Source organism: Mustela lutreola, chromosome 2 (assembly GCF_030435805.1).
Source record: "Mustela lutreola isolate mMusLut2 chromosome 2, mMusLut2.pri, whole genome shotgun sequence".
NCBI lineage: Eukaryota > Metazoa > Chordata > Mammalia > Carnivora > Mustelidae > Mustela > Mustela lutreola.
The window spans coordinates 141,515,707-141,585,420 of record NC_081291.1 but is presented as its reverse complement, the minus strand read 5'-3'; the positions used below and the strand labels follow the sequence as shown (position 1 = coordinate 141,585,420).

At 39.1% G+C, this 69,714-nt stretch overlaps 2 protein-coding genes and 1 pseudogene across 2 annotated transcripts in view; 2 read left to right on the top strand and 1 right to left on the bottom strand.

Annotated features, from left to right (window-relative positions):
• The first annotated feature begins 10,547 nt into the window (after nucleotides 1-10,547).
• LOC131826082 (U4 spliceosomal RNA) lies at nucleotides 10,548-10,674 on the top strand (annotated as a pseudogene).
• Nucleotides 10,675-42,643: 31,969 nt separating this feature from the next.
• Nucleotides 42,644-51,429, bottom strand: SHOX2 (SHOX homeobox 2). Its single transcript, XM_059163671.1, has 5 exons — nucleotides 50,443-51,429; nucleotides 47,364-47,572; nucleotides 44,892-44,949; nucleotides 44,498-44,586; nucleotides 42,644-42,934 (listed from the first exon to the last, which is right to left on the bottom strand). The coding sequence occupies exons 1-5, from the start codon at nucleotides 50,789-50,791 to the stop codon at nucleotides 42,677-42,679; spliced, it is 963 nt and encodes a 320-aa protein (XP_059019654.1). The 5' UTR covers nucleotides 50,792-51,429; the 3' UTR covers nucleotides 42,644-42,676.
• A 2,805-nt stretch (nucleotides 51,430-54,234) lies between these two features.
• Nucleotides 54,235-69,714, top strand: part of RSRC1 (arginine and serine rich coiled-coil 1) — a 419,337-nt gene continuing 403,857 nt past the window's right edge. The window contains exons 1-4 of the mRNA XM_059165055.1: nucleotides 54,235-54,247; nucleotides 54,797-54,976; nucleotides 63,421-63,616; nucleotides 64,577-64,702. Coding sequence (XP_059021038.1) covers nucleotides 54,235-54,247; nucleotides 54,797-54,976; nucleotides 63,421-63,616; nucleotides 64,577-64,702 — 515 coding nt within the window. The remainder of the gene's footprint in view (nucleotides 54,248-54,796; nucleotides 54,977-63,420; nucleotides 63,617-64,576; nucleotides 64,703-69,714) is intronic.

Genomic DNA, 69,714 nt, shown 5'->3' with positions numbered 1-69,714 from the left:
TCTATTGAAATGATCTATTGTAATTGGTTCTTACTTCCATTAAAAAAAAAAAATTCTGCTCGGTGATTTTTCCTTTTAAGCATAGTGAAAAGCAATTATAATTTAGCCAGAAATATTTAAGACAAGAGGTCTTAAAATATATCTCTAAAAAAGTCAATAAAAACTTTTCCTAAGATTCTAAATCCACTGAGAAATTAATTAGTGACATTGAACTCCATTTTATAATATCATACCTACATCCTTCCTAAAGAAATGGTACCCTTGGACCTAGGCACGTTGTTTCTATAGAACCACGTATACGTGTATGAAAATAAAGTTAATCATAGGATCCATAATTTAGCATTTGGTCCACACATGCCCAAAGATATAGAGACATGATTCAGCTGGGCATGTAAGTATCACACAGTCTCAGAATTACAGTTTATTTAATACTAAGGTTCTCAAAACTCAGAAGGAGAGTACGTCCATCTTAACCTGGACCTCATTGGGAGGTGGGGAGATATTTCCCTAATCCTTTTTGTTAGTTCTCAGTTTTAGGGGAAACCTAGATTCACAACACATGTCCCTGAGTTCATCACACTACTGGATGTGTAAAGTAAGATGGGTAAGATTCATTCATCAATGTCCATCTCAAATCATTGTTCAACCAATCACAAGTTCAGATCAATGAGCAGTAATTAGAGAGGAGTGGAAGATGATGTTATAGTGACTACGGAAAGGAAAAGAAATCAGAAACCAGTATGTGATGACAGACCACATGTTTTTCATCATCGTTAGAATTACTGTATAATTCACTAACTCCATTGAGTGACACACAGTATCAATGACCTTTTCTTCATCTATGTTTTGTTTATTTCTTTGGTTGTAAGGCAAATTTTATATTTAAACACTATATTTAGAAAAAATACACACCATATTTAGGAGAAAACCAATTGAGTTTTGTATATACCACTAAATTAATTGTGCATCTTTAATTCAATCTATTTCTAGAGAGAAGGGAGGGATGAATCTTTGTGTATATTTCCAAGGAAACATTTGTTTAAACTTATCGAAGCTAAACTCAGATATTCACTCTGATAGCCAACTCACAGATCTCATTAATGGGATTTAAATAGGTACGAAACCCCCAAATAACTCCACTGATTATTTTAACACCTAGTTAGTGGCTTCAAATAACTGATGTGTAGCTGAAGTTTATGTAATTTATAATTAAAACAAAACTCCACTTCAAAATGTCCTAGAGTTGTTCAATTATATGTTAGAACTGAGACAAACATAAAAACTTCAATAAATACATTTTCTTCCAAGAAATGACACACTGTGACTTTTTTGTTATTGTTGGGTTTGATGTTTTTGCCTCTAAGGAGGTCAGCAATATGGAAACATAAAGGCCAATTTAATTTGTGCATCTGCGGCTGCCAAGTATTTTAATTCAGACAGCTGTGACTGAAGAGTTAATATTTTACTTGTCAAAATCCAAAAGAAGGCCAGTGAATCACTCTAATTCTCATTAAGAGGCTTTCCCCCAGTAGCACCCTAATTCAAAATAATGAAAGTAGAGACTGAGTGCGATTCTAATACCAGTTGAGACCTATCTTTTAATATTTCTCCAGTGATGGATTAGGGATCGGGGAAATTCATCTCAGATCATAGAGCCTAATTTAATAAGGGATCATTCCAAGAGTATTGCATTTTATAATAATGTCATTTAATGTGTCGTCTTCCATTTTTACTGTCCCATATGTATGCTTACATGATGGTGCCATAGGGATAAACTTTTAAAGAACCAGAATCATTTTTAGTTTTCATTTTCCTTAAGTAGGGGGCCCATCAATGAAAGCATCCATTAGTACCTTTATTATCACAATATTAGAGAGGGAGGGAAATGCCTGATTTAGAGAAAAACTTAATGGAACTGTAAGTAAATATTTAACTTTGTTCTGAGTCTTGGTCACTGAAGAAGATGAAAATGTTTAAAAGGGTGTTTTAAATAAATCAAATTTCATCATCTAATATGTTACAACAATACAAAAGCCTGGAGAACTAGCAGTTTAAAAATGCATGAAAACAGCATTCTAAAAATTGAATCTTACTTTCTCCTCTTGCTCCTCATTTTCAACTGATTTACAAGGCGAGTGAAGCTTTAATAACTGCTTCGTAAAGGCTAATTATTCATGCTGCCTAACTTTAGGGAAATAATATGAAGGGCTATTTTTTCATAAATTGCATTCGCTTACTCAGTGAGGAAAACAAATGGGCAGGAACAACAGTATATGAAGTACTTAACTTTATTATTTTATATTAACATTTAACTTTATTTAATCAACTTTGCTCTTTTTATCTCAGCATTACAGTAAATGTGAAACATTTGGCATTCACTAGGGCACAAATTAAGCAAGTTCAGGTCAGAGCATCGTAACCATATAAATGTCAATACACTGTTATTGGCTATAACTCCCACAGCAGGCTCAGGAGTGGTGCTGAACCACTAGTACATTCTCAAAAACCTTTAGAACAGCTGGTGTTATAAGAAACTTACCTTTCAAATAGATTCTGGTGATTGGTTCTTTACCTTTAGAGCATGTCTTTAAAAGTTCCCCTTTCCATTCTTATGGCCTTCGTTGAAGTATATAAACTCTGTGAAGCTAAATTATGTCCTAGAAACCTTACTTTGCTGTAAATGTTAATCTGATTATTGCCATTTTTCAAAAATAGAAATCATGGTGACAAAATATAATAAAATCTAAAATGTTCTTTAATGTTTTTGCTTCTGTATATATTTTCCTGTAGAGTTTTGCAATTCAGTTATCCTTAAGGTATTGCAAATGTTTTAACAGTTTTCTTGATTTTTAAAATAAATCTTGTTTTCTATAACCTCTGGGTTTTTTATTCTTGCCTTGCCTAAAATACACCTTGTTATTTTTTTTCCCCATTTTTCTTCAGGACTTTAATCCCTATGCTTTCTTTTTTATTGTATTATATTGCCTATTGTATCCTAAAGTGATTTCCTGGGACCAGATTTTTTTTTTTACTTTTACTTTTTTCCTTTGCCATATTTCTTCAACTGTATTTCTACTTATTCTTTACATTTTATATAAAGTTTATATTTTGTTATCCATTTCATGTTATCTTTTCATTTTTTAAGAAAAAAAATCATGAGTTCCCCCACTGATAAGCATAATGTAACATAATTGGCACCTGGAGTCTCTTTAAGGAAGCAGTCAATATACCAAGGAGGAAAAAAAAAGATGATATTCAAAAACAATGTCAGTAAATCAGAAAAAGACTACTCCATTAAGTGTCATCATCTAGAATAATTACAAGTGATTATTTCAATCATACAAGAGATGGTGAAGAATGAGGTAAAAACAAAGAAAAAAAATAAATATTTAAGACTAAGTGTATGTTTGGGACGCCTGGGTGGCTCAGTTGGTTAAGCAGCTGCCTTCGGCTCAGGTCATGATCCCAGCGTCCTGGGATCGAGTCCCACATCGGGCTCCTTGCTCGGCAGGGAGCCTGCTTCTCCCTCTGCCTCTGCCTGCCTCTCTGTCTGCCTGTGCTTGCTCTCTCCCCTTCTCTCTCTGATAAATAAATAAAAATCTTTAAAAAAAAAAAAAAAAAAGACTAAGTGTATGTTATTTTTAATGATTTGGGGTAAACAATCACATCCAAACCAGCATACTTTCTCTAGTTCCACTTGTTTTTCTAAAACTGGGTTCATCTCATCTTATTTTAAAAGCCAAATGTGACATAAAAATTAATTTCAACTGTTTCTGTTTTATACATTTTAATGTGTAATTATGGTCACCTAGTATTTCACACAACCTCCCTGGTTATTATGTGAAAAGATTAATATTATAACATTCTCAACCTTTACTATAAACAGATTAACAGACTATATTCACCTGGAAAATAGAAAACCTTTCTAGGTGACCACAAAACATCTCTCCACAGATTATGAATAGGACATTGGAAAATTAATGTTTTTTTCTTTACATGCAAAAATATATTTGTTAAGTAATAAAGAAGGGTCTAATAATTAAAGAGACAGTTTGAATCCAAACCTACCTCTGTGGTGGGGAAAGAGACTGTGATTTTCAGATGAAATTGAACAGATTGATGTTTACATATCAAATTTCATGACAAAATTCACATAAGATGAATCAAGGTGATGTGAGAATTCAGAAACTTGTCCTAATAAGAAAGTGTAAAAGACAGATATATAAAGTAAAAATATTCAACACCAAATCAGAATTAATTCCAGGGATTATGCCCTGCATGCCCACCAAAAGAATCATTTATTATCTATTCTAGACTTTTTATTTTTTATTTTTTTTATTTATTTTTTTTTTTAAAGATTTTATTTATTTATTTGACAGAGAGAAATTACAAGTACACTGAGAGGCAGGCAGAGAGAGAGAGAAGGAAGCAGGCTCCCTGCCGAGCAGAGAGCCCGATGTGGGACTCGATCCCAGGACCCTGAGATCATGACCTGAGCCGAAGGCAGCGGCTTAACCCACTGAGCCACCCAGGCGCCCTATTCTAGACTTTTTAAAAATCCACAACACATAATATAACCATTTTTAACAGTTGTCTTATTAACCCAATTAAAATAAAGAAATGTTAGTTTCCTTTTTTCACCTAATTTTCCTATTTTTCTGTTTGAACTCAATAAATCATAATGTAAATACCAGTTTTTCTTTTTCAGCACTTTTGAGACCAAAATCTAAAAAGTTTTCCTTATGAAAAGAAAAGATTAAGGAATGACCATGATACTGAAACCTACAAGAGAAAGATCTAGAGATCAGCATAATTAAGAGTTACCAATCAAAAAATATTCTTAGAGGGAGCCTGGGTGGCTTAGTGGGTTAAAGCCTCTGCCTTCAGCTCAGGTCATGATCCCAGCGTCCTGGGATTGAGTCCCACATCGTGCTCCTTGCTCAGCAGGGAGCCTGCTTCTGCCTCTGCCTGCCATTCTGTCTGCCTGCGCTCGCTCTCCCTCTCTCTCTCTCTGGTAAATAAAATATATATATATATATATATATATATATATTCTTAGAGAAGTTAACTGGATACCTTTAGCACAAATTTATCTCCAGAAATTAATGGTTTTTTTTTAATGCAACAGTGCATTACAAGGAGCATGTCCATTAAACCAGACCACTGATAAGCACATAATCCTCATTACCGTGCAATCTTAAACTTTCCCACATCGTCTGTTCCTTGATCAAAGAAACCTCAAATGTGAAACCTACTTGGAAATTGTTAAATTTCAAAGAATATGATATAAGCTGCGGATTTATGGTAAATTAGTGTGGCTCTGCTAAAGAAAAGGATTAAACTACTTCACCATTACAAGCTTTTACTTAGTATTTGTATAGCACTTTCACAGCCACAATAGCCCCAGTGAGGTAGGTGCTGTTATCCCCATTTGCAAATGTAGCCATATGAATTTACCATAGATCCCACATTTTTAAGTAGCAGACTCGAAACTTCAACTCATGTTTCTTTTTTTTTTAAGATTTTATCTATTTATTTGTCAGAGAGAGAGCACAAGTATGCAGAGTGGCAGGGAGAGGGAGAGAGAGAAGCAGGCTGCCTGCTGAGCAGGGAGCCCAATGTGGAACTCCATCCCAGGACCCTGGGACCATGGACTGAGTGGATAGCAGATGCCCAACCAACTGAGCCACCAAGACACCCTTCAACTCGTGTTTCTGATACGAATTTAAGTGGACTATTCTACTTAACATGATACAAAACTAAAGTAAAAACTGGAGGTAAGTGGTTTGTTCCTGAAAATAAGTTTTGTTTATTCTAGTGCTACTTTTAAAAATGAACTCCCATTGGGCCCATAGGAGGATATTACAGAGGGTATTAAATTTCTTAGATTTCTTAGTCAGTATTTCATATTCAACCTAAATCATTCTGTCGTATTTCCTTGCTATAAGAATACCCTTTGCCTGGGTGGCTCAGTGGGTTGAAGCCTCTGCCTTCGGCTCAGGTCATGATCCCAGGGTCCTGGGATAGAGCCCTGCATTGGGCTCTCTGCTCAGCAGGGAGCCTGCTTCCTTCTCTCTCTCTCTGCCTGCGTCTCTGCCTCCTTGTCATCTCTGTCAAATAAATAAATAAAATCTTTAAAATGATTACAAATTACTTCATTGTAATTCATTTCAAATGTCCTTTTTGCATTTCCCTAGTATTTTAAAGAATTTCTAAGTGGTATTGACAAATTTTCCCATTGATAAATGTTCAGGGCTATTTAAGCTTGGATGACCTTGGAAGGAAAATATTTTATAAACCATCTCTGGACCTTTCTTTATTCTCTGCTTTAACTCACTGGGCAAGAATCTTCTTATTTCTTCCATAACATTTTTCATTTTAGATCCAGAATTCACTTTGCCAGAAGGCAAAGTAGACAACTGTCTATTTTTAGAGACACTAGGATAGTATCCCTGACTTTAAGGATAATAAAAACCATTGATGTTCAGAATTAAACAGGGAAAAAAAACCCTCTAATTTTTCAATTAGAGATAAAGTAAATAATAAATGTAACTATAAATGTAAATATCCCAAGGAGAAGTAATACATGGAATTTTATTCCCACCAGAATGTTCCATGGGAGAGTAGAGAAGAAAAGATAAAAAGTGTCAGGAACCTAAAGTGGACAGGAAACACAAAAACAAGAAGGCAAATAGAGGAGACCTGAAGATGCAGAACTAAAATAGGACTGGCTGTCTCTAGTTAAAGTGACCACTATTTATTACTGCCCTCTCTGGAAACTTCCTCAGCTATTCCCAGATGGGAGCAAACTCTAATCCACATGTTGCAACAACCTGGCTTTGTATGTCTACAGTGACATTTTTTAGTCAAGTTGTTACTAGTAATTTGTAAGAACCAAATCATAATGATATCAAAATGTGCTCCATTCTGATTCCTTTTGTTTTCTAATGAAATGTTTTTGTCTCCATCCTGGGTTTTTGTTGTTGTTGCTGTTGTTGTTGTTGTTGTTTTCTTGATTGCCTAATGCCAGGCAGGCTAACCAGTGATTTCCTTAGTAATTATGATTAGCATGTTATGAAGAATAAATATCATGCTCTTGCAATAAATAAGCTATCAAGAAGATAAAAATGGGAGCAGAGAGGTTGTTGTCAGTCTGTCAAACCCCCAACTGATTATAAATTCTGCTGAAACTGGCATTGCAGATTAAAGAGCAAGTATGGTCATAAGCTTCTTTCCTGGTGGATTGTGCCTGAGTGTCATAGGAATCCTGGAGCGAAATTAGCCCTCTCTACCAGGTTCCTAAGTATAATAGAAAAGTTGGCAGTGCTATTTATTTCCGATTACTTTCCTCTTGAGAATGTCATCATTGTTTGTGGATTCTTGCAGTTATATAAAACCCTCAAATTTGAAATATGAAGGTTAAATCCTTATAGTCTCAACAATGCTATAATTATAGCTGAGATCATATTCTATCTCTTAGCACTCAAAACCGTCATAAGGGTTTGTATCGCTTTAGCTTCAATTGTATCTGATCTAGAAAGCTGATTAGATGATTTGATTATAGGAAACATCCATGGGGTTGAAATTACTCAAGGTGAAGGAGGAAAGGGGATGGGGAGTTAGGTGAGCCAAGGAGGGCACGTATTTCATGGAGCACTGGGTGTGGGGCATAAACAATGAATCTTGGAACACTGAAAAAAAATAAATAAAATTACTCAAGGTGAGGCCACTAATTAAAAAAAAAAAATCAGTTGAGAGTAAGTCAAGTATTTGTCCTTAAGAATAACTCACAGCATTTTAAAATTATTATTATTATTATTACTATTTTCAATTAGCCAGCATATAGTACATCGTTAGTTTTACACGGCATTATTTTTAACCTGATTTTTATAAGGACAGCAAAGAAATGGCCTGAAAAGTAAACTCATTCTACAAGATGAATCACATTCAACTTTCTTAACATTCCATTTCTTAACAGTCAATTTATAAACAATTAATGATATGATTGCATATAATTAAGTTCTATCTATGCAATAAGTGTGAAATTACTTAACCACAGTGTGGTTCTCGTATTAACCCCACTCTACTAGTGGAGTGGCCCACTAGTATGGATCTGTGAGCATCCATTAGTGGAGGAACCTGATCCAGGAGGGGCTATAGAAATGGCTCTGCCCTGGGCACCTGGGTGGCTCAGTGGGTTAAGCCGCTGCCTTCAGCTCAGGTCATGATCTCAGGGTCCTGGGATCGAGTCCCACATCGGGCTCTCTGCTCAGCAGGGAGCCTGCTTCCTCCTCTCTCTCTCTGCCTACTTGTGATCTCTCTCTCTGTCGAATAAATAAATAAAATCTTTAAAAAAAAAAAAAAGAAAGAAATGGTTCTGCCCTACCACATTTTCTTCTTGTATTATCTCATCTGAACAACTTTACACTGGGTTTTCACTTCTTGAAGCAAGGCCAAGGCAGCAATTTTAGAGAATTTTTACTCTTCCAAAGTTTAGACTGTATTCATCCATTCAGCAAACATTTGCTGAGAAGCCACTGTGTGCCTGGCAGTGATAAAGACTGGCATGGGTCCCTGCTCTCAAAGACCATGCTGCCTACCTAGGAGAACAGATATTAACTAAGTACATACAAGCATCATGACTGTTACACAGAAGTCCAGAGTATGGTCTATGCAGTCATAGAAAGAATTTCTAAGAAAAATATATGAAAGATAGGACCTGAATGATGTAAGATTAAGGCTGAAGAAAAAGAGCCTCCCTGTCAGAGAAATTGCTTTTGCAAAGATCCTGAGACAGGGATTGAAAGAAAATCAGCATGGCTGACATATAGAAAGATGGGAGCAAATGGTACATAATGAGGCTATAAAAATAGGCAGAGATCTGAATGCAATGTGAGGAATCATGAGTTTGACTCGTAGGCATGGGTAAGGGGAAGCCAGTTAGGGTTTCAAGATGTCATTGTGAAAACAGAAAGTCTGAGTGCAGAGTGAAAATTATGGTGAAGAGAGAGCAGAGGCAGGGGCACAATAGATGGAGACGGCAGTTATGAGGCTCTAGCAACAGTGTTGGACAATGCTGATAATATTTTAGAATAGAGTGGTTCTTAGGTTTTGAAAAGAATGGATGTCTGTGCAAGATATATTTAGGCAAATTGATAGGATTTTAGTGTCTGAATGGATGTAAGAGGTAAAAAAAGAACAGACAAGCCAACAAATTCCAGAACAGGCACTTGTGGAGGGATGGGGAAACCAGGCAATTAGGGGTAAAGAAACTTCTGTCAGAATTACAGAAGGGAGAGAGAGAGAGAAGAGGGCATAGGAGTAGCAGGCTGGAACTACATCATGTCCCAGGAGCTCAGCTAGAGAGTTATCAAACCATTCCAAACACCCACACTCAACAAGAGATAGAAGCGAAGAGCAGCAATTCTAGGAAGAGAAAATTGACCACTTTCCGAAAGGTTGGACAAGAGGAGAAGTGAATCTGAAGCAACAGAAAGATAGGTGGGGGAGTGGGGGTGGTGGGGGTGGAGGCAGCTCCCAGCAAGTGGCAGAGCAGCAGAGCACAAAATCAGAACATTGGGAAGTCTGCTCCATGAGGGACATCGCTCCAGAGGCTAAGCAGGGGTGGAGCCCTCATGGGGACAGTGTGGTCCCAGGTTTCATGGGGTCAAAGAAAGATCAGGGGTGTCTGAGTGTTGCAGAGCTGCCAGTTATCAGAACAGGGAAGTCAACTACAGAGACAGAGCCTAAGAGTGAGCTTATAGATCGAGGTTACCTTAAACCATGATCCAAAGCACAGTCGGACCACCGCTCTTTGAGCAGGGACCCCACAAGTAGCAGATCCAGGGAGACTCACCTTCCTGCTTCAGGAGGAGCAGCACAGCAGGAATCTGCTGGGTTTGGAGACTCCAAATGGGGCTGTGTGCCAGAGATAGAAATGCTCAGTCACAGGCCAGGTGAGCTCGGAGTACAGCTGGAAACCAAGGAGACAGGAGTGATTGACTGCTTTTCTCTGAGGGTGCACTAAGAACAGGGAGCCCCGAGCTCTTAGCTCCTCCTGGCCAGATATCAGGAGGCCACTTTTTCATTCCCATCCTCCAAAGCTGTACGGAAGGCATTCAGGGAACAAAGCTCTGAGACCAAACCCCAGAAGATTACTTAGCCCAGTCCCTGGCAAGAGTGATGCAATTCCGCCTCGGGCAAATACATCTGAGAATCACTGCAACAGGCCCCTCCCCCAGAAGATTAGCAGCAACCTGCAGCCAAGGCAAAGCTCACTGATAAAGGAGAACAGTGGAACTCCAGAGCTAAGGGAAAGCGATGCATAGAATTTGTGACTTTTTCCCCATGATCCTTTAGCCTTGCAAAGTTAATTTTTTTAATTTTTTTTAATTCTATATTTTAACTTTACCACTTTCCTCTTTTAGCATTTTTAACTAGTTTATTTAACAATACCTTTCTCAAAAAAAAAAACTTTTAAAACTTCATTGTTATAGTAATATTTTATCCCTTCATTGAATTTAAACTTACTTTTTGTAATCATATACAGCTTTGCGCAGTGGCAGTATCGTAGCCAATGAGGTTTATCCGAGGCGCGATTACTGCTAATTGAAAACTTTTTGTAATCATATAGGTTTTTTTTTCCTAAAGGATTTTGGGATGCAATTTCTTTTAATAGATCAAAATATACCCTAATCTGGCACATAGCCTTGTTCTAGTCTCCAGTCTGAGCACATTCCCTCCTCATTTTTTTTTTTTTTCCTTTTTCCAACCAACTTATCTTATCAATTCATTTTTAGGAATTTTTTTTTAATTTCCATCTTTACACTCTTATTCCATCCCTTTATTGTGTTTACCCTTATTTTTGATATATATGTTTTTCTTATATATATTATATTTATAATTTTTTATTTTTTTATTTTTATTTATTTTTCCCCCCATCTTCTCCCACCGGCTTTGTATCTCTTCTGATTTGGTTAGCATACAATTTTCTGGTATCCTTGCCACCCTTTAGTATTTTGTTCCCTCTTTCATATATTCTTATCTGGATAAAATGACAAGGCAGAAAAACTCACCAAAAAAGAAGAAGAAGAAGAAGAAGAAGCGGTGGCGGCAACACTGATGGCTAGGGACCTAATCAATATGGACATTGGTAATATGTTACAACTGCAGTTCAGAATGATGATTCTCAAGGTGCTACCTTGAAAAAGGCATGGAAGGGGTGCCTGGGTGGCTCAGTGGGTTAGGCCGCTGCCTTCGGCTCGGGTCATGATTCCAGGGTCCTGGGATCGAGTCCCACGTTGGGTTCTTTGCTCAGCGGGGATCCTGCTTCCCTCTCTCTCTCTCTGCCTGCCTCTCTGCTTGTGATCTCTGTCTGTCAAATAAAAAAATAAAATCTTTAAAACAAAAAAAAGAAAAAGAAAAAGGCATGGAAGATATTACAGAAACTCTATCTGGAGAAATAAAAGTCCTTTCTGGAGAAATAAAAGACCTAAAATCTAAGCAAGCTGAAATTTTAAAAAAGCAATTAATGAGGTGAAATCAAAAATGGAGGCTCTTACTGCTAAGGGCAAATGAGGTAGAAGAGAGTATTGGTGATATAGAAGACCAAATGACAGAGAATAATGAAGCTGAGCAAAAGAGAGACAAACGACTACTGGACCATGATGTGGAGAATTTGAGAGATAAGTGATACCGTAAGATGAAACAATATTAGAATAATTGAGATTCCAGAAGAAGAAAGAGAGAGAGGGGTAGAAGGTATATTGGAGTGAATTATAGTAGAGAATTTCCCTAATATGGCAAAAGGAACAAGCTATCAGATCCAGGAGGTACAGAGATGCCCCCTCAAAATCAACAAACATAGGTCCACACCCCATCATCTAATAGTAAAACTTACAAGTCTTAGTGACACAGAAAATCCTGAAAGCAGCCCAGGACAAGAAGTCAGTAACATACAATGGTAAAAATATTACATTGGCAGCAGACTTATCCACAGAGACCTGGAAGGCCAGAAAGAACTGGCATGATATATCAGAGCACTAAATGAGAAAAACATGCAGCCAAGAATACTATATCCACTAGGCTATCATTGAAAATAGAAAGAGATAAAAAGCTTCCAGGACAAACAAAAATTTTAAAAATTTGCAAACACCAAGCCAGCCCTGCAGGAAATATTGAAAGGGGTCCTCTAGGCAAAGTGCCTAAAAATGTAGACCAGAAAGGAACAGAGACAATATACAGTAATAGTCACCTTACAGGTGATACAATGTCACTAAATTCACGTCTTTTAAGAGTTACTCTGAATGTAAATAGGGTAAATGGCCCAATCAAAAGACACAGGGTATCAGAATGAATAAAAAACAAAACCCATCAATATGCTATCTGCAAGAAACTCATTTTAGACCCAAAGACACCTCCAGATTTAAAGTGAAGGGGTGAAAAACAATTTACCATGCTAATGGACATCAAAAGAAAGCTGGGGTGGTAATCCTTATATTAGATCAATTAGATTTTAAGCCAAAGACTATAATAAGAGATGAGGAAGGACACTATATCATACTCAAAGGTTCTGTCCAACAAGAAGATCTAACAATTTTAAATATCTATGCCCCTAACATGGGAGCAGCCAACTCTATAAACCAATTAATAACAAAACAAAGAAACATATTGACAATAATACAATAATAATAGGGAACATTAACACCTTCCTCACTGAAATGGACAGAAATAAATCCATTAAATGACATAATGGACCAGATGGACATCACAGATATATTCAGAACATTCCATCCTAAAGCAACAGAATACACATTCTTCTCTAGTGCACATGGAACATTCTCAGAATAGATCACAGTCTGGGTCACAAATCAGGTCACAAATCAGGTCAATATGCAATATTCCTTGCATATTTTCAGATCACAATGTTCTGAAACTAGAACTCATTCACAAGCAGAAAGTTGAAAAGACTGAAATACATGGAGGCTAAAGAACATCCTACTAAATAATGAAATGGTAACCAGAAAATTAAAGAAGAATTTTAAAAATTCATTGAAACAAATGAAAATGAAAACACAGCTTTTCAAAATCTGTGGGACACAGCAATGGCAGTCCTGAGAGGAAAATATATAGCAATACAATCCTTTCTCAAGAAACAAGAAAAGTCTCAAATATACAACCTAACCCTATACCTAAAGAAGCTGAGAAAAAACAGCAAATAAAGACTAAACCCAGCACAAGAAGAGAAATAATAAAGATCACAGCCGAAATCATTGAAATAGAAACCCCCCACAAAAAAAAAAAAAAAAAAAAACAATAGAACAAATCAACAAAGATAGGAGCTGTTTCTTTGAACGAATTAATAAGATTGATAAGCCCTTGGCCAAACTTACCAAAAAGAAAAGAGAAAGGACCCTAATAAATAAAATCATGAATGAAAGAGGAGAGATCACAACCAACACCAAAGAAATACAAGCAATTATAAGAACATAATATGAGCAACTACACGCCAGCAAATTTGACAATCTGGAAGAAATGGATGCACTCCTAAAAAGTATAAACTACCAAAACTGAACCAGGAAGAAATAGAAAACCTGAACAGTAAACTGTTCCAAAAAATAAGAAATGGAAGGAAAACTTCAAAACTCTCTTTTTGAGGCCAGCATTACCTTGATCCCAAAACCAGACAAAGGCTCCATCAAAAAAAGAGAATTAGAGACAAATATTCTTGATGAATACAGATGCAAAAATTCTCACCAAAATACTGCCAATAGGATCTAACAGTACATTAAAAGGATTATTCACCAGGACCAAGTGGGATTTATTCCAGGGATACAAGGTTGGTTCAACATCCACAGATCAATCAATGTGATATAACACATTAATAAAAGAAAGAACAAGAACCATATGATACTCCCAATAGCTGCTGAAAAAGCATTTGACAAAGTACAGCATCCCTTCTTTATCAAAACTCTTCAAAGTGTAGGGATAGAGGGCACATACCTCAATATCATCAAAGCCATCTATGAAAAACCCACAGTGAATATCATTCTCAATGAAGAAAAACTGACAGCTTTTCCGCTAAGGCCAGGAACATGGCAGGGATGTCCATCATCACCATTGCTATTCAACATAGTACTAGAAGTCCTAGCCTTAGCAATCAGACAACAAAAAGAAGTTAAAGGCATCTGAATTGGCAAAGAAGAAGTCAAACTCTTACTCTTTGCAGATGATATGATACTTTATGTGGTAAAGCCAAAAGACTCCACTCCAAAACTGTTACAACTCATACAGGAATTCAGTAAAGTGTCAGGATATAAAATCAATGCACAGAAATCAGTTGCATTTCTATACACCAACAGCAAGACAGAAGAAAAAGAAATTAAGGACTCAATCCCATTTACAATTGGACCCAAAACCATAAGATACCTAGGAATAAACCTATCCAAAGAGGCAAAGAATCTGTACTCAGAAAACTATAAAGTACTCATGAAAGAAACTGAGGAAGACACAAAGAAATGGAAAAACATTCCAGGCTCATGGATTGGAAGAACAAATATTGTGAAAATGTCTATGCTACCTAAAGCAATCTGCACGTTTAATGCAATCCCTATCAAACAACCATCCTTTTTTTTTTTTTTTTTCAAAGAAATGGAACTAGAAAAGACCTCAGATAGTGAGAGGAATGTTGAAAAAGAAAACCCAAAAAGTTTGTGGCATCACAATTCCAGACTTCAAGATCTATTACAGAGCTATAATCATCAAGACGGTATGGTACTGGCACAAAAACAGACAAATAGATCCAGAGAACAGAATAGAGAGCCCAGAAATTGACCCTCAACTCTATGGTCAACTAATCTTCGACAAAGCAGGAAAGAATGTCCAGTGGAAAAAAGACAATTTCTTCAACAAACTGTGTTGGGAAAACTGGACAACCACACACAGAAGAATGAAACTGGACCATTTCCTTACACCACACACAAAAATAGACTCCAAATGGATGAAAGACCTCAGTGTGAGACAGGAATCCATCAAAATCCTTGAGGAGTACACAGGCAGCAACCTCTTTAACCTCGGCCACAACAACTTCTTTCTAGAAACATCACCAAAGACAAGGGAAGCAAGGGCAAAAATGAACTATTGGGATGTCATCAAGATCAAAAGCTTTTGCACAGCAATGGAAACAGTCAACAAAACCAAAAGACAACTGACAGAATGGGAGAAGATATTCACAAATGACATATCAGATAAAGGTCTAGTATCCAAAATCTATAAAGAGCTTATCAAACTCAACACCCAAAGAACAAATAACCCAATTAAGAAATACACAGAGGACATGAACAGACATTTCTGCAAAGAAGACATCCAGATGGCCAACAGACACATGAAAATGTGCTCCACACTCGGCCTCAGGGAAATACAAATCAAAACCACAGAGAGATACCACCTCACACCAGTCAAAATGGCTAAAATTAACAAGTCAGGAAATGACAGATGCTGGGGAGGATGCAGAGAAAGGGGAACCCTCCTATACTGTTGGTGGGAATTTACGCTGCTGCAGCAACTCTGGAAAACAGCAAGGAGATTCCTCAAAAAGTTGAAAATAGAGCTACCCTACAACCCAGCAATTGCATTATGGGTATTTAACCTAAAGATACAAATGTGATCCAAAAGGGTACGTGCACCTGAATGTTTATAGCAGCAATGCACAATAGCCAAAGTATGGAAAGAACCTAGATGTCCATCAACAGATGAATGGATAAAGAAGAGGTGGTATATATACACAATGGAATACTATGCAGCCATCAAAGGAAACGAAACTTGCCATTAGCAACAACATGGATGGAACTAGAGGGTATTATGCTGAGTGAAATAAGTCAATCAGGGAAAGATAATTATCATATGATCTCCCTGGTATGAGGAATTTGAGAGGCACAGTGGGGGGCTTGGGGAGTGGGGAAGGAGAAAATGATACAAGATGGGATCGGAAGGGAGACAAAACATAAGAGACTCTTAATCTTACAAAACAGACTGAGGGTTGCTGGAGGAAGGGGGATGAAAAGGATGGTTGGGTTGTGGACATTGTGGAGGGTATGTGATATGATAAGTGCTGGGAAGTGTGTAAGCCTAACAATTCACAGACACGTACCCCTGGGGTAAATAATACATTATACGTTAATAAAAATAATTAATTTAAAAAAATATTACAGAAGGGAGATAATCCAGAGTTGGTGCCAAGGTAAACACACGCATGCACACATACAGGCATACACACACACTTTACTTTGAACAGGTTTACCTTTGCCCTTCCCACTGCTGCCATCTCTTGTTCCTCACCTGTTGATATCACATTCCAGTGAGGAGATATTTGACATAGTCCAAAGAGGTATATGTCAAATGATAAGTGTTAAAAAGAAAAAGAAAAGGCAGAGGGTGGGATATGACTGGAGAATACTGGCTTGAGCCACTGGAGGAGTTGCAGGTAAATGAAATGGAAAAGATTATGGGAGGACCAAGTTTGGGGGAAAACTCAGGAGTTTGCCTTCGGCTATCAAGAAGAGATTGACTATATAAATTACGTTTCATCTGTAATATAGGATTCTATGCAGTTATTAACAAGAATGAGATAGGGGCACCTGGGTGGTACTGTCAGTGAGGCATTCAACTCTTGGTTTGGGCTTAGGTCCTGGGCTCAAGGTCGTGAGATTGAGCCCCACATTGGGCTCCACGCTCAGCGCAGAGTCTGCTTCAGATTCTCTCTGCTTCTTCCCATTGCACGCACAATCTCTCTTTCTCTCCTAAATAAATAAATAAATCTTTAAAAGCAAAAAAAAAAAAAAAAAGATTGGGGTGTCTGGGTGGCTCAGTCCTTAAGCATCTGCCTTCGGCTCACATCATGATCCCATGATCCCAGGGTCTTGGGATCGAGTCCCACATAGGGCTCCCTGCTTGGCAGGAAGCCTGCTTCTCCCTCTCCCTCTCCCTCTGCTTCTCCTCTGCTGTGTTCTCTCTTTCACTGTGTCTCTCTCTGTCAAATAAATAAATAAAATCTTTAAAAAAAAATAAAGTCAATGAAAACTTAAACAAAAAACAAAACAAAACCAAAAGATTGAGATAGATCTAAATGTACAGTGTCAAATGTCTCCAACATTTATTGAGAAAAGATAGCTTGGGAATAATTTGTGTGCTATAATCTTGGTTTTATTTAAAATGTATATTTTAAAAATGTATGTGAATATACATATTTCCTTCAAAAATGAGTATGTATGGAAATCCATAGAATAATATCCAGAAAATTATTTCCCAAATTGTTAACAGTGTTACTTTGAAGAATGGAAGGGATGAGAAAAAAAATAAGGTATTTCACATCTTATGCTCTGAACTTGCATGTCTTACTATTTTACGAAAATGCATTCATATAATTCTCTTTTTTTTTTAAAGATTTTATTTATTTATTTGACAGACAGAGATCACAAGTAGGCAGAGAGGCAGGCAGAGAGAGACGGAGGAAGCAGGCTCCCCGCTGAGCAGAGAGCCCAATGCGGGGCTCAAACTCAGGACCCTGGGATCATGACCTGAGCCAAAGGCAGAGGCTTTAAACCACTGAGCCACCCAGGCGCCCCCATATAATTCTTTTTAATTTCATAAAACAAAAAAATTTAATTCACTGGAAGATGGAATAAGAAAGAACCTGCTATCATAAGGCAGTGACCTGCTACAGACTCTGGAGAGCACAGTGTCCCTTATTGAGCCAGAAGAAAGACTGGCCATCAAATTGTGAATTTTAGTAAGAAAAGAAACTGTTCCAAGGAACTTCAAGAAACCTAAAACAGATATGAGTGTCAGACACTCAGCTTTCAGAAATGGAAAGGATATCCCTGAGGCAAAACCACAGGAAACACAGGCAGGGTCAGAAAAGATGCAAAATTTTTCAGATCACATCAGGGATGCTATTTAGGGCAAAACAGGCAACCAACCCTGGACGTCTGGGCCCAGAGGTCAGCTTTCCTAAGAAGCTCATACCTTTCGATGGTTTCTTTCCACACCTATTATAAGTTATTTGTAATTCTGAATCAGATTTCTGTATAACAACTGGTCACAAAGCTTGCATTGCCTGTATCTTATCTCGGGAGAAGAGGAGAGGAAAAATAAGATCTATTAAGTGACGGATATACTAGCCACTGGGCTAAAATTGTGCATTCAGTTAAGCAACTAACAGACTCTAGAAGTGCATGTTTACAAAACTGTTGCATGAAAACATTTTTTAAGTGCAGCATGAGGAGCTCTAGGGCGACAACTACGGTTCAACCTTCTTTGTTTCCATTGTCGCTAACAAAGGACCAGGCACATGATATCTAGCAGGTGTTCCATAAATGTTAATAGGTTGACTGAACAGGCAACGAGAGATTGTTCATAGTAACCCTGCAAGTTATTCTTATAAATCCTATAAACCAAGAATAAATAAAAAGACTCCTCTCTGAGCACGTTGTGCCATGCATTGTCCTGGATATTTTCCATATATCACTTCGCTCAATCCTCCAACAACCCAATTCAGGTAGATCTTACTATTTAAAAGATGAGAAAACTGAGCCCAGGGGTAGTGACTCACCTGTGGTCATTTTAGTACTTAACAAAACTTAGATTTAAAACAAATCTGGGGCGTGGGTGGCTCAGTCGGTTAGGTATCTGGCTTTGGCTCAGTTCATGATCCCAGGGATCAAGCCCTGCGTTAAGCTCCCTGCTCAGCGGGAGCCTGCTTCTCCCTCACTCTCTGCCTGCCACTCCCCCTGCTTATGTTCTCTCTCTCACTATCTCTCTCTTTGTGTCAAATAAATAAATAAAATCTTTAAGAAAAAATAAACCAAATCTATCTGGCTCCAAACTCCATATTCTTTTCCCTTTGCAAAACAGAGTCCTTGGTAATGCTCTAAGGTTGGGGGAAAAACTCTCATATATTCCGTTTGCATAACTGAATTTTGTATATGTCATTTAGTTAAGGAGTATATGGATAGACCTATATTTTCCAGATTCTTAGGGGACATAACATTGAATTTACATCAAGGAAGAGTAGAATGAGTTTACTCTTCACAGTTTTGTTTTGTTTTTTATGTGACAGTCTGTAAACCAAGTGTTTATAAATATCCCCCAGCTGGATTTTACCTAAAGTAAGTCAAATTACAGGAAGACCCAACGCTCAGGAGTTTGCCTGATAACATGAAGAAGTGTGAGTCTGTCTCGGCGCTGTTGCTGGTCGGCTAGTTTGTCTGTGCTTCAGAGCTATGCAAGCCTTCTGCTTTTCAAGTTGCTTACCCAGGGCCCATCACGTCTTCTCTCACAGCAGCTCCTTAACTATCACTCCTCTCAGGTAAAAGTTACCTGAACAGCCTGCCATCCCATCTACAACCCTACTTATTTGTGCACTCATACTTCTCCTCCTTCTGACCTCTTAATGTTGAGCACGCATCACACTCCCTATTCTCTAGGACTCACCCTTGCCCTCCCCAGCCACCCCAGGAGTCTTAATAAAAATGGCAAACAGTGAATCCCCTCTCCTGTATCTCTAACCTCTCTTTTCTGGCGCCTTCCTATCAGTATTTTTTTAAGTTGAAATTTAAAACCTTCTAAAATTAAACTTAAAAGCCCATTTACTGTCAAGTTTTTGCTCTCTTTCCTTCACAGCCAAACTCCTTAAATGAATTAAACTCGACTTTATATCCTCACCTCTCATGGCCCTTCACACCACTCCTAGCTGGAGTTTTGTCCCCACATCTCCCCAGGGTGGCCCTTCCACATTTTATACAAGGCCTTCTTGTAACCAAATCCAACAGACATGTGTCTGAACTTGGCCTTTTAGCATCATGACGCAGGTCACTACTGTCTCCTTAAGACAAACTCTTCCTTACCTCCCAAGAAACCACTGAGTTTCCTTCCACAATTTTGGCCTCCCCTTTCAGTTTTACTTTCAGGGATCCTCCTGCCCTACTCCACTATGAAATGTGAGTGTTCCTCAGCCCTGCCCCAGACTCCCTTCTCTCGGCACCATGTATCCTTTTTTTATTAAAGTACAGTTGACACAAAACGTTATGTTAGTTTAAGGGGTACAGCACAGTAATTCTATAAGTCTGTACGTTATGTTGTGTTCACCATAAGGGTAACTTCCATCTGCCACCACACAACACAATTACGATACCACTAACTGTATTCCCTCTGCTGTACCTTTCATCCCCATGATTTATTCATTCCGTAACTGCAAGCCTGTACTCCCAATCCCCCTTTACCCACTTTGCCCTTTCCCCATGCCCTATCTCTATCAACCTACCCTATGCTCTAGCAACCATCAGTTTGTTCTCTGTATTTATGGGTCTGTTTCTGCTTTGTTTGTTTGTTGTGTTTTTTAGATTAAGATTTAGAGGCAATTTCAAGCACTCCATGACCTTCAGCTACATCTGTACTTCACCAACCCTCAAACTCTATCTCAAGCCCAGACTTCTCTTCTGAGCTCCACACAGACCCTTAAACTTATGTGCTTACTGTCATATCTGCCACCTACTATTTTGATCTCGACAGGTCCAAAACTGCATGAACATCTCCCTGCTTATCTTCTCATGATGTATTCCTTATCTTAGCAAGCAGCAGCACTATCCAAACAGCTTTTCAAGTTCCCTATCAGGAGTCTTCCTTGACTTTTCCATCTTCCTCATGCCTACACTCAATCTATTAGTAAATCTTATCTATACTGATGCCTAAACATCTCTAGAATCCATTCATCCTCTCCCTCTCCACTGTCAACACTTCCTCTCTCACCTGGACCGCTGCAGTAGCTGTTCATCTGTTCGTGTTCTGCTCCTGTCTATTCAACACACAGTAGTTGGAGTGATTTTTCAAAACATATCTAAGTATGTTTCCCCACACTTCCCTACCCCAACAGAGTATCTTCAGAGACTTTCCACTGTCCTCTGGATAATGACCCAACTCTTGATCATGGCCTCATGATCTGACTGATCCTGCCTTCTGTTCTGCCTCATCTGTGCTCTTGATCACACCCTGCCTCGCCTCAGCTCTCAAGGCTCCAGACGTTCTGCCCCTCTTTCTGGAATTTGCAATGCCTTTCCCACCTCTTCACTCCCACAGGGGCCATCATATTTATAATTTGTCTACCTAGAATTTTCTCCCCACCCACTATCTCAATCCCATCCTCACTCCTGAATATCTTTTATGTTTCAATTACAATGTCACTTTCTCCAAAAACCCTTTTCTAGCTTCCTAAACCTGGTTAAATCTACCTTTTATATAATTACTGTATTCCCACAGAAACTACAATTCTGTACACTGATTGAACTTATAATTACTTGTTCCATGTATATGGTTGAGTAGAATTGCTGAGTCAGTTATGGTTATACTTATTGTCAGATCACCAAACAGCCATCAACTGATTTTATTTTTGTTCCTTTTACATCGTCGATATTAATCACATTTATATACACATTGTTTTGCAACATATTTTTCACAGTTGTGTAATCGTAGTTTTTTATGCTAATGAACTAAATCTTCCCCATGAACTCTTTTACAACCTGACTTCCCATTTGCTAATTTATTTCTTTATTCATCTCATTGTTGCCTGAATTTTATTCTTAAATTTTTTTCCAAGAATTCAAAGGTACTGTATTTACTGATATGCTTGCATATGTGGGAATACCATTCACTAGTATAACCAATCAAATAATATTTGTCTAAATATTGTATTTATGTATGTATATTATACTGTATGCAGTATATTTGTCCAAATATGTATTGTATATGCTGGTAGCATAGTATTATTGACATACGGTATACAATACGGACAGAATAGAGACTCCAGAATTTAATTTCAGTATATGTAAAATTTTAAGTATAATAAAAGTGATATTTCTATTCATGATTATAGTGTTGGCATATGGGCCAACCATCTGAAGAAATAAAATTGGGCTTTTATTTTATACCAATACAAAAATTAATTCAGATGAGTTAAAGTCTTAAGCTTAAAATTTTAAATAATACATACCATGTGAGAACATGTAGGAGACTGTAGGTATAGCCAGTACTAGGAAACCTTTCTAACTAAGACAGGAAACTTAGAAGCTATAAAATAAAACATAGACTTATAAGTATATTTTTAAAAATTGCAGACATACATAGTAAAAGATACTATAAACAATAGATAGTAGAGTTACAAAGCTATTTACAATACAGACAAGAGAGAAATGGTTAATATTTATAGATTATGGAAGAAGACACAACTGAAGAGAAAAATGGATTTAAAAAGAAAAACGTAAAAAATTCATATTGAACAAATCCAAATGGTCAGCAAGCATGAAAAAAGGCTCCAGGGGCACCTGGGTGGCTCCATCAGTTAAGTGTTCAACTCTTTTTTTTTTTTTTAAGTGTCCAAATCTTGATCTCAGCTCAGGTCTTGAGCCCAGGGTTATGAGTTCAAGCCCTGCATTGGGCTACATACTGGGCATGGAGCCTACTTTTAAAAAATGCTCTGAATCACTACTAGAATCACTAGAAATGTGAATTAAAGGACATACTATACAAAAACACTAATTTAAACTGATACATGCACCCCAATGTTTTTAGCAGCATTATCCATAATAGCTAAACTATGGAAATAGCCCAACTAAAATTGATGAAGATACAGAAGATATGGTATATAGATGCAGTGGAATATTACCCCAGCCATAAAAAAGAATGAAATCTTGCCTTTTGTAAAGACTTGTATAGAGCTAGAGAGTATTATACTAAGAGAAGTGTATCAGTTAGAGATAGACAAATATCATTATTTCACTCATGTATGGAATTAAAGAAACAAAACAAAAGATGGAACCCCTGGGTAGCACAGTCAGTTAGGTGTCGGACTCTTGATTTCCGGTCAGGTCATGATCTCAGGGTCATGAGATTGAGCCCAGCATGGGGCCCTGAACTCAGTATGGAGTCTGATTGAGACTCTTTCTCCCTGTCCTTCTGCCCCTCCCCTCTCTGAATAAATAAATCAGAAAGGAAGAAGGAAGGAAGGAAGGAAGGAAGGAAGGAAGGAAAGAGAGCGGGAGGAAGGGAGGGAGCAAGAAAATAAATGAGTATGTGGGAGGAAAAGAGAGAAAGGCAAACCAGAAAATGGATTCTTAACTATAGAGAACAAACTGATAGGTGGGTTGGGGATGGGTGAAATAGGTGTTGGGATTAAAGAGAGCATTTGTGATGAGTACTGGGTGTTGTACGGACCTACTGAATCACTAAATAATACACCTGAAATTAATATTACACTCTACGTTAACAGCAACTTAAATAAAAACTTTTTTTAAAAAAGGCAATGCAATACTAATCTATATCCTAAACTGAAAAAACAATTAATATTTTATTTATTTCTTCATCAGAGAAAGAGAGAGTACAAGCAGGGGCAGCAACAGAGGCAGAGGGAGAAGCAGGATCCCCACTGAACAGGTAGCCTGATGTGGGACTCAATCCCAGGATCCTGGAATCATGACCTGAGCTGAAGGCAGATGCTTAACCAACTGAGCCAACCAGGTATCCCCCAAAAAACCTGTTTTAAAGATTTTATGTATTTATTGAGAGAGAGAGCAAGAGTGAGGGGCTGGGGGCAGAGGCAGAGGGAGAAAGAAAGTCTCAAGCAGACTCCAAGCTCAGCACAGAGCCTGATGCAGGGCTCCGTCTCACAACCCTGAGATCATAACCTGAGCTCATATCAGAAACTTAACCAACTGAACCATGTAGGCTCCCCCCAAAACTGAAAATTTTAAGGAAAGTTATAAGATTTTTTTAAGTTTTTGTTAAAGATATAAGCTTTTTAAGCATATTATAAAGCTGTTATAATTTTTAAAGCATAGAGCTAGTATAAGAATAAACAAAGATAAATGGAATAGAATAGAAAAATCCAGAAATATGCCCAAATAGTTGTAAGAATGTGTTATGTGACAAAGACAAGATTTAAAATCAATGGCAATATATGAGTTCTCTGGTAATTATATTTATTTAACTGACCAACCACTGTGTGAGTTAACTATTTCACACAGTACATCAAAATAAATTTCAGATAAACTAATGACTTCAATGTTAGAAATGGAACCATAAATGAATTAGAAAGCTAGACATATACCTATATGTGCATACACACATACATATACTCTTGAGGTAGGAAGCTTTTATTAATTATTGCACTAACAATGAAAGTCATAAAGAAAAAGAATGCTAAATTTAACTATACAAAAGCAAAAATAAAATAAATTAGCGTATAACAAAATCAATACAATAAGTGAAGTCAGAAAAAAATTAAGTTGGATTTATCTCACATTTTGCATGAAAATGAGCTCCAAATATATTAATCATGTCACGTATTAAATAAATGAAAAAATATTAAAATAAAATATTAACACATAGTTGCATAATCTTTGGGTAGGAAAAGATTCTCTAAGCATGATTTTAAGAACATCAAAAGTCATAAAGTAAAATATTCATATAAATAACCATCTAAAGTTTTATCACTTTTATATACACAGAAAAAGAATGTGCACAAAATTGAAAGGTATAATGAAAATTACTAAAGAAAAATGTCAAATATATGACAAAAAAGAGTAACATATTTAATATATAATGATGAATATCTGAATTTAAAGACTAGCAAATGATACAAATACGCAGTTCACAACAGAAGAATAATAAATAGCCAATAAAAGCCCTGGAAATGTTTTTCTCATTAGAAGACAAAGATATATAAAATAAAACAGAAATAAGATGTCTTTTCAAGTAAATACATTTACTGAATTATAATATTCAATGTTGGTAAGATTTATGGGGAATACGTTCCCTTTTACATAGCTGGTAGGAGTATAACCAAGTACAACCTTTGATCCAACAGCGCTAGTTCTAGGATATGGCATTAGAAATTAATCAAAGATGTACACAAATATTTAGTAATAAGAAAATTTATTACAGTACTTATGATAATAGAAAAATGGTAATAAATAACAATAAAATTTTTAAATAATATGTAATAGAATATGATGAGTTAGCAAAACTTTATGGTGTAGACCCATGTTTGACATAGAATCATGTCCACATGATATAAAAAATATCAAAAAAAGTAAAAAAGTATACTTTCAAACATCAATACATACATACTATCTTATGAATATCTATACATTGATAAGTATCTGGAAAAATGTTATTAATATTAATAACTACTCATCTTTTGGCATATCTCATAAATGCCTTACATTTAAACCAGTGATTATCTCTAGAAGGAGAGGTTTCAAGTGATTTTTTTTTTTACTTTCTTCTTTTTACTCTTCTGTACTTGAGAATTTTTTATAATGCTCTTGTTTCATTTTTAGAAAACTATTAAAGCTATCTTTATTGTACACACTACCTGATGAACTACATGGTCTCAATACGATAAAAATGTATGGATACAGATACAGAAAAAAGAGACAAGAAGTATATCTATTTAAACGTTAACTGTGGTTTCTCTAGTTAATAGGTTGTGAGGATTTCTACTGTGAACATGCACTGTGTTATATTAAAAAAGTTTCTTACTATTATTATAAGAAAGAAATCAGTTCTTGTACCCACTCTGTTGTTAAATTTTCTTTACAATTTAAGCCTATGAGAACGGCATTCAATTCTTTCAGAGATTTAAAACAAACTAATCAATATTCTGATTCATTACCATATTAGTAGAACATGGAAATACCACAGGCATACAAAACAGCTAATTGGGTAGTAATTTACACACTTGAACTCAAGAGACTTGATTAAAATGGAAATAAAATACTTTGAATTTATACATTTACTCTACTCTAGTACTGCATATCACAGAGAAAATCTTGAAGTCAACATGCAAAAGTAAAACACTATTTCCTGAATCTATAAAAGTGCATGGTACCACACTCCATCCTTTATAACTGCAGATTCATTTACAAATGTTCCCATCATTTTCCAAACATAATTGTGGAGTTATCTTTTTTGTATATTGCCGTCTACCCATCTGCCTCTTCTATCCTTATACGGGCGGAGAGGACCTAAGAAGGGACTTCATTTTTTCTGTTTCTCCCTTTTGATGGTACTAAAGAAAATTGAGAGTTTGTATTTGCAACAACCACTAGACATAATAAAAGAAATTAAAACTCTGCAGAGAAAAAAAGAGAGATTTTTGTTTCTTTTTATTTCATCCAGTTCAATTCAAATACATATCTTACCTAGGACAGAAAGAATAATTATTTTCAAAGTTACTAGTTTAAAACCAAATGACTAGGAGTTTTTCACTTCAAAAACGAATTAAGGGCACCTGGGTTGTTCAGCCTGTTAAGCACCTGACTCTTGATTTCAGCTTAGGTCATGATGTCAGCCGGTGTCTGCCTCTGTGCAGTGCATGAAGCCTGCTTGAGACTCTCTCTCTACCCCTTCCTACCCAGACTCCCCTACCCTGGCTCACATTCGTGCTCTCTCTCTCTCTCTTTCTCTCTCTCTCAAAAAATAAAAAAACAGGGCGCCTGGGTGGCTCAGTGGGTTAAGCCGCTGCCTTCGGCTCAGGTCATGATCTCAGGGTCCTGGGATAGAGTCCCTCATCGGGCTCTCTGCTCAGCAGGGAGCCTGCTCTCTCCTCTCTCTCTCTCTGCCTGCCTCTCTGCCTACTTGTGATCTCTCTCTGTCAAATGGATGAATAAAAAATATTAAAAAAAAAAACCCTATCTGTGTGTGTGTGTGTGTGTGTGCGTGTGTTTTTATGGAGAGAGACAGAGAGAGGGAGAGAGAGACATGCCTGGGCTGGGTGGCTCAGCTGGTTAAGCAACTGCCTTTGGCTCAGGTCATGATCCTGGCATCCAGGGATGGAGCCCCACATCAAGCTCCTTGTTCAGCAGGGAGCCTGCTTCTGCCTCTGCCTGCCTCTCCCCCTGTTTGTGCTCACTCACTCTCTATTTCTGACAAATAAATAAATAAAATCTTTAACTATATATGTATTTATATTTATATATATAAAACAAATTAATGATATTAAGATCAGTATGGCAATAACCTATGCGAGTCTATTTTTTGAAAGGTACAAGGAAGCTTGTACAAGCTGCATTCTTCACTTACAAGTTGCATTCTTCGTTGATGTGACTGGACCTCACGTCTTGACAAACCCTACACTTTGAAGCATGAAGGCAAAAAGTTCTAATTTATTCTGGTCAAAACACAAAAATGCCATCTTCATTTCACACCACAATCCTACCCTCCCTCCCCAGCATGGATAAATTGCTGAAAACAGCAAGAACAGAAGAGGGAAACAAATTACTCACGATGTATGAGAGTATTGATATAAATAGTAATAGACTAATGTCAAAAAGAGGATACATTTAGTCTGAATCCTAGAAAAACACTTTGATTGAGAATAATCCAGAATGAATCAATTTGCCTGGCAAAGTAATTAGAACGGAGTCATTGCTCATCCACTTTAGTGTCTATAAAGAATCCTCTGGTGTTTAAAAAATGCATAAGCTTAAATACTATTTTATCTTAAGATTGCCCATGTTTTATATTATAAAGACACAACCATTTTTCTGAAACAAATTTGAACTTATTTTCTACTTAAAAATCAGAAAGCTCTTATTCCATATTCAATGCTCTCGTTTGACCACATCTATTCACAATGTTTGTATAATCTGTCTTCTAAAGTGCTTTAGCTCAATCGATGTGGTGATCTTGTGTTCTCCCAGCCAGGCCTAAGCCACAAAAATATAAAAAATAAAAAATAAAAAGATAAAGTGCATTAGCTCATAATTAATAAGGAAGCAATTCTAAAATTTCAGAAACACAAGTCATATGTTACAAGGGAATGGATTGATTTGATAGTATTTCCATGTCTTTATCAATGAGTCATACATTTAATAGAAACAGAAAAATTTTAAACAGCACATATATATCTAAATCAGAACAGAACAACAGAAATGTATTGATATAAATCAAGAAACTGGGAACTACACAGAAAATTGACTTTTTAAAAAAACTTCCATGTACATGATTGGCATCTTCAGTAACAGAGTCACCGTATTTTTATAAAAAGCAAAATACAAACTTTTGATTTTATTTATACACAAAGAATAATGCACTCTTCTTTGTTTGATATATATCGATGTATCACTTTAAACATTTATGCAGGGGCACCTAGGTGGCTCAGTGGGTTAAAGCCTCTGCCTTTGGCTCAGATCATGATCCCTGGGTCCTGGGATCAAGCCCCACATCGGGCTCTCTGCTCAGTTGGGAGCCTGTTTCCCCTCTCTCTCTGCCTGCCTCTCTGCCTGCTTGTGATCTCTGTCTGTCAAATAAATAAATAAAATACTTAAAAAAATTTATACAAAGGAAGCAAATCATAAACATATTTACTCTTTGAGTCTCTCTGCTCGACATCTGACATAATACCATTTCTTGACTTGGAATCCTTGACACCAAAGGCATATACATTCATTTATAAACTATGTCCTACAAACTTTAAATCATTTACCCTTGGAAAAATCTTTCTAAATTCAGATTTACCTTTTAGGTGAAATTTGAATTTAAATTTAGAAAAGCATGAGCTGTACAAATATGAATTCCTTCCACTCCATTTTAAATGTTGATAATTTCTTTTATTTATAGACATAAAAGACAATGGCCAGTAGCGTATTGTTATAATTTTATGAACAGAACATTTATAATACCTATAACTATAACATTGAAAACAGAAAAATTCTAACCTTGATTTAAGAAAAAGTAGTTTTGAACCTATTTCCAAAACTGATATTCTAAATTGTGGGTGTAACAGCTGAAATGTAAAATTGCTATTTAGTCATTAAAAACAAAACAAGACATTATAGCTTTAATTCAGCCAATGAATCCCCCACTCCAGAATTTCAAATTATAAAGAAGCATTATTCCCACTACCAGTCTTCACTGAGCAACAGAAGAGTGCTAAATATTCAAAAATAAATGTTTTCCATCCTCTGGAAAAAATATGAATATTAGTGACGCCTGACAAGACTGGCCTTTGCTCTGTTTAACATTTAATCAAGTAGTTAATATTAAAACTGGAGACAGAAAAGATGTGTTGAAAGCAGTTACTTGTATATTGAGATTTGGAGAAAACTACATGTGGTTTCCATTGTCCCATAGCCAACATTTTGGAATTTCTTACAGAATGATATATTTACATTTCTCAAAACTGAAAAAGTCTGCCTTCTTATTGAAGTTTACCATATGTCAAAACACTTCAAAAGCTAAATATTTTATATAAAGAGGGAGAAACTGACTAATCTATAATGCATATAAGATTAACCAAAGGAAATTTGAGAATGTCAAAAGCAGTGTTCTAGCTGTCAGTTAATTAATACTCAAGTAATCCTTGATAAATCATAACCAATGTTTTCATTTATATCTATCAAATATGTTCACTATATTCTCATACAGTTTATTAATTCAGTAACTTATGTATAAAAGTTAATAAGATATCTGTAACATTCATTTTAACCAACACAGGGGTACTCAATACAAGATCTTCATATTTATTCAATTAACTGAACTCTATCAGTAAACAAAATGACCTCAGGGCCTAACTCATAAAAAATGCATTATTTACATGGAATCTTCTTGAATTTGATTCAAAAACTAATTATAAAGCAAACTTTTCTCAGTTTATGTACATAGCAATTACCCCCAAACCCTTGAAAGCAAATGTTATTAAACTCTGCTCACCTACATCAATGAGATGATGGAAGCATCAAAAACTTCAGTCTGTATCCAAAGTCTGCATGAGTTGACTTACTGTACATACACAGACATTTTCCTGTTCTGTAAGGCATGCTGTTGCAAGCATAATATCCATTTAACATATGGTAAAGATGGGGAACTATAAAATGCACCTAGGGAAAAAAAAAAAAAACCAGCTAATGACAAAGAGCAGGTAAGTGAATACTTCAAACCTCAAAACATATACCAATCATCAAGTCTGAATAACATCTCTCCCAGGATATGAACAAAAATGACTAACACAGATTTTATTGCTTGCATCTTTTAAATCATAACAACTGAAAAGATTATATATAGATCTAATCCAAGTGAACCTAGAGTCGCAACGTGTTACTACTGGAAGAATAATTGTATCAGATGGCTAACTAATAAGTATTTTATCAAGACTTGGCAAATGAAGTTGAGAAAGGAAATTCTAAAAGGTGACAGAATCATGAACGATAATAATGGAGACTTCTAAAACACATTCCGTGCTTGATAAAGCAGTTGACTTCTATGAGAGAACTGTAAAATTATCAGGAAAAGGAGAGCAGATGTTACACATTTGGACTTTGTAAAGCATTTGATGCACTGCTTCATAAAAAGCGACTTGAAAAATTAGTCTATATTGGCTTGGATCTGATCAGTGTCACACAGATTGAAAATTGCTTGAAAATCAGTAAACAAAAGATCGTAACAAATGGCCATATATCCATTTGGAGTAGGGATCAGCCACTGGAATTGGTGTTAAATCTGGTCTTAGTTAATGCTTTTATGAATAGTTTTTTTTAAAATAAACAGTTTTATTAGAGTTTTCAAGTGCTGCTGCATTGAAATACAATGCTTACTAAAGAAAGAACTGAAAATAATAAAGTTACAAAGAAAATATTTAAATACACAGGAGATAATGTGAACTTTAGCAGGTAAAAATTCACTGCAGAAAATAAGATGTGACAAGAAAATGATACTGATTTTTGTAAAACATAGATACCAGATCTTACGGATCCAAGTAAGTCTTGTCCTTCAAAATCATCACTCTGAGAAACCAAATGCTTAGTCCGGCAATACTGTCACTCTTGTAAATGTTTTTGGGTATTCATCTTTGGAAACTGCCGTAAGTAAATCAGTGCCAGTAAACTTTAGTGCCCTTTGTGAGCCATATAAGAAAACGTGTCATCACAAAACAGCCATGCTTAATTTTTTCCTACTCTTCATTTGTAATAAAAATTTATATTCCCCAGCTTCTTCATCAGACTTAATACCAAACAGCCTTTGGCTTGTTGTAAAAATTAAAACCACCCTCAGAGAACTAAGATTCTCACATTCTGATTGGAGGAGGCAATCACAGAAATAATTACACTGCAGTGTAACAAAGCTCTGGTAGCTATATGCTCAAAATTCTATGATAGTGCAAAGGGGATCTGGAGAGGGGCATTCTGGCAGAAGCCTAATTCTGACACCAGTATAATATTCAGGAACCAATGGAAGCTCCAATGAGAACAGAGAGTAAGTGGTGGAGTAGCTTCAGAAGAAGAGACTGAAAAAAATAGTAGAAGGTCAGACTAAATGTCATACTGAAGAGTCTGAACTTCATTCTCTAGGCAGTGTGGAGCTCCCCCAAATAAGTCAGGGAGTGACATGATCTGATCTTCATTTTAGGAAAATAATTAATGGACTTGAGGAAGGAGAAACTAGAATCTCAGAAGAATTAGAGGTTTTTTGCATTCTTCTCTAAGGGCATTGACTTCCTCACCCAATCTTCCCTATCAAGGTCACCAATGACCTGTACAATGGCCAGTGCTCAGCCTTCACTTCCTCTCCCTCAATGCCCTTTTTGCACTGGGCTCCCAAGACCCTGGACTCTCTTCTTCTTACCTTGTTGGGCGTTCATGCTCAGTCTCCATTTGCTGGTTTCTACTCTTCTCCCCAGCCTCTTCATAGTGGAGTACTTCAGGGCTCAATTTCTGATTATCTTCCCTTTACTCAGTTTTTTTGGTGATTACATCCAGGCCCATGACTTTAAGTACATTCTATATAAACCTAGAAATAACCCAAATGTCCATCATTGTTAGAGCAAATGCAGACACTGGTATATGAACTCAGTGGAATATTACACAGCAGTCAAATGAATTATAGCAACATACAGCAATATGAGCGAATCCTAACAGATAAGAATAAAAAGAAAATTTGGAAGGTAAAGGCATGCAATTTGTAGCCACACATATCCAGATGTGACAACTCAGAAGAGATAAATAGAAACAAAATATTTAGATTTGGATATATTAGAAGGGCATCAGGAAACGACTTACATAAACCACAAAAGGAAACAAAATCAGAAGGAAGAAAAGAGGAAAAAGAGGGGGGAAGTAGTGAATATATTCAAGAAGGTAAGCATTTGTCCTAATTATGTATTATATGATGTTAGTACAAAGACCTAATTTAGGAAAGAAAATTAGAGTTCTGCCAGATATTATTTCTCTCTCTCTTTTTTTTAAGATTTTATTTATTTATTTGACAGAGAGAAATCACAAGTAGTCGGAGAGGCAGGCAGAGAGAGAGAGAGGGAAGCAGGCTCCCTGCTGAGCAGAGAGCCCGATGCGGGACTCGATCCCAGGACCCTGAGATCATGACCTGAGCCGAAGGCAGCGGCTTAACCCACTGAGCCACCCAGGCGCCCCTTATTTGTCTTTTTTAAGAAGAAAATTTAAGTCTCAGTCTATGGCTTTCCTGAATGCACACCCCAGGAGTATGTGTCTCCATACTGGATGCTGCCCACTGCCCCATGCAAAGCATACCTGTCCTCCCCACTTTACAGATACTACCAAGATGCCCTACCTCCCCTGACCATTTGTATCTTCCTATCTCTCATGAACTATCAGTGACAAGCCTACATTCAGTGCTTAAATGTTTATTGAATACTTTGAACTTTAACTGTACCTGGACTTCTCCTTAAGATTTAAAAGAATGTTTAGGAATTATATGTATATAGCATCCCAAATCACTCCAAGATTATTCTTCACTAAAGCAGGTGTTGAAGCATATGGTATATGGAGGGTTTGGTGGAGTAAAGGTCTCCTAAATTTAGCCAAACTACTCACCTCTTTTTCTTTAGTCTTTCTAGCACTTATCACTTGTCCCACATCCCATCCCCATCCTGTGCCAAGCACACCCTTCCCTCCCTTTCAACTGCTACTGCCTTCAACGATGTTAGACTCCAAGGGGAAATCAGAAAAGAATAGTCTGACAAGTTAAAGTAGAAAGGGGGGAAAGAGTTCAAGGCATACAGTAGGCTGTTAATAAGTATCTGATGAGTGAATGAATCAATGAGTTGTGTGCAGCTAGAATTCTAGAATGAGTAACTTGAAAGAGTGGAAGATCCTTGAAGGATGAGCTGGAAGAGGTGGGAAGCTGCTCAAGACAAAGACATGAATGTTTTTCCCAGAGTGAGTGGAAAAAGAAAATTTCTCCTCCAAGTAGCGAAGAGCTAGTAAGGAGACAGTCATGGGAATTGACACTATTTAGAAGAATTTTCTTCCTGTTCTATAACCTATATTTCAGTCAAAAAGTATAACCAAGCTTCTTTATTTATTCAGCCCACTGACCTGCTGTGTAGCTCATTCTGTACCCAATTAGACGGGATGAAAAATATGAGGGTGGTGGGGAGAACAGGGGGTAGAGTAAGTGGAACCAAGCTAAACCCACCTCATTGCTCCACTAACCTCAGAAGTTATCACGTTATCCAGCAATTTCTAACCCCACTTGATTCCATGGACAGCTCTCTGGTGAGGTTTGTTCATGGCATGAAAGGCAGAATCAGCTCTATGCCCAGATCCACTGCTTTGTCACTGATACAACTGCAAACATCCTGCAAATGAATCTTCCCCTGCCTGTCAGGACCCATCTATTCTAATTCTCCACCCTGATCTTGGAAAACTACAAAAAGGACCAATTACCCTCTGAGTTAGTCAGAGCCTCATTTGTACTCAATGAGAAATCACCCACACAGGCACACAACTCCTCCAACAGCACAACGGGTACTGACTATTAACCTAGATCAATAGTCTCAACAGAAAAGGTCAAAGGTCCAATGGGCTCTGGGAACCCCAGACCACATTACTCTCCACCTTGACCAACTTGACAGACAAGCTCAAATTGCTCAGGCTGTTCCCTTTCAGTGCATTAGCAAACTTCAGCAAGCTTCAGAGCTTGAAACTAATAGTCCTTTTCTCTACATTGGATACTAAAAAAAAAAAAAAAAAGAAAAAAAGAAAGAAAGTAAATAATAGCAAGCAGATGACAAAGGAGAATGAAGCAAGACAGAGATTTTCACTGCTGACTAACTTTCCATAGAGGAATATACATAATTTTGCAGATTGCCTCTATAGGCTCCATTTTATAATAATAAGAGAGATATATGGGGGACTCTGCTGAAAGGCATATGAAGATCTGTGTGCCTGAGTGAGAGCATATTTTAGGGTTTGGCAAAGCATCCCAGCCTTGAGTTTTGCAGGACTCTTGCTACTGAAGAGGCTCAGAAGACCCCCTGGCATTAAAAATTGACCAGAGGCTTTTATACTTACAAATAGCTCCTAGCTCTCTCTGAGTCTCTGTTTTAGCCTCTCACTTCCACTTCCAAAAACTTTTTTAAGCATAATGGGCCCACTTGAATAGTCCAGGATAATCTCCCTATTCTAAAGTCAGCTGATTAGCAACCTTAATTCCACTGTAACGTTAATTTCCCTTTGCCATATTATATATATATATATATATATATATATATATATATATATATATTCAACACACACACATACACACACATATATATATACACACACACATACACACACGTGTGTGTGTGTGTGTAACAGTGTGTGTAACTGTGTGTAACAGTGTGTGTGTAATAGGGATTAGGATGCAGATATTTTTTTGGGGGGGGGGGCTTTATTCTGTCTATCACACTTCCAAATCTATCTACTCCCACAACAATTGGAGGACAGGACCTGACTCTCTTTCCAAGCCTTCCTTTGATGGCTAGTTCCACCTATCTAAAAAGTTTTGGAAGGAGGTCTAGACCTAAAACTCCCTCAGAGAGGGTCCTGAACCCTTTTATCTTTATTTTGTTAAGATTTTATTTATTTATTTATTTGACAGAGAGAGATCATAAGTAGGCAGAGAGTGAGGCAGAGAGAGGGTGGGGGAGCAGGCTCCCTGCTGAGCAGAGAGCCTGATGCAGGGCTTGACCTTAGGAGCCTGAGATTATGACCTGAGCCGAAGGCAGAAGCTTTAGCCCACTGAGCCACCTAGGCGCCCCTCCTGAACCCTTTTAAATGAACATTGGGCAAGACCAAGTTTTAAGAGAACTATGTAAGCCTCAAAAGAAATACAACTGCTGACAAGCGAGAATTTCAATAAATAAATATATTGCCCACAAGTAATTACATTTTAAACCACTAATGCCATTAAATGTAATACAAAACACAATGTAATATGAGTATTGAAAATTTGGATAGCTTGATAGATTTTGAAATCATTTTTAAAGGTAGTTTATTTTCTTCTTCCTTAGCACGGAAGCATAAAAAATGTACTCAATAAATAAGCAAACAGAAAGACAATCAATCTAATATCAAAGTGACTAGAGAGTTAATGCCAGGTCTCAATTTATATGCTGACATTCCAGAATATAGAGGACTGAAAGTCAGAGAATCTGTGTAATCTTTGTATTAGGAATGCCCTTGAGTTAACAGGGAAGAAGAACCTTCTCTATTATACAAAGGGGTAGATCTAAAGTTATAGTCCTTCAAAAAATCTATCTGAAAAGAGTTCTGCAAGATTTTAAGAAAGTTTTATCCCAAACTTCAGGCCACACAACATATACTCAGATGCTCAATATTCATCCATAACAAGGAACTGAAATAAATATGCATACCGCCTCCAATAGTTTCCAAAACTGTTTCTAAGCACAGACAGGTGAGTTCAAAATCCTCTGTGACAATAATTTGAAAGAAAAGTACTAGAAGTATAGAAGAGAAATACATTAGTGGAAAACCTACCTACGCCAGACACTTTACCCATCTTATTTTATTTGATCCTTACAACAACCTGCGAGATGTATGGTACAGAACATGAAGAGAGCACAGGCTCTAGGGAGCTAAGAAATTACCTGAAACTTCAGATCTAATTAATTGGTGATAAAGTTGAGAGTTGAACTCAAGAAATTCTGCCTCTAAAGATTAGTCATATACCAATGACATCACACTGACTTCCAAATGAAGATGTGTAAAAAAGTGCTCTGAGCTCCTACAAGATATTATATAAAATATGTATGAGGCAAGTGTAAATGACGTATCTAAATTTAGGTCTCAGGAAGAAGTCCCTCTTCATTGAATCTGTAACTAGGACTCAATTGCTCATTTTTGTTGGTAAGCTGCCTTTGCATCTTTGGGCATTTTGCTGCTAATGCTCTGCAAACACGGACAGCCTAAGAAAACACAGATGGGCTTACGGAACACAAACCATGGCAACATATGGTATGCATTTAATTCTAACAAAGTGTGTTTTTTAACCTCTGGGTGTCGCCCCATCATTCCTTTATAAGGCTACTCATTTCCAAGAAAGATTCCATTTCCAAAAACAGGACAACAGGCCCCACATGTGCCGTACGGCCGTTCAGATGCACATAATATGACTGAATGCCTTTAAGGAAGAGCACCTAGCACATGTTTCCTAGCACCATCATATGTAGCTATAAACTGTCTCCCCCTGGATGGTAAGCCCCTTGAGGGCAAGTGTCATGCTTGATAGTTCACCTTATTAGCTGTACATGGCAGAGTAACAATACTATCTGTCATGTAAATAGCACCCCACAACCTATAATTGCTCTTATGGGTAAGACCCCTAACTACATCGTGACATTTGCCACAGCTTCCAGATGAGGCTGGCAGAGGTTAAGCAATTAGCTAGAATCACAAACTAATAATGTTTTCCTCTGGCCACAATAAAAAAGTAGTCGTTCCTTGCACTGCACTTCTTTATTTTGTTCCTCTAAGGTTTTATTACAATAATTAAGGCTTATTGATGTTTTTATTAAGATAAATATCATATATTGCTTAAATATATGTGTACAAGGCACTGTTCATAGGGCTTCCCATATACTAACTCATCTAATCCTCCTAACACCCATCCCATGAAACAGATGCTGCTTTATCCCCATTTTACAGATGAGGAAACTGAGGCACAGAGAGAATAATTCATCCAAACTCACAAAATTATTAAGTGGCAGCTCTGAGGTTTGAATCCAGAAAGTCTGGCTCCAGAGTCTGTGCCTTTAACTTATTCCACACTATTCTACCTGAATAAGAATCTGCAAAGATCCCTGCTCAGGACATGTGAGTGGTTGTTCAACAAGGGGGGAAATGTGTGTTTACTCCTCCCTATGTGATTTATTTGATTATATTCTAAAAGCTTTCTTCATGCCAATAGAACTCCGTGTAAGTACTATACTAAATTTTCCTGTACTGAAGGCATATGCAATGGTTACCTTGACTGACACATAAAATACCCAAAACAAAATACCCCAAGACTTGAGGATTTTTTGTTCTATGAATTAGAGACATGAAAGGAGTGCCTCAGCATCAGAAGTGTTATAAGCTCACATCTGTAAGTCTTTCTTGGAGATTTTCTTATTTCTTATACAAGAATGTTCCCTGTCTGAAATATTTCAGTGTTCACTCTATATCTGAGTTTGAGAATTATCTAATCCTTTTTAATTTTTAATTTTCCTCCACTTTTTCCTCCACACATAGGACAAGCACTTGCTTTCAATATGATGTTTAACACTTTTTATGTTTTTATTTCAGTCAGCTTGAAAACATGCTAGTAAACATGCAAACATATTGTAAAGGTTAAAATTCGGGGTGTGTATACATATATCAACAGGAGTTATGAATTATGTATATTCTGAGCCTATATAAATTAGATTTTGAAGAACAAGCATCAGAGTACTCAGGCAGGTCATAATAAGAGATTCCATCTGAAATGTAGAAACTACCTTGAATAAATTATCCATAAGTTAACACTCTCATTACAATGACATATTTATTATTTCTGGGTTTGCGATGTTCCTTTAATGCACTCTGACTAACTGTTCTAATGGCACTTTAAGAAACCATTTCAGACTTTTTTCCCCATTGAAATTTAGCACACTTTATTTACATTTGAACTAAAATAATTTAAAATAATGTAACACTAAAAACAATCACTCACTTCCCAATGTGGAATACCATTTTCTTCTGCCCAGAAACATTTAATTAAAGCAGGATATAACTTCAGTAATTATTTTCACACAGAACAACTCTAAAATTAATAGTCACTTGTAAGACTGTTTAAAAATTGGGAGACTGACAATGAAAACAATCTTAAATGCTTTGTTTATGTGACGAAAAGGAGTGATCCTTTAATTCCCTCACACACATTAAACTGATTTCACAGAGTTTCTGTACTAGTGTTTAACATAGTCAAGTGCTTGAGGTTACACAGAATAAACAATCTTGAGATCTTATTGCAAATGTTTGCAATTTATGATGTAAACTGATTTGTGAAAAAATAACAGGATCCATGTCACTGAAGCCAAAAGGGCATTTTTCAGAAATCAAAATAGTTCCGAAATTTGAGCACTGGGTTATACTAAAGTATTACCATCTGAGGATCTACAAAGTTATCAGTGTAGGGAAAAACTCAAAATAGATATTTATCAATTCAGATTCAAGCAAAGGCCTCCGATCCTACCGGGCCTTCCAGTATCTTAAGGTCCTTAATACTAATGATGTCTTGAATAATCTCTTTTAACTCGGTTTACCCCCCAGGGAAAAAAATCAGGGATTTTGTAGCTCAGGAAGGTTTTGCACACCTTGAAGGGTCGGGGGTGGGGGGGGGGTGGATGGAGTGGCGAAATCTCTATTAATTATTTATTACAATTATTGAGTTCCTACCAAAACGACGTGCATGTTGGCCCTTATTAGAATTTAAAGCGAAGACTTCTTCGGACCCTTTCTCAGTGTGGCTTTGGAAACCCTGGGTTTGGAACGTCCCCCACACACACCCAGGCGCCTGCGGGCGAGTTTGGGTGGCGGCGCTGGGGGAAAACCCAGGGAGAGCGTGAGTGGGAGGCCGGGCCGGAGGGACGCGGCCTCGACCCGCCGGGAATGGGGGCCTCGGCCCTCGCTGAGTCTCGGGAGAGCGGACACCCCCGACGCGTGGGTTCCACAGGCCGCGCCCAGGTCTAGTACCGCCGTCCGGGCCAAAAAACTTTGGCCTTTCTCGCCCGGCCTGGCCGCCTCCGCAGGCTCCCCGGCGTCCACTGCTCCCCCCACCCCGGCCCCCGCTGTTGCCGCGCCCAGCCCACCTCGCTCCCGCCGCCGGGAAAGTTCCGGGACGACCTAGGCAGTGCTGCCGCGCCCCCGTCCTGGTCCCCTGGGCCTCGCCTGCCAGGGCCCAGATGTACTTGCTTCCTTTGACCTCAAGCTTCCCCCAAGCTAAGCTGCGAGGACAGGCTGGGCTTCGCGTCGACCGTGCCTCAGGCTGGACCCAGGACGGAATATCTAACTCCCCAGGGTCCAAGTTCTCCCGTGACCTCCGACCTCCGTTGGGGTGCCCGTAGAAATGTCCGAATTAGCCTGGGGGCCTCCACTAGGCTTGGGGCAGGGAGCCTGCGTGTTCGGACCCTCTGGCCGGGCGCCGATGGGAACGCGCCAGAGGCCTCCCGGCCAAGGCGGCGGGCTTGGCGCGGCGGCGGATTCAAGGTGCACCCCACCCCTAAGCTGATGTTTACTACGAAAAATAAGGACTGCTAAGAGACCTGTCAACTTGTCAACTAGGAGACTTGCAAGGCCTGGACGCTGAATACGGCCCAAGTCCTATTCAGTGGTCTTTGAAAGCTAAAAAAGATAAATATAAAGATATCACCCACGTCTACTCAGAGGAACAGCTTCGAGTGTGCGAGCTCAACCCGGGAGAAGGCCGGGTGGGGAAGACCGGAGCGCTAATGGAAAACGTCAGGCTTTGTCGAAGGGGTGGGAGGTGTCCACTAGGCGCCCTCCGGCCCAAAGGGAGCCCCAAGGGACACTGGGGAAACCCTTGATCTTCGCGGGGGATGCCCGCATCCCCAGAACGCTCGCGGGTAGGGAAGGTCCGGGGCCGCGTCTTCGCAGTCTCGACCCACACTTAAACAGGCAACGCTTTCGGGTTTTACTGGAGGTTTCTTCCGGGAGTAGGGGGCAGGGAAGACGGGCGGGAGGGAGAGGATCCTCGGTATTCTAAGGACCGCTAGGCTAGGACCCGGCTTTTCCTAAGTAGGGCCCTTGCTTCTACCTTTTCCTAGATTTAACCAACGAAAAATCTACATGGGCCAAAGTGCTGAATTGGAGAGGGGAGGTGGAAGATTCGCCCTTCCCAGAGCCGCGGTTCCTTTCCGCGGCTTTTACCCACTCCCAAACCTTCATCCCTTGCTTGGGGAGGGTGGTCGACCTGGGGTCGAGTGTCCATTATGCCTCGATTAACCCAGGTAGATTTCGCACCCTGTGATCCCTCTTCCCTTTCTCCTCAAGCTGCTCCCCGAAAAACTTCAAAGGTGAAAGTGCAGCAGAATGAAGAATGAGAGTGTGCCTTAGGGAGTCCATTTTATATTATTTTACATATTACCTGTTCCTTTATTGGTTTGGTGTAAAATCAATCCGGTTCCTATGCTGGGCAGATAAAAAGTGGGTGCAGGTTGCGCTCAGCGATATCGAGAGCCACAACACCATTCTCACGGCCCCTTAAGAGCTGCACGCAGAAGCAGAAGCAAGCGCTTTTCTAAGTTGATGTATTCGAGAGATGGTACACATTAATCAAAAAGGAAGAAGGAAAGACTATCCCGGAGAGTTTAATAGTAACAGGAACAAAGATGACGCGAACCCCATCAAATGAAACAATACTATTTTCATTCAATTGATCGCAAAGTGTCTTCAATTAATAACTTGGCACTTATTTAAAAGGTTTAACAGAGGTGAAATCGAAACATTTTGTACCAACAACACGTCATGAAATAACAGCATCTTCTTCTGTTTAAAATAACTTAATACACTAGAAAAAATATGGCAAATATAAATAACTTTGTTTTCATGGAGAACAAATAGTTACAAAGCTCAACCGCATACCAAAGTTCAGTTAAAAGAGCTTTTCCTCTTTCTTGTAAATTAGGAGGAAGAAAAAAAAAAAAAACAACTAAGGAGGCTTTCTAGTGATTGGGATACAGATTTCTTAGTCCAGGGTATCCCAGTTTAAATAGTTACATGAATTGAAACAAACAAAAAAAATTTTATTTGAATATACACCTTTGTGAGATAAAATGCAAATGTTGTAAGTCAACCATCAGTTCACACATTATAGCCAAAATAAACTTTGTTTGTGTGTATCAACATATTTTACACAAACCTACTGCCTGTATCTAGTTGGATATTATTTAAGGTGAGTGTGACAGGATAGAGAGGGGGAAAAAAACAAGGTTCCCACATAGGACATCAGGAAATCAGCAGGAGGGAATAGAAGGAAGGAGGGAGGAGCGGGGACTAACATTGATTGAGCGCCTACTATGCGCCAGGAGCCCTCTGAGGCTCTGTACCTTTATTATTTCATTTGGTCTTCTTTTCTTTTTCCTTTCCCCACATTTTCTGCCAGACTCCGTCTTCTTGGGACAGAGTATAAATTGTTTCCCTTCCAACCTTTTTCTTTTGTCCAACAGGATCAAAGACAGGGCAAAAATTATAGATTTGATATATATCAATTTCCAGATGCTTTTAGTATTGTTTTTCACACTGAAGATAAAAATGGAGTAAGTGCATGTGAGTAAAGCAGGGAGCAGGGAGACACCATCAATGGAATACAAGTAACATGCAAAACCGGAATTTACTGTCAGCAGTCTGGACAGTGCTGCCATAATAATTTCTCAGAGAAATCAGTCTGTGATAACATTTTTTTGTATTAATGTCATTTTTTTCTTCTCCTCGTTTTTGTACTGTCTTCCCTCTTCTTACTCTTCCATACGTGGTGGTTTTTAACTCAAAGCATCTGATTCAACGTAAAAGGAGGCCCGCCTCTCTTATCAAATTTCTTGTATTAAAGTGAACTTCGCAGAAAAAGGTCAGTTTCAAAACCTGTGAACTTCCCAGCTGCGCACTTTTTAAAATCTTAATTATTTAAATAAGTATACCTCTTCCTTCTGTTTTGCGGTTTTTAGCCCATTAAAAAAAACATACACTTTAAGTTGGTACCCCCCCCCACCCCATTCTCTCGAGATTCGTCCGGGTTATTCTCCCATATTTTTAAATGTATAAAATACTTTAATTTTTTAAATTTGTTTTTGTTCCTTGGTTCTTTCTCCGATTTCAACTTCTGTCAAATAGCAATAAGTTTAGTTCCCTTCCTCCTTTTTCTTTCTGGTTTATCTTTTCTACTTTTTTTTTTTTTTTTTGCTCATTTTTTATTAACTGGATTTTTACTTCTACGCAAGAGTCCATCGTTGCAGCTTTGCCGTGAGCCACACTCCCGTGTCCCAGCGCTCCCTTGTTCAGTCTCTCTCCAGACTTCCCGAAAACTTGCCCGTATGAAGCCAAATTCTACGCCCTTGGGTAAGTTTATGGTCAGGAGCCACAGAGCTGGTGCGCCTAGGGGGATTCAAGGTCCGGCGCGGAGTCTCGCCCTCCGAGTCTCGTATGTGGAAGGTGGCAAAGGGCGATCAGCGGGGCGGAAAAAGGGTCGGTTCCGGAGGTCCGGAGGGGTTAAACGGAAAGCAGCGGGGCACGGAGGGTTTGCTGGGGGCGCGAATTTGGCGCTGGCACTGGCGTTGGCGTCACAGACCCAGGGCGGCAGCGTGCTTTTTGGCTTTCAGTCTGAGATCCGCGATGCTGGAGTTCTTGCTGGTGGTCTTGGCTGCGGCGGCGGCAGCCACCACAGAGGCGGCGGAGGCTGAGTCCGCCGCCAGGGTGGCCAGCGGCAGTCCGAAGGGCGGCGCCGGGAACATCATATAGGGCGCGTGCGCGGCCAGGTGCGGGTGCAGGTGGTGGTGCGCGTGCGCCACGGCGCTGTCCAGCTGCAGCTGCGCCTGAACCTGAAAGGACAAGGGCGTCACGTTGCAATGACTATCCTAGGGTGACAACAGAATAGAAACAGAGCATTAACGGCGTCCAGCTTGGTGAGGGGGAAGGCTGGGTCTGGGGACAGGAAAGGGGAGTTTGGCTGACCTTCTCAGTTTGTTACTGAATCTGGGGCGCTGCGGGATACTCCGATGCCCCAGAGTCTCTGCAGCTCCTTCAGCACGTCTTACCTCCCTGGGCCCTGGGGGACTGCTGTCTGCAGGAATGTGGCTGCCCCCTCGGGAGCTGGGCCCATCAGAGGGCAACACTGCTATTGTGTTAAAACATCGCCCTCCTCAAAATTACAAAGTAATTTGGAAAGGCTCTCTTGATGCCATCATACAGCTCTTATCCATTAAAGCACTGAAGTAATAGCAAGCAAACTATAAAACTTTTCCCTGTCACCCGGGGAAAATATTGCATCTTCATCACAACTGGCACAATTGTTAGTACTTCTAACCTTTACTGCTATAACAGTTACCCTTGTTATAAAGCAGATCTTCTTAAAAATGCAGATTCTACTTCAGAAGGTCTGCATTGGGACCTGAGATTCTGCATTTCTAACAATCTCCCAGGTGGTGCTGGTGCTGCAGGCCTGCAGATCACTTTCTGAGTAGTAAGGGTCTCCTTTTAAGACCCCACTCTCTCTCCAATCATTCTCTCTTGCTTCAAAAGCCTAGCATCAGGATGTAAGCTAGAATCCTGCAGTGTCAAGAGAGCTAAGATCTCCCTAACAGTAACCATCAATACATGGGTACACCCAGATGTCTCCCCAGTCCAGGGTGTTGCCAACTGAGAGCTAATTCTTGACTTCACAGCCCTACCAAGCAGGGGTCCCGGCTGAGGAAGGGGAAGGTCAGGCGCTGGTTGGTAAGGATTGAGCCCTAAGGCTGGGAAAGCAGGGGCGTTTAGAGCACTGGGATTTCCCAGGATTAAATCATTGCTGCAGGCTGTCCTTTTAAAATGTAGTCTTAAAGGTTTCTTTATGCCTAAGAAAGGGATTGCAGAGGCAGGGCATCCCTAGGAAGACCAAGGCTTCTCTCTCTACTAGAGATGAAGCTTTGTTTGCAGAGACAGCTTTTAAAAATCAAGTCTGAGTTGGAAGTACTTTTATTTATTTACTTTTCTTTTGTCCGAGACATTTATTGTGACTAAGGGAAAGGAAATACCTAGAAAAATATTTAGAAAGTTGCCTTAGAAAACACCTTAGGACTAACCTCTGTATTGGATCTGACAAAATCTTAATCAAAAGGCTTTTCCTTCCTCTCCCCAAGTGCAATCTTTAGTGCATTTTTAAAGGACCAGTTGCTGGCCTCAGGCCTCTGCAGGTTTCCCATGAGAACAGAAAGGACTAGGCATGTAGGCCCCTGACATTTTATAGGTTTTTAAAGGGGAGTAGATTTACTATATCATCTCAAAATTATTCTTCAACTGCAAGGACACCAACACTAGGACTCAGAGAGGGTATGCTCAACAATTCAAGCAAACATCCAGGTCTTTTTACAGTTGAAAACTGGTTGAAACTGGGCTATACTTGCCTGCTGAAATGGCATCCTTAAAGCACCTACATTGACATAGGGTGCAACTCTACAAGCTTCAAACTGGCTGGCAGCCCCTATGAGAACACCTGTAAAAAAGGGGGGGGGGATAAAACACAATAATGTGAGTTTAATATTTCCAGCATTGTTTCCCAGAGTTGCGAACAATAACAAAATAGAACAAACTCCTTTGGAATTGGACTGTTATCTTCCTAAACAGTTGCCATAATGAAAATAAATGTACTCCCGTACTTTAGTACTCTCATTAACTGCTTTCAGGCAGATTTTAAATAGAGAACATGATTATCTTTCTGAGTTTCTTTCTGACTTTGTATAACAATATTACCCAGTTCTCTTTTTACTTAGAATATCAGATGTTCTTTGAGAAGCATACCTTTATGGAGTTGATTTTCTTGTTTTCTACATTTTGCTCTTCGATTTTGAAACCAAACCTACAAATTGGAAAAATAAAATAAAATCTAGATTTTATGAACTCAAACATATTTCTTTAATTACCAGAGTATACTGAAAAAAAAATTAGTATTTTAGGCAAGGATTCAGAGATATAGCAAGCGATATTTGAATTATAAAAAACACTCTCAATTTCCAAAGTCAAATAATGTAAATGAATGACAAAAAAGAATTTCATAGTCTTTTGCAAGATAAATTGTTTCTTGATAAATTACTATTAGTCCTGGTTTCATCCTTCTACATTATAGAGTCCCCAAGGCCTAAAACTCTCCCTGATACCTGATACTAAAGTGATAATGGGTTTAGATGTTTGCCCAGTAAGACCTGAGAAGAATGTGCTCATTAATAGCCTGTAATATTAATTAGCTTCATCTTCAAGAAAAACCAAACACCAAAGCAAATAGTGACTCTGTTTGGGGGGGGGTGGATAAGAGTGGGGGAAGAGGTAATTAGTGCCATAAAAGCCTCACTACAAAGAAGTTTAGAATTTCTCTGTTCCTCTGTGCAGTAGAGTGTAACACAGTAGCAGAATAATTGTGTCATTATCATGATAATCTAATTCGCTTCTACAGAAAAAATCCACTGCTTACGGTTAGGGTAGTAGAAAATAACCCTAAAATTTAAATAAAAGTATGAAAAAATGAAGACCAGCAATAAAGTTCACTTCTTATGAGGGAAAAAAAAAGACAATATTCTGTGAGAAGGGGAAGGTATGAATCAAGTCACTCTGGATACTGTCTTCTCCCACATATTACCTTCTTAAATACACTTGCCAACTTTCAGAGGCAGTATGACAGATTTTTAAAAATTCATACAAAGCTTGTTTTTACACTCCAATCATACAGCATTATGTTCCAATAATACAGCATATTGACTGATTCACAAATTAAGGTTTGAAAAAAACTATAAAAGAAAAATACTGCATCAGAGCTTTTTCTTGTTTTTGAAAGCAAGTGTCATAGTCAATATAAATCTTCAAAAATTCCCCTGCCAGTTAGTGTAATAGAAGGGTAGATTTCATGCCAGGGTGGCATCCTTTGTGTAACTCACATGGCCTGAGGCTTCTTGCCTCTTTTTTCCCCTAGAAGAGTTGGAACTGAGATACTAATGCTCATAACTGTAATAATTATCATCATGTCTTTAAGGGGTTGCTGAGCCTCTAGAGATTTGAGTACACACAGCAAAGCAGCAGAGGCTTAAAAAGGAAGAGCAGAGCCTTCTATTGACGGCTGTGATGACCAAGGCAGCCTATTATTACTTTTTCCCTTCAACGTGACTGCTCTGTTTTTGTCCTGATCCTATTACAAGATGCGGGAAGCCCCATAAGAATTGCATAGTTTGCTGCAGATGGTGGTCTCTTCACCCAGAGACCCCGGGAGTATCTGTTACAGTGATACTTTATAACAGCTGCAGATGTTCAGGCCTAAAACTGCTCCATGTGTTCAAACAAATAATGACCATCATTTTCTTCTATTTTATTATTTGAGCGGAAATACAGTCTGAACACTTAAATGTTTTCTCCATAAAAGCAGAAGGATATGTATCCATGTGTGTATTAATTTTCTACCTTGAATGCCCCCAAAGCCTATTGCCATTACTTCCACCCCCACAACCAGTGAAAAAACAAAAAACAAGAAACCTGCTCCAATTCTAACTTCATCACATATGGCACTTGTTGGGTGTTGGACTCTGGGAATGCCAATATTAAGATATGTAAGTTGTTTTAAAATCAAGTTCTGTCGGTTCAGGTTTGCTGTCTTGGTTAAGTGAGGGAACAAAGAGTGACCAAAATGCATTTCTGTCTCCACTGTTTTACACACAGTTTGAGATCGACTGCTAACGGCAAACTGTAAATTTCCACACTTAACAGTTGCTAATTTTCTTTATAGTCTGTACATCTATAAACCTAATTGGCATATCCGCTTGGCAACCCTAGACCCCAGAGCAGGCCCTCAAGGAAAACCAACTCAGGCGAACAAAATATTCGTTGTAACTTTTAAGGCATCCAGAAGATAAAACGTTTTCTGTGGGATTTTTTTTTTAAGGCTTATAAAAGTAGGCCCATTAGGATTAAACCACATTAAAGGCATCGTAAGGCGAGGAGGGCGGGGGGGGGGGGGGGGGGGGTTGTGGTTTATAGAAACTCTGGGAGCAAGCCCAGCACAGCTTTCTTCTGCTGGGAACATATGTTGGGATGGGGTGGAGGGTAGGCTACAAGACTAAGATTTACTTTGGAAAATAAGACCTCTAGTAAAGATATCCCATCCCTTCTCACCTCACTCCAGATTCTTGAACCTGCGCCCTCCGTGTGTGTCTCCCAAGCGGCCTCTCTAACCCCACGCGTGCCCCTCCTCCACTCTCCGCGCCCTGCCTTGACCTCCTCACAGCTGGATACCTGCACTCGGGCTTCCGACAGTCCCAGCCTTTGGCTCAGTTCCTCGCGCATGAAAGCGTCTGGGTAGTGGGTCTCATCGAAAAGCCTCTCCAGTTCGTTGAGTTGTTCCAGAGTGAAATTGGTCCGACTTCGCCTCTGCTTGATTTTGGTCTGGCCTTCGTCTTCCATCCCTTTTGCATCCTCCTTGCGATCCTTCAGCTCTGGGGACACTGGAGGGGCACCACAAATAAGCCACGCATATGTCCATGTGCGCACAACACACACACACACACACACACACACGTACGTACAAAAACAACACAGCAAATCCTGCTACTAGATTTGTCTACAAAATGATGGAGGATCCTGCCCCCTCCCGGAGTTCCTGTCTAGTCCCTCACCCTGTCCTGAGGAAGAGGATTCTGGAGACCGAGAAGATCAACTCTGGGCGACCGCCTGCCCCCAGCTATTCACCCACTCACCCCTTCGCAACTGTAGCCTCAACTCACCTCCTCACTGTCCGCTCCACCATCCCCAGCCCTCCCCCGCGAACACCAAATCCATTCCACTCAACCTCTCTCGCACTCACCCTCTCCCTCGCAGGCACGGAATCAAGAGCGCCGCGCCCGGCCAGACACAGAATCCGGTCGGGGCAGAAGGGCGCGGCGAGGCCAAGCACCGGCTTCTCACCGGCTACTCCCAGGATGCTGGGCTATTCTCAGGCCTGCTCCGACCGTCGCTGGCTCTCTGTTTCTCTAAACTTGCTGCTCTAATTTGGGAACAATTGGGCCCAAGGGTCGCAGCGGCGGAACAAGACCCGGGTGTTGAGCGGCACTGGGAGCCGCATCTCCGGGCTTTCGGTGCTGACCCAGGGCTCAAGCCTAACCCTGCGGAGGACCACTGGCGGCCAAGCAGTCCCTACCCCCCATGCCGGACACTGGGTGCCTGAGCAGAGGCACCCACGCCATGTTGGCTGCCTGAAGGGCTTGCGGCTCACGCCAGGCCAAAAGGCGAGAGCGGAGATAACTAGCTTCTCGAGGCGCGCGAAACAGACCGCTGCCTCAGTTTTCTCCTTCTCCCGCCCCACTGGAAAGGCAGACTCGACCCTAAATGCTTAAACCCACAGAGATCAACAGGTTCAAGCAGAACATTAGTGATCCTTGGTTTCTATTGGTTGCGCAAAGCCTTTTCATTCATCTAGCAGCTCCGTTGTTTAATAAAATATGCATTTTTTTTTTTTCCTGCTCTGGGTTTGCACACATCCGTTGCTACTTTACTGTCCTTCCTTCTCCCTTAAAAACGGGAGCTCTGAGAGTGTGAGCATACAGAGTCACCCGAGGGATATATATTTAGGCCAAAGGGCAGTGATCAGGGGAGCCCATATCAACATAAGCTGCCCTCTGGATCCTTCATCCTCTGCGCCTGAGTCGGAGCCTTGGGTTTTTTTATAAGGTGTCAAAGCTGAGTTTGGATAGTCGAGGCTATTTGCAATTCTTCCTAGCCCAGGATTCCGATCAGCATGGGTGTTAAAAATCATTTCGGGAAGAACCAGCCTGCAGAGAAATTAATACTTGTCCTGAGCTTGGAAATCCACAATCCCAGGACTGTGTCTGCCCGGGTTCAGACCCTAACCGCGCGATGCCGTGGGCTGGTGTACCCTGGGCCTGGAGCAGCGGACTCACGCCTGGGAGGCTGCACTGGCCGCCTGTCAGCTGTGCCACCATTTTCCAAATTTAGGAGGGCCTGCTGCCTGGTCTGGGAGAAGAAGAGCCTCTAGATCCTAGCCCAGTCTAGCAGTCTAGCTACCATGATCTTAAGTGTTGCCTGCATTTCTTGTACTCAGAGTTCGTTTTATGGACATTCGTCCTTCCACGGGAGAGGAAGCGGATAACATTACAGCTAACATTCAGCCAAGTTAATAAAATATTTCCACTGATATTGTAATGAAATTTAAATATGAAAGCACACCCTTCAGATTCTACTTAAGGGTTGAGAAGGCTTTGTCTATTTCACGTCATTTACAGTGGATGCCTTTCAAACTTTCGGAGCTTCAAAGAGAAAGATGTCCTCATTTCCACTTGATTAATAGACTTAATATAATCTCTATTTTGCCCCCAAATTTCATTTATTGGCCTAAACAGGAACAGACCGTGTTATAAACAACTTAATTGCTTGCTTAAATATGTGATTCTACGCATGTCACATATTTTCCTAATTGGAAAAATATGGCAGCACACCAGTTACTGCAGGCACCAAGTGCCAAATTAATTTTATTGTTGAACTCTTTTGAATTGGTACAGGACGCTCCACCATCTAGATAAAGCCATTTCCTAACACTTTGCTGGCACCAAAGGATTCCTCACACACACACCCCTCCCAAAAAACCAGAGTACTAAAGGATTCGAAACAGCAATGGAATTGTGTAAATATGGAAAAACCCACCAAAAAAGGGAGCTTAACGTGTCTCCCGAGAGAACAGTCTAGACTGCCTTGGCACTGTTCGATCTTAATAGCTCAAAGAGAATGAGAAGTTTTGACCTCCAAGATCCAAGAAGCCAGGATCTTCGTGGACTTCGAGTGCATCTTAGCCGCGGCCGGAAACCCTGGGGCGACCCAAGAGTGAAATCGCTCTCTCCCCTCTCTCCTTCCTGTCTTTTTCTTTCTTTCTCAGGCCTAGGAAAGGGGCTCCCGCAAACTCGGCGCTAGATGATAACCATAATCCCGCCGCCTGGCCCCGCTGCTGTCAGCACCCCCGCCGCAGCCGGGCCCAGCGAACTTCCCCATCCGCCCGCTGGCCGTCTGGGCTGCCCGCCCATCCTCCGGCTGGTGAAACGCGCTACAGTGGAACCGGCAAAGCCGGAGCATCTGAAAAGGGCGCGCGCAAACCCCACGCCCCCCGTCTTCACAAACACTCGGACCCCACCCACGACCGTGCACACCACCGGACTCCCACCCTTCATCACTCTAGCTTCCAAAGCTGGGGTCCAAGGGCCCTCTCCGCGTCCCGCCCCTCTCCCCGCTGGGCCTCGGAGTCCTCTTTTGCCTGAGAGGAGTCAGGAAGGCGGGAAGGGGAATCGCGGCTGGGGTTTTAGGCCGTTACCCTCGGTGAGCCGCGGGCTGCCAGGCTCTCTGCTTCTCTCAGCGGCGCCCATGTCCAGCTCCCGGACGGGAGAGCGCCCTCCTCCAGCTCCTCCGCCTGCTCCTCCTCCTCCTGCACCTCCTCCGCCTCCTCCGCCTCCGCCTCCGCCTCCTCCTCCGCCGCCGCCTCCGCCGGCCGCCCGGACTGCCGGGCTGCTGCGGTCGTCTCGGCCCGGCTCGGCGCAGCCCGTCGGCTCCTTGGTCCCGCGCAGCGGCCCGCTCTCCAGCACTTCTCGGTACGTGATAGCCTCCTTCTTCTCCTTCACTTTCTGGTCAAAAGACTTAGAGACGAACGCCGTAAGTTCTTCCATCGCCGCCGAAGCCGGTCAGCCCCGCGCTCAACCTCTCCCAGCCGAGCCCCGCTCTTTTTTTCCTTCTTCTTTTTTTACTGCTCCAACCCCCCCAATAATAACACATCAATGGGGCAGGGGGTGGGGGAGGAGCTGGAGGAGGAGGAAGAAGAAGAAGAAAAAAAAGAAGAGAAGAAAGAAGAAAGAGGAGGAGAAGTAGGAGAAAAAGAAGTAAGAAGAGGAGGAGGAAGAGGAGGAGGAGGAAGAAGAGAAGGAGGAGGAAGAAAAGGAGGAGGAGGAGGAGGTGGAGGAGAAGGAGGAGAGGGGAAGGGGCGGGGGCCGCAGGAGGGAAATGGGAACTGATGCTTCCCTGCCGGAGCGCGCTTGTTCAATGTTAAGATCTTTGACAATTCTTCCTGCGGAGAGTTCAGATCTGATAGCAATGCTGCGCTTGAAGTCTCACTATTTATACTTCGCAAAGGCGGCCCCTTGTTCTGAGTAAATTACCTCCCCTTCGCAACTCCGAGGGAGCCCCTTCCTGGGGAAGCACCCGCACCACTACCTGGGGGGGGGGGGTTGGGAGGGAGGAAGAGAGAGAGAGAGAGAGAGAGAGAGAAAGAGGGGGGGTGGAGAGAGAGAGAGAGAAAGAGAAAGAGAGAGAGAGAGATTGAGATTGATTGAGGCTGGAGTCCAGGCAGGCTGGAGCAGGAGTGGGAGGGCAGAGAAGGGGACGGGAGGGGGCGGGAAAAGGAAGCCGGTCCCAGGCCGTCCCGGTTTTCAGATAGCCTCGGCCGCCTGTGCTCTTGGCCATTAATCCAGGATTGAGGAGAATCCCTAATTAATTTAATTAGGCGTGGATTTTGCGTTGGTGTCACGATTCAGTTAAACACTGGGGACCTGGACCTACTCCGCCGGGGCGTGGCCAAGAGGAAACTGACAAGTGCGCGGCTGCGGGAGACAGTCGGGTATCCGGACTGGGCATTCGACCCCACAACCTCGCACCGCGTCAGGGTGCCACGCAACTGCTCCTCCCCGCCTTGCTGCCAGGCTTCCTTGACCTGTATTAGGTGCCCGCACCCCAGTTCCGTATCCTAGCTCTGTGTCCCAAACCTACATCCTGCACATCAACCCACACAGCTCGGCAACCTGGGTTCACAAACCTGCTCAGAGTCAGGGTCCTTTACAGCTTTCCAGACCTGCGCGGCTCCTTAAGGGGCTTCCCACCCAGCTCGCGGCCAGAGCTGAGCTTGGGTCTTCACTAAGCTCCCCGCCCAGGGGAGTTTGTGATTCACCCCACTACTCGTGCACTGGAGCCCAGGCCGACACCTCTACAGACAAACCCAACTCGTATGGGCCAGTCTATTTAACACATTTCCCGAGCAGCTGTTCCCTGACAGATTCCATTTTAAAGTGTTTCTTTAGCGCCTGGTCAAGGACAGTTTGACTTCGTTCCCTCTTTGAGGTCTCAGGATCCTGATCCCTTTTCCCTTACAACTCCCTGAACCCGGACCCCTCCCACAATTAACTACAGGAGGTATTCTTCAGCATCCTCAGAAACATTCTAGTTGATTTCCTAATCTTGAAAAGTGAATTATTATCCCTCTTTGAGTTTGAAAAAAAATTCATGTTAAGTTTATGCCCCATCTATTTTTTTTTTTTTTTTAAATCATGGACCATTCAAAAAGAGAGTCACCGGGAGAAAGGTCTCTCTCTCTCCCTGTCAAAGCCACAATTTAAAATTCTATTCCTGGACTATTTTCATCGAAATAGTTTGTTATATGGAAGGAACATCTATATTACTGAGTCATTTGTCCTGTGTAGGGCAAAGCTTGCAGTGACGGTGTGGCCATGTATATATCTCACACAAGAATATTTACATAGGAAAGATAATTACTCTAGCCTACAAACAAATATATCTTTCCAAGTGTGGTTTGGGGGACATTTTCTTCTGATGTTAAATGTAAGTAGTTCATTTTCTTGGATCTGATACTCTCAGGAAAAATAAAAGCAGTTACAGAAATGTGTTAGGTATACTTCTGCCCTTCGATTGAGGCATGAACAGATAATTTGAAATCTATCATCAAAACAATCTGAATCATTTGTAAAAAGAGAAAACAATTATATCATCAGTGGTTCTAGAATATATAAAAATAGAGGCTATATGTACCTTTGTCATTCTATATATACTACTCTTCAGATTAAAATGTTCACATTTAAGTGCATTTAAGGAAAATGAAAATCATACTTTTTAGGAATGTTACTTTGTCTTTTTTTTCTTTTGAATTCTGAAGTTGTCCTTTGTTCTTCTTAAAACATTTAGTGCTGTATTTAGCGGAAATAATTAAAATCTTTGTTTCCAGTAGCAATAGCTTTTAGGTATTAATGAGTTATATGAGTGCTTGCTTCTATTTTATCACACTACAAAAGAGACTCACATACTCACATTTTTCAAAGTTATGAATTTAGAAACATGATTTTACACTTAGTCTTGGTTTCCTACTTGTAACCACTTCAATTCTGATATTATCAGAGAATAACCATAAAACTTTAATCCTTTATGAAAATCCATCTTTCAGGTTATTTAGCAGAATGACCAGGAATGGGGTCAGCTAAATAGATGTGGTGCTCAAAGAGCTCTAAAACTGAGGTGTTAAATGTGTATTCACAAACAGCTCCAACATAATCACTATTAGAAGTCTGGCAAGGGATCAGGAGACTCAATAGCTACTTTTAAAATTCTGTCTACTGAGCTTGAGGGAAAAATGACCACTTTAAAGGTGATCAGGGAACTCTCAGACACAATCATCATGGAACTCACACCAAATAGATTTTTCCCATAGATTTTCCTGGCATATCGGCTTTTTGTATACATTTAGGAATAGTAGTGTTAATATTAGATGCGGATGTGAGAAATCTGCAGTGCCTTCCCACAAATTTCCACTGGCCCAAGGGAAGTTTAGTTAAAAACCAACATCAACAAAGTTTTAAAATCATATGCTAATAAATGCTCATGAAGTTCTAAGGATGTTTCATTAGATAAAAAATTTTTTCTTGAGACAGGGTTTTTCAAAACGTGGTTTTGGTAAAAAGAAAAAAAAAAAACCAACAGCAACACTGAATAAAGTTTAGTTGACAACCTGCAGACAGATACACAGGTTCCAATGAAATTCAGGACGCCAAGCTCCCCCCACTCCCCAGCTCTTGAATTATTTAAAATAAACGTGTAGTGTAGTAGTTAAGTTTTAAAACGGTCCCTCAAAACTGGTTATTTAAGGTAAAGTCATTTATGAACAATATATTTGTGGAGGTGATTTTCACCCTCTCAAACCGTCAGCGGAAAACTCTAGCCTGGATATCTATCAGTTGACAAGTTGGTTCTTCCAGTCTACCCAAACCAAGGCCAAGGGTTTATTCACCTCCTTTAGGTTTCTTACAGATAAATAATGTAGTGTGAATCACAGAAAATGCTGAATCGCTGTAATTTCTATTGGTTTAAACAACAACAAAAAAATCTATACATTTAATTTCTCTTTCAGAAGAAACCTCGGCTCTCCCTGCCTCAGGCAGCCTTCTCCCATTCCTCCACCAACCCGTTAACTTTAATGTGGGAAACTAATTTGCACCCAACCTGTGAATGCCTTCACCTTCAGGGTAGAAGAAACACCGATTTTAATGCATTTTTGCAAATAAATCATTAGAGTTTAATCACACACGACTCTACACAGACACACTCCCATGATTTATTATCGTTGGGCTAGTTTCTTCCTCCCCCAGAGTGAGATAACTAATTTTGCTACGTGTGGTGTCTTAAACATAACTTCCTACGATGCAGATTTGTTTACTGATTATCTAAGACGATAGCGACGGTTACTAAGGCAATAACACTTTTCAGTCTTCACCTTTATTGCTTTTTGGGAAACAAACAAACAAACAAAAATCAAATAAGCAAGGACGCAAAACCAACACCAAACAAAAAATTGGCGGCGTGACAATCTACTCCCTCGGTACTCCTCTAACTCCTGGCAGTCTCTATCGATGCACTCGGAAGCTCGGCTGAGGCTGCCTGGCGCTGGAACCAGGAAGGCGGTGAGCTTAAACTGAACCAAGTTCGGAGGACGGCAGCGGCGCCCAGATTTGAAGGAAGGTTTTTTGGTCTGTGGCGCTTGCAAGTCAACGGGAGGCGTGAAGCCGGAGGCCAGGACCCAGGTGATGCCCGCATCCGGAACCTGGGAGGCAGCGGCTGCGGGCGCAAGGTTCCGAGGCCCTGCTCCGGCGAGAAGCGGCGCGGGGCCTGGCGCAGTCCGCGGGGAAGGCGACGTGGAGTGGGGGTGGAGGGGGTGGTGGGTGGCGGCCGCGAGGCGTGCGGAGCGGCGCAGCACGCATGCGCCCGGTACCTGGCGCTTTCTGACTCTGGAAGTCCAAGTTGGGGTGTTTGGGTGGTGGGTGCCTCTGGGGTACTGTGCGGTCGCAGGCCTCAAGCTAGGCCTTTAGTCTGGTGGTGGTGAGGAAGAGTTAACCAGCTCTAAATTCTCTTCATACCTAGACCACACCTCCATCTGCACCCCCAGTCCCTGGTCCTCCATCACTGCTTTTGGGTTTCTGTGCTCATCTTGCAGTGTGTTGGTGCTTCGTCACTAGCTATAGTAGGATGGAGCAAGAGGGAGGCTGCAACCTGGTGCACTCCACCCCACTCACTCTGCTGTCGGTATTTGAGATCCACCTCTTTCCCTCCCTGTCCCCCTTCCGCGCTCCCACTCTTGCTGAGAGAGAGATGGTGCTGGGTGAGGTGGACTTAACTTCCTTCACATAAAAATATACTCGCTTTAAACCTTCAGTTTCCTTGACCTCAGAATTTTTGGCCTTGTGGTCATATGACCACCTTTATGGGCTTCCTTAGGAGCACATGGCTGCCCTTGATCTCTGTTCACTTTGGTGAGAGGTTATAATGCACTACTTAGACATGTTGCGGACTCATGATTTTAGATCAGCCTTAGCATAACTTCTATCTTAGAGGTTATACATATTTAAATGTACACTGGAAGCCTAAATTTTTTGTTGTTAATTGCGTTTTCAGAATTAGCACCAAACTATTCGAGTTTCAACTAAGTAGGTACTAGGTATTTACATAAATCAAATATTTTTTTCTGTTACAAAAAAGTATTCCAGCGCTCATCTAGACGTAAAAGCTCTAAGTGAGGGGAATATGCAGAATTATCAGGTTTAAGGATTTGAATATGGCAGGTGCGACCTTGTGGGGAACTGTGTATCCTGTCTAGCTTTAGAGTCTATAAATACTTACTTTCTTTACAAGCAAAGGAGATTTCCTGCCAAGTGGTAACACTTTACTACTGTTACGGTCTTCATTAAGAGAGCCAAAAATGTTTGAAATAGAAAAAAAAAATTAAAGGCAGCTGGTATGTATTAATTGGCCTTACCAGTTCCACCAGTCTTAGCAAAAAGTTGTGTTAAGAGTTGGAAAACTTCTGTAATGATTTTGTTACAGTAAATGTATAGATGAATTTTCTGCTTTCATTTTCAAACCATTGGGGAGAAATTCTTAGGACTGATAATGCTCTTTAAAAAAAGAGATACTAGTTTACAAATTTTTAATTATGATAGGTGTGTTTTTGACAGTTCTGTCTTTTTTGAAATTTGGTGTTATCTTAAATTAGAATTTTACCACAGTTCTTTTACTGCGTTTGCATGGCTTTGTACTTGTTTGTGGGTTTCTTCCTATGCTAAAATGCTATTAGCCCCATTTTTACTTTACCTTTTTGAGGTGGATTTCCCATTGACATGACTTTTTTTTTTAAGCCATGTGTCCAAGATTAAAAAATATAGTTTGATATACTAATGGATGAGTAGTAGAGAAATAATTATAAACTATGTTCTCTAGGAATCTTTTTCCCTCTACCTGTTTTCTGAAAAAGGCTAACTGCTTCATGTACCTTTATTAATAACTAGACAAAGGAACTACTTGTGTATACCTTTGAGCTTTCTTTTGAATGATCACATCTTGGCTTCATGTCTTCAGTAAGTCACTTGAACTTTTCAGTTAGGTGTTTTTGTAAATAGATGTCCTGTTGTAGTCATTACCTCTCCTGGTTTCAATTTGGTAGTGGGAGTATTTGGGGGAGGTTTGCAATCAGGAGACTGTAACCAGGAAGTACTAGAAGACAGAAGGGGGACAGAAAACCAAGAGTTGTAGGAGTTCATTCCTATAGTTGGGTTTTCTGTTTACAGGTATATTGAAAAATTGTTAGCTTGTGGGGCTCCTAAAAATCTCTGCTCAGTTCATTATTGCCCTTATCAGAAAGAGTTATTAATGTGTCTTTTCATGTACTATACCATACAGTGGAGTTAAGTATAAGGAGTTCTTTCTTACTAGGAGTGTGTAATATAAATTGACGACCTTGACTTGAATGAGCAAGTATATTCAATTGTATGCCAATGATATTATGGACATCCAGAAGTGAGTATATATCTAGGGTGGTGAGTAGGAATTCAGTACCCATCATTGATGAAGAAGACAATTTTTGGATCTCTCAGTTCAGTTTTCTGAATAAATATTGGAAGTTAACTATAATAAGTGTAGGGGCTTCTGCAGTCTCTTGAGGATTGATTATACTTCAGAGTAATTTTTCTGAAGTGTAAATATGTTACTTGAAAATGTATTTATAGTTTGGTGACATGGTTTTTAAACTTTTTATTTAGTGTCTTTAAGGAGAGGCTTTATATCTACCATTAATTTTTCTGGGTTAAATGTAATTCTTCTATTATGGGTGAGTTATGTTGTTTGCAGTTAAAACAAAGGAAAATGTATACTTACCTCCAATTCTCTATTTTTTTTCCAGTCAACAATAAGATATGTAATTAAATCTGTGTCCTTTTTTTTTGTCTACTTCTTTATGCTTTATGTGGGCACTTAATAAGCTGGACAAGAAAGGAGAATGGAAATAACTGTAGATACCTTAGAGCAATGGTTCTCAAACTTTCTAGTTTTAGGATTCCTTTACACTTTTAGAAATTATTGTGGACTCCAAGAACTTTTATCTATATGGGCTATATCTGTAAATACTGCCTTACTAGCAATTACATGAGCAAATTTTGAATATTTATTAATCCACTTAAAAATAATAATAAGCCCATTACATGGTAACATAAATAAGACATTTGTATAGAAGTAACTATATTTTCCAGAACACACTTAGTGAGAAAAGTGACATTATTTTCCACTTTTGCAACCCTCTAATGTCTGGCTTAATAGAAGATGATTGGATTCTTATATCTGCCCCTGCGTTCCATTGTGATGAGTTGTTTTGATTGAAATATATAAAGAAAATCTGGGTTCACAAATATATGGTATTGGAAAAAAGTATTTTAATAGCCTTTGCTGATAATTACTTCTTTCATACTACACTAAAACTTGACAAGTAGTGGTTTCTTAAAGGTTAGTTGCAGTCTGGTTTTTGAAAACATGTCAATGACTTTGTAGTCTATCACATTAAAACCTATGGGTTTGTCTTATACTGTGAGTGGATTTTTTTTACCTAGGCATGATTCTGTGAGATCCTGAATTGGCCTATGGGAGAATAGTGGTTCACTGAGTTACACATACCTTCTGAATTTTGAGTCTTTATTATGTAATTTAAAAAATTCACATTTTTGAATATCACCACCAATCTCAACACAGAAATTGTCAAGTACTGAGTGGGAAGCTGTCAGTCTCATGGTGGTGGATACAAGTTATCCTAAGTTCTAATTTTTGCTTAAGAGCTCAGATTTTATCATGGGTAACAAATAATGTCAGCTTTCCTTGAAATGAAAAAGTCTCTTCATTGGTTTTTGGGCAAATGTCTGCCTAATACCCAAGTCTGAATAGTCATAGTTAGTTTTTAGAGATAGTGTCATGATAAAAGCTTGTTCAATTTGAAATTTGTTTGTATTAACACTTTTTCTCAAAATCACCGTTATTCTTTAATATGCAGCAGTGGGTAAGTGTAGTTCCCATTTCATCATACAGAATATTAAAAAGATGTGTGTTCAAGGTTTAAAATTTATGAAGTTAATGATTTTTACTCTTCTGTCTAGGACATTCTTAAGTGAAACTGTCTTAAAAAAATTTCTTTTAAACTGTGTGTTGCAGTGAAGAATATAATGTCCACTACAGTAGTCATACAGTACAGTTTGGTGCCATTTCCTTGATTCCTGTTAAGGCACCAGCAGTTTTGCCTATTTTTAGTTTTATTTACATCATCAGTACAAAAGTCAACCCAGTGAAAAAGATAAATCATGTTTCAGTATTATAGTGAAAATAGTTTTGACCTCTTGGATCCTCTGAAAGGTTTTTAAGGACCCTCAGGGACCTACAGACCCCATTTTGAGAATTGCTGTTCCATTTCAAGCATAAGCTAGAGGGCAAGGATTTTTGTTTCTTGTTCTCTGATGTATCTCTTATACCTAAGCCCAATACCATCCTGAGACTTTATACCTATCTCTAGTGTTAGATTTTCTGGATCTGGAACATCTTTTTGGTTTACTCTCTACTTTTGGTGGAGTACATCCTCTGGTAGTTTCCTAAGAAAGGGTGAATGCAAGGTATAATTTTGAGACTGCATATTTGAAAGTGTCTTTATTCTGATCTCTTACTAGATCAGTGATTGGGTTGAATATAGAGAGGTTGAAAGTCATTTTCACTTAGATATGTGAAGGCAAGTCTTTTTTGTTTTTTGTGTTGCTTTACACCATTTTTTTCTCTTAAGAAGTTTCTAGGATCTGTATATGACTGTTGTCTGTATTTTTCTGAGCTATGTGTGGTATATGTCTTTTTTTTTTTTTTTTAAAGATTTACTTATTTTAGAGAGAGAGCTTGCACATGAGCTGGGGGAAGGGCAGAGGGAGAAAGAATCCTCAAGCAAACTCCCCACTGAGTATGGAGCTTGAGGTGGGGAGGGGACCTCAGTTCCAGAATCTTGAGACCCTGAGCTGAAACCAAAAGTGGCCACTTACCTGACTAAGCCACCCAGGTGCCCCTGGTGTAAATCTTTTATTAATTCATTGTTCTGGGGATTTAAAGCAGTTGATATCCTTCAATTCTGGAAATTCTTTGGGTGTTTTTCTATATCTCCTTTTTGCATTCTTTTTTTATGAAATGCATATTGATTGGATATTGGATTTTCTAGATTGATCTTCTTTTACCTCCTGTTTTTTATCTTTTTCTTTCTCCTTTCTGTGAGTCCTTTGACCTATTGTATTTTTTTATTACAAATTACCATTTGCTTATATTTAACGTTTTCCTGTTCTTTGAGTGTTCCTCCTATTCTTGTTTGCTGGATCATCTTCTCATGTGTTTCTGGGGATATTAACAGTAATTTTTTTGATGTCTCTTGTTTACTACAAGTTGCTTTTATTTTTCTGTTTTGGTTTCTGTCTCTTAGGATAAAGGCTTTCATCACGTGACTGTTTACCTTTCATTGTATAATTGCTAAAAAGTTTAAAAAGTTTACGGAGAAAAGTTTACTGTGTTTAAGGTTTGGGTTTGGTAACTGGTGGACTTGGTGATAGGGTGATTGGATAAGAGCCTGGCCTTTTTTCCCCGGGGGAGCTTCAAATATTTGTATACTTTTTTTGACTATTCAGTTTTTGCAAAGAATCCTTTTCCAGAATTCTTGGATCCAAGCACATTAGTGCTGCAGTATTTCCCATTAGATTGAAGACTTTCACTTTCCTTTAACTTTTAGTTTAGCATCTTTCTGCCCTCTTTTACTGTGTGCCTGGACCTCTGCTTATTGTTTCATTATTTTCCTTAAAAAAAAAAACCCTCACCTTTCCTGCTGGGTTTGGGGAGGAGTAATCACTTGTCTGGTTTGGGTCAGGGAAGGGGCCTGGGCGATTACTTCTTTTACAGATTTTCAACTCCTCTGTGTTTTAGTCTTGACCTGTTGTGCTGGCTATGGTATCTGGTGTCTCAAATTCCTGAGCCTTTCTGATTTTTGCTGGGTGAATTGGCTTTTCTCTTGTTGCAATTCTCTGCAGTTGTGTGATATTCAGCTTTCTTAGCTCTAGATCCTCCATCTGTTTTTCATTTGCTGAAAATTTATTGACATATCTTGTCTACTGTTCCTGTTGTTTTCTCTTTTAGTTTCTTAATTCTTGTGAATTTACACTTTTTTATCCTTTCACACTCATTTTAGTATTTTTTAACCAGATAAGAAGATTATAATAAAAACTCATCTTATTTAAATGTTTATTTATGGGTAAAGAAAATTCTTAACTGTCTAAAGATGAAAACAAGAAAGGAAGGAAAAGCCAGGATATAGGAAAACTTAGGTGATTGTTATAACTCAGTTATGTATACATTCTTTAATGGAAATATACAGATGTTATATATATGTGTAAATATTTAAATATGTATATATGTACATTTATATTATCTATATATGTATAATTTCATAATCATAGAATTTTGAAGCTGGAAAGGGTCATGGTGATCTTTTAACCTGTGCAGTGTCATTTTTCAGTGAGGAAGCTGGTTTAGCTACACTAGTGATTTACTGAAAGTTTCAAAACCAAGTCTTTCCAATATTTTGTTAACTGTAAAATGTTAGAACTGTGAACATCTTAGAGGTTCCTAACTAGATTTAAAGTCTAATTCTGGTTCTAGGTAAATAACTTAGAATTTTGGATTAGTCCTGACAGCAATTTTCAAGTGGTATTGTATTAGAGTTAGGGAGGGGAATGCCTCATCTGACCGTTCTGAAAACAAAGCTGTAATTTAACATATTGCTTTGTTTATAGTAATGATATTAATTTATTTTGAATAAATATTAAAGGGAAACAGATTTTTATTTATCTGATCCATTAACGGTTTATCTTAACCATTATATACGATGGATCTTGCTTTTATGTGATATTGAAAGATAGCTAATAACTATTTTGTTAAAATAAGTGAGATTGCATATGAAACTCTTTATAAAGGCTAACTTTAAAGTAAGATAAGTAAGCTTCTTATCAACTAAGTTAATTCTTAGGTATAAAAACCTTAAGTTCTTTTTCTGTAGTTTTTTTTTCCTTTTGTATACTAAATATACAAGCCTTATAGCCTTATAAGCCTTACCATAGCCTTATAGAAAATAGTGTAAAATAAAATAATTACCCAGTTTCATCACTTCAGTATTATCAGTTAGTTTGGGGGCAGTTGGTTGAGTCGGTGGCTCAGGTTAAGAGTCTGCCTTCGGTTTGGTTTATGATCCCAGGGTCCTGGAATTGCTCCACATCAGGCTCCCTGTTCAGTGGGGAGTCTGCTTCTCCCTCTGCTTCTCCCTCTCCTTCTGCTTTTCCTTTCCATTTGTGTTCTCAGTCTCTCTCTCAAATAAATAAAATTTTTAAAAAATTACCAGTTATTTTCAATTTTGCTGTTACTCATATGTACACATATATATATGTGTATGTATATATATATGTGTGTGTGTGTATGTACATACATATATATATGGAGGAGGAGCGGAGAGAGAGTGAGAGAGAGGATCTTAAGCAGGCTCCACACCCAGTACAGAGCCTGACGTAGGGCTTGATCTCACAACCCTGAGATTGTGACCTGAGCTAAAATCAAGAGTTAGACACTTAACTGATTGAGCCACCAGGCGCCTCTTATAGGTACATATTTTCATAAATTGTAGTCTCTGTAGATATGGTTTTAATAATGTTATAATGAATATAGTTTCCTTTTGAGAAAAACTTTGCAGATAAATTCTTAGAAATAGTATTGCTTTGTCAAAAAAAATCATCATTTTCATGACTCTCTTTAAATTGCTTAATTGCTTTCTGGAAGGATTATCTCATCACTTTATATAGGAACGAGCAGTGTGCTGAATTGACTGACTTTACAATAACCTCATCAACTTTAGTACTTTATATATTTTTTAAAGATTTTATTTTTTTATTTGACAGAGCACAAGTAGGGAGAGTGGAAAAGAGAGAAGCAGGCTCCCCTCTGGGCAGGGAGCCCAATACAGAGCTGGATCCCAGGACCCTGAGATCATGACCTGAGCCAAAGGCAGATGCTTTAGTGACTGAGCCACCCAGGTGTCCCCAACTTTAGTAGTGCAGTGACCATTTCCTCCCTCCCTCAGATTTCACTAATGAAATGGTGATAGTGCATTATTTCAGTTTGCACTTTGTTGATGACTAATGAGGTTTTATCCATTTAAAATTTAGAACTTTTAGTTCGAAAAATATAACTCTAAAAGATAGTAAAATACTTTTTATATTTAAGGAATGTGTAAATAAAGGATTATTGGTTGATCCCTAAACCAAGTAGTCCCTAAACCAAGTATTATATAAGTAAGGATAAGTGCAACTTAAAAGAAAATTATTATAATGAGCTGTTCTCAGGATTGACTCTTGAGAGACATTTGGAAAAGTTATGGATACATTTAAATAGTTCTTGAATTTTAAAAACTGTTAATTGATAATCCTCAAAGACTGTACTAGAGCAATTTCTCATGTCTTGTCAATAAGCCAAGTACATTTAAAGTTTTACTTTAAATGAGACCCTTTAAATTCTTACAAAGTTCTACAATAATTATTATGTTGAATTTCATCCATTGTGCCATTGGGCTAGAACTAATTTTCTTTGAATTTGAACTTAGAAATGGGACGCCGGTCTTCAGATACTGAAGAAGAAAGCAGAAGCAAGAGAAAAAAGAAACACCGTAGACGGTCATCTTCAAGTAGTTCTTCAGATAGTAGAACATACAGCCGAAAGAAAGGTGGAAGGAAATCAAGGTCAAAGTCAAGATCTTGGTCCAGAGATCTTCAGCCTCGTTCTCATTCATATGATAGAAGGTGATTTTCATAATTTTCTTTTGTACAGTAATGAGAATAACATTCTTTGGAGTTCATATGTTTTCGTACTTTTAATTTTTCTAGGTGAAACATTTTTTCTTTTAGTAGTTACATATTTATGAGGGTTAAGTCCCAACCTAAAAGGTTTTTTTTGTTTTTGTTCTTGTTTTTCATTTTTACTTTTTTATTTGAGTATGTCGTATTAGTTTCAGATTTATATTTTAGCGATTTGACAAATTTATAAATTATGCTATGTTCACAGGTGTAGCTCCCATCTGTCCCATTACATTGCCATTACAGTATCATTGACTGTATTCCTTAGGCTCTGCTTTTTATTCCTATGCTTTACTCATTTCATTACTGGAGGCCTATATTTCCCTTTCTCCTTAACCCATTTGGTCCAACACGTCCCTCCTCCAAAGGTTTTCCTTTTTGTAAGGCCCATTTCACATGTCTAGTGTCTTCTTCCTTTGTCATTCTTTGTAGATGTTAACTAGTATAGTTCTCATAACATATTATCTGATAATATTTGAAGGATTGTATCCACTGAGCACCCCTAATGTTTTAATTGGTAGCTGATCCAGTCACTAAGTTATGAATCAGTCATCTGACTCTTCAAGAAGAATAACTTTTCCTCTATTTGCTTCTAGGAAGGATTGAGAAGTAGTAAAAATGAGGTGATTCTTTAGAATCTAGATGATTTCTCTTTAATGCCTGTAAAAATTTTTTTTTAAATTTCATTTATTTATTTGAAAAAGAGAATGAGAGAGAGAACACGAGCAGGGTGAGGGGAAGAGGGAGAAGCAGACTCCCTTTTGAGCAGGGAGCCCAATGTGGGGCTTTATCCCGGGACCCTGAGATCATGACCTTAGCTGAAGGCAGATGCTTAACTGACTGAGCCACCCAGGTTCTCATAAACACTTTTTTATACAAATGACACTTGATTATATTTTATTTCAGACGCAGGCATCGATCAAGCAGTAGCTCTTCTTATGGCTCTAGAAGAAAACGAAGTCGAAGTCGTTCAAGGGGTCGAGGGAAATCCTATAGAGTTCAGAGATCTAGGTCAAAAAGCAGAACAAGAAGGTAAGTCATATCAGATATTTATGGCTTTGTAACAGACTATTTCCAAACTTAGTGATATAAAGCAGCAGTCACTTCTGTTCTCATAACTTTATGATTTTGACTGAGTTCAGCTGGTGGTTCTTTTGCTAGTTTCCTCTGGGGTCACTCATCATCATTGGCTTCTCATCCTCTAGTAGGCCGGCCTGGGCTTTTTCACATGATGGAGGAAATTTTTGAAGAATGTAAGTGGAGAAGCTGTAAAATCTTTCAAGATCTTGCCTCTGTGTGTATTGGGATGAGTTTGTGTCTCCCGTAAGTTCATATGTTGAAGTCCTAATCCACAATATAACTATATTTGAACATAGGGTTGTTATTGGAGGTATTTAAGGTTAAGGTTAAATGAGGTCATAGGGTGGAGCTTTAATCCTCTAGGCCTTAAATGAAGAGGAAGGGAGAGACTTCTGTCTCTGTGAGTCTGCACTCAGAGAAAAGGCGACTTGAAGACTGTGAAAAGATGGGTATTTATAATTTTTTTCAGCCAGGAAGGCAGCCCTCACCAGGAATCACATCAGCTTGCATCTTCATTTTGTACTTAAAGCCTCCAGAGCTGTGAAAGATAAATTTCTGTTGTTTTAGCTGTCCAGTCTGCAGTATTTTCTTATCACAGCCAGAACAGACTAATACACAGCTAGACTATTATACTAATACACAGACTAATACTCTGTGCTCAAGGGTCAGTAATAAAGAGAATAGCCTATCTGGAGTCAGTTGTACGTTTGGGCAATGGTAGAAAATTTGGTTGAGTAGGACGGGGATTATGGTATTGATGGTCGATAAAAGGAGGCATTCAGAAATTATTGAAGGTTTTTGAGCAGAAGAATGTTAGGATGAAAAGCAGATCAGTTTCTTTTGTCTGCTTAATTCTTCGTACTACTATTAGGCTTTACTTGTGGGAGTATATTAGCAGCCTGGTTTTGTTATTTAGGGCACAAAATTTTATAATTCACCATGTGAATCTGAAGTTGGTTAAGAGCAGTGAAGTTCAAATGTTTAGGTTTCTGGCCTTGTGTTATTTGGCCTCAGCCTCCTGTCATTTGTCATACTCCATGGCTAAGCCACTCTTGTGTTAGATGCCTTTTTTCCCATTCACGTACCCGATTTGCTAGCTTTGTTTCTTTGAGCATGCTCTTTTTTCCCCTTTCTTACAGTATCTGTACTTTATGAAACCTTCTTATCCTTTAATGTTTAGTTCTATTTAACCTTTAATTCTTTCTCAATCCTTTCTTGATTTTTCACTCCCAAGTCAAGTTTAATCCTTCTTTTTTTGACCCCCCATCACATGTGGCTCCTGATTTTTAGCAATTATATTTTGAATATTATGTTTTGATTTTCTCATATATTGTAAATTCTTGAAGTATGGGGGTCCTCTTATTACCTAGCAAAATGCCTTGCTGGTAAACATTCCTTGGTTTGAGTGAATGTTTAATTGGGGGAAATGAAGTTAGGTAGAGTGTTTGGTTTTGTAGCAAGAAAATGTTTTATTATTTTATTGATTTGTAGAAGGAAAGCTTTATTTTGGTTGTATTGATTTGTCTAAAAAGAGGCTGATTATCAGAAAACAACTTCAACTGAAGTTTCCCAGCAGTGGGAACAAAAATAATAATTTATGCTTTTTATGGCCTTTTTTAGTTTATAAAGTATTTTCTCATATACTCCCATATATCGTCACATGTATCAGTCATTTATAGCTTGATTCCAGAGGGAACTTTTGTAACCACTGGAAGACTCCAGGCAATTAGGGAAGCTGTCACTGATTATTTTAACTTGAAGCATGGCAGCTGGTTGTTTGCTCAGAAGCCACTGGAAGTTTTAAGTACTCTCCTAGTTTGTAGCACCGAAGTGAGTGGTTCTCAGGATACTCACCTGGAAGCTGTTTTTCTGCCCAATTATCTACTTAAAACTGTCTCCAAAGGGGAATCTGGAAATGTTAATTGCTTTTCCTTTGCAATGCAAAGAAGACCTTAAAAAGAGTAGCAGTGGTATCTAGTCAACTACAAACTATTTAGGGTAATATGCATTTAGTAGTTTGAGTTTTGTAACTCTGTTAAGGTGCCATGCACAGTAATACCTTTATTTTGTATATTGGAAAACAAATTCAGAGGTTTATTCAAAACAGCAATTTCTCCACCTTTTGCATCAACACGTTGGCATTTAACTATGGTAACTAATCAGAAGTCACTGAAAAGTCTAAAATTTTGAGAAAATACATGCCCTATACACATATTATTTTGGAAAGTATATTTTAAGAATTAAATGAGTTTAATCTTGGTTTAACAATAAAATTGAACTCATTCCTTGAGTTTACCAAAGCTATAATTTAAACAGGGAAGATGAAAGTAGTGAGTTTTTCAAAGAAAAAAATACTGTATGATTCTAAATCTGAAGCTATGTTGTTAGTGATCTCTGCTTTTTAATAGAAATGAGTGATTTCAGTTGTGTTAAGTCAAAACTTCAGAAAACGTTACGTATGTAAAAAATTCTTGAAAGATAAAGCGTGTTCTAGGAGATGGCAGGAAGGAAGTCAAATGTGTGAAGTTTGCTGCAGTTTCTAGGGATAAGTTATAGAGTAAGCAGGTGGTTATAATTTTTATTTTAATATAATTTTTATGTTCTCAAAGTATTCACGTTGTGACACATAATGCTTCCTTTTGCAACAGTGAAGAATCTGCTCCTGTTATCTACAGTACATTTACTTACTTCTTTGTTCTAGAGTACACAGAAAGTAGTTTCAGAATTGCTGATATATACCCCTGTAAAAAACAAACACAGAGTCAATAATTTAAAAAAAAAAAGATTTATGTATTTATTTTTAGAGAGAAATAGAGCAAGAACATGTGCGCGCACAAGCTGGAGGAGCAAAGGGAAAGAGAGAGAATCTTAAGCAGACTCCCTGCTGAGCATGGAGCCTGGCTTAGGGTTCAGTCTCAGGGCCCTGAGATCATGACCTGAGTTGAATACAAGAGTTGGATGCTAAACTGACTGTGCCACCCAGGCGCCCCTAGAGTCAATAATTTTTTATGCTTTTTATCTTTACTGTGGGGGTGCTATATAGTTTTCTTTTTCACTTCACTATGGTTAGTTTCTTCAAAGACTTAGTTTTGTTTGTTTTTGTTTGTATTTCATACTGTTTTTTTATCCTGCTAAATTTAAAACTTTTATTTGTCCCCCCTTTATTTTTTTTATTTTTAATTTCGTTATGTTTATTTATTTTTATTAATCTCTGTACCCAACATGGGGCTCGAACTCACCATCCTGAGACCAAGAGTTGCATGCTCTACTGACTGAGGCAGCCAGGCCCCCTTCCTCCCTTTATTTTAGTAGGTGAAACATTAATATGGTTCCAACAGACAGTACTGTACTAAAAAGGTATACCAGAGAAATAGCACTTCCCTTTCTCCTTTTTAATCCTAACCGCTGTGTGGGTAACTAATCCCATTTGTGTTTTAGCTTTCCACTGTTTCTTTTTAAACAAAACAGCATTATATCCGTGGCATAATGTAGATATTCTTTTGTACTTCGCTCTTTTTGTTTACTAATATATCTTGGAAAGCACTCCATGTCAATTAATAATAATCTTTCTCTCTCTCTTTTTTTTTCTTCTCAGTAGCTGCTTAGTTTCTCATTGTGTGGCTATATCTTAATTAGTTTAGTTTCTCTCCTAGCTGTGCACATTAAGGATACTTTCCATATTCTGTAGTTACTAAAAAGCTGCCATTGGATAACCTTGTACATGAGTATTTTTGTATTCCTGGAGGTATCTTTTCACGGTAAATTCCTAGAAATAGGATTGCTAGATAAAAAGGTAAATATGTTGGGGTGCCTGGGTGGCTCAGTGGGTTAAGCTGCTGCCTTCAGCTCAGGTCATGATCTCAGGGTCTTGGGATCGAGTCCCGCATCGGGCTCTCTGCTTGGTGGGGAGCCTGCTTCCCTCTCTCTCTCTCTGCCTGCCTCTCCATATACTTGTGATTTCTCTCTGTCAAATAAATAAATAAAATCTTAAAAAAAAAAAAAAAGGTAAATATGTTTAAAGTTTTGCCAAATTCCTATCAGTAATGTATCCTGTTTCCTCACAGGCTTATCAATAGAATGTGTTTTCCTGTTACATGTTTCCTAATCTGCTAGTGAAAAGTTTTTTGCTTTTATTTTAAATTAACATATAATGTATTCTTTGCTTCAGGGTTACAGGTCAGTGATTCATCAGTCTTACACAACTCATAGCCCTCACCACAACACATACCCTCTCCTCTCTCCATCACCCAGCCACCTCATCTGTCACCCCTCTCCATTCCAGCAACTCTCAGTTTATTTCCTGAGATTAAGAGTCTCTTATGATTTGTCTCCCTCTTTGGTTTTGTCTTGTTTCATTTTTTCCTTCTCTTCCCCTATGATCCTCTGCCTTGTTTCTCAGCTTCCACATATCAGTGAGATCATATAATATTGTCTTTCTCTGATTGACTTATTTCACTTAGCATAATACTCTCTAGTTCCATCCACATTATTGCACGTGGCAAGATTTCTTTCTCTTTTTTGATGGCTGCATAATATTCCATTGCACATATATGCAACATCTTTTTTAATCTGTTCATCTGTTGATGGACATCTAGGTTCTTTCCATAGTTTGGCTGTTGTGGACATTGCTGCTATAAACACCGGGATGCATGTACCCCTTTGGGTCACTACATTTGTATCTTTGGGGTAAATACCCAGAAGTGTAATTGCTGGGTCATAGGGTAGCTCTATTTTCAACTTCTTGAAGAAACTCCATACTGTTTTACAGAGTGGCTATACCAGCTTGCATTCCCATCAACAGTGTAAGAGGGTGCCCCTTTCTCCTTATCTTCACTAACACCAGTTGTTTCCTGACTGGTTAATTTTAGCCGTTCTGACTGGTGTGAGATAGTATCTAATTGTGGTTTTGATTTGTATTTCCATGATGCCGAGTGATATTGAGTACTTTTTCATGAGTCTCTTGA

Excerpts from the sequence above, each read along its gene's own strand:
- SHOX2 (XM_059163671.1), bottom strand. The coding sequence starts at position 50,791 with ATGGAAGAACTTACGGCGTTCGTCTCTAAGTCTTTTGACCAGAAAGTG. Across the intron at positions 44,950-47,363 it reads TGTCGGAAGCCCGAGTGCAG|GTTTGGTTTCAAAATCGAAG; the intron begins GTATCCAGCTGT and ends TCCAATTTGTAG. Across the intron at positions 42,935-44,497 it reads TAAGGATGCCATTTCAGCAG|GTTCAGGCGCAGCTGCAGCT; the intron begins GCAAGTATAGCC and ends TTGTCCTTTCAG.